The 72,089-nt window shown below is 41.5% G+C and overlaps 1 pseudogene; it reads right to left on the reverse strand.

The window, feature by feature from the left end:
* Window positions 1–28,396: 28,396 nt before the first annotated feature.
* LOC129150032 (monocyte to macrophage differentiation factor-like) lies at window positions 28,397–29,112 on the reverse strand (annotated as a pseudogene).
* Window positions 29,113–72,089: the final 42,977 nt, after the last annotated feature.

Consider the following 72,089-nt stretch of genomic DNA (forward strand, 5'->3'; position numbering starts at 1 on the left):
CAGGGTTATATCCTCTTGTTGGCTCAATCCCTTTAGTATCATGTAATGACCTTTATTGTTTCTAGTTATGGCCTTCATTTTGAAGTTTACTTTGTCATATATAAGTATTGCTACACCAAGTTGTTGGTGGTTTTTTTCTAAATATTTTCCATCCCTTCAATCTCATCATGTGTGAATCTTTTATTCTGAGGTGGGTCATTGTAGACAGCATATATATGGGACGTATTCTTACACATTCAGCTACTTTATATCATTTGATGGAGGCATTTAATCCATTCACATTGAAGGTTATTGATAGGTATTTATTTATTGCCATTTTAATTCTTTATGCCTATGTTTCCCTCTCTATATATTTCTTATTATTATACAGTAGTCCTTTTAGCATTTCTTGCAGTGCTAGTTTGGTGGTGATAAACTCCTTTAACCTTTCTTTTTCTTTTCTTTTTTTCTTTCTTTTTTTTTTTTTTTCTCTGAGAAGCTCTTTATTTCACCATCTATTTTTAATAAGAATCTTGCTGGATATACTAGTCTTGGTTTCATATCCTTGCTTTTCATTATCTAGAATACTTCATGCCATTCCCTTCTGGCCTCTAAAGTTTCTGACAGCCTTATGGGAGCTCTTTCATAGGTAACAAATTGGTTTTCTCTTGCTGTCTTTAGAATTCTCTCTTTTTCTTTAATTTTTGACACTTTAATTATGATGCCTCTGAGTGTGGGCCTCTTTGGGTTCTACTTTCTTGGGACTCTCTGTACTTCCTTAACTTGTGTGACTGACTATTTTCTTCACCAGGTTAGGGAAGTTTTCTACCATTATTCTTCAAACATGTTCTCTATCCCTTGCTCACTTTCTTCTCCTGCTGGCACTACTATGATATTGATATTGTTATGTTTCATGTTGTTCCACAGTTCCCTTAAAACTGTTCTGGTTTTTAATTGATTTTTTTTCCTTTTTAGTTTTCCGGTTAAGTGATTTTTTTCTACCCTGTTTTCCAATTTGCTGATCTGATCCTCGGCTTCCTCTAGTCTGCTCTTTATTTCTTTCAATGCACTCTTTATTTCTGCTATGTCATTCTCTATTTCTTAATTGTTTTTTTTTATAATTTCTACGTCTTTTCTCAATCTATTGAGCATCCTTATAATAATTACTCTAAATTCTATATCTCATAAATTGCTTATTTCCATTTAATTTAATTTAACTCTTCTAGAAAATTATCTTTTTCTTTTTTTTTTTCCATTTAGGGCTTATTTTCTTTTTTGTCTCCCCATTTTTGCTGCCTGTTTGGGTTTGTTTATATGTATTAGTTAGATCCACTATGACTCTCAGTCTTTTTTGGAATGTCTCTGGTGTAGGCCAATGTCAGATTTTGTTTGTGACTGGCCCTAATTACCCTGTTTGGAGCTATCAATGATCCACAGCTTGTGGCTCACTCTGCTGGGGCTGGGTGCATTTGGAAAAGACTTAGATGTGCACCAATGTCTGCTTTTCCTACTCCCTGGTCAAAAGTAAATCATGCAAAGACTCACAGCACCCAGATATGTGCCTCTTCCTGAAGGCTGATTGTTATTCTCAGTCTCTCAATGAGCCTCAGGTTGTAGACCATAGCGAGGTATAAACTCCACAGGGTGGTATGAGAGTTTTTCCAATGGTTGGGGCTATTGCTTTTCCCCAAGCTGAAGCTGCCTGGATGGTAAAGGTCTGCCTGAGAAAGATGTCCTCAGCAGTATGGGGAAATCATTCAGCACAGGAATCCAGGCAGTTGTACTCTGAGTTCTATCCCCAGTGCCACAAACCCTGTATTCTCCTCACACAGCTCTAGTCCACTCTGCCCTCCCTGTGCTGGAGCCCAAGGTGGGTGGCTTTACATAAAATTTTGTGCATTGGCCCTTTAAGAGCATGCCTGAATTTCCAGCTGTCTCTCCCTGGCAGACAGAAACCCTGCTGCTTTTCATAGCCAAATGTTATATGGGCACCTTTCTCAGTTCTGGTGCCCTGGGCTGGGGAGTCCAGCTTGGGGTTTAGACTCTAGATTTCTCAGTGGGTATCTCCATAGATGAGATATTTCTATGGAACTTCAGCTTCTGCCTGTGGGAGCCCAGCCATCCCTCTAGTGCTTCCATACTTTCTACCAGTCTCTATGCAATCTCTCCTTTACATCTTGGTATAAGGGTTCTGTCCAGCTATTCTTCAGTTGGATATTCAGGATGTTTTTCTATATTTTAGTTGTAATTTCAGTTTGGTCCTGGAAAAAGGTCAGAGTATCTTCCACTTACTCCCAACAGTGAGTTGTTTCTTCTTTTTGCTTATCTGATTTTTTTCTACCCTGTTTTCTAATTCACTGATCTAATCCTCTGCTTCCTTTAATCTACTTATTTATTCCTTATAGTGTATTCTTTATTTCTGCTAAGTCATTCTTCATTTCTGTGTGGTTGTTTTTCATAGTTTCTATGTCTTTTTTCCTGCTGTTGAGCATCCTTATGATCACTACTTTGAACTCATATCTGATAAATTACTTATCTTCATTTCACTTAGCTCTTCTAGAGAATTCTCTTGTTCTTTCATTCGGGATTTGTTTCTTTATCTCCCCATTTTGTCTGCATGGTTGGGCTTGCTTTTATGTATTAGGTGAATATTCTATCTCCCAGTCTTGATAGGGTGGCCTTATTTAGTAGGTGACGAATGGGCCCAGTAGCGCAGTCTTCCAGATCACTAGACCTGGGTGCTCTAATAATGTCCCTTGTGCTTATTGTATAGACCCTCCTTTGTAATTAAGTCTTGATTGCTATTGGCCTATTTGTGTGTGGACTGACCCTTCAGGCTGGCTGACAGTGAGGCTCAACCCATAGACTGCTCTGTAGGTGATTTTCACATGAAGTTGAATTCACTTCAGCAGGGTTTTGGGTCTTCCAATATCTCCCTGTGTATATACTGCTTGTGAACCTTACTGGATCCTGTTCTTTTGTTGTTTGCGGCTGGCTACTTGGTCTATTGGTTTTGGACACCTTTAAAGGGACTCTGATGAAGGACAATGTCATAAATTGTTTGTGGCTGGCCCTGAGTACCTTCTTTGGTGTTATCAGTGACCCATAATTTGTGGCTACCTCTGCTAGGGCTGGGCATGTGTGGAAAGGACCAAACTGTGCATAAATGTGTGCTTTTATTAGCCTCAGGCTCTGGAGCAGGTTAGGCAAAGATTAAAAGCACCCAGAGATCCATCTCTACTTTCAGGATGACTGTTAGTCTCAGTCCCTTAATGAGCCTCAGGCTATAGTCCTTAGCAGGGCTTAAACTCCACAGGATGAGGTGAGAGAATCTCCAATGGGTGAGGTAATTGCTTTCCCCCTAGGCAGCTTTAGCTGAGAAAGCTCTGTCTGAGAAAGATGGCTTCTGTAGTAGAGGGGAGTGACTCAGCACAGGGATCCTGGCAGCTGTCCTCTCAACTCTCTCCTCAGAGCCAACAACATAAGACTCTCCTTATCCAGCTCTAGTCCACTCTGCCCTCTCTCTGCTGAAGCTCAAATTGAGTGGCCACAAATGAAACTTAGTGTGTTGGTCCTTTAAGAGATTGCCTGCATTTCCAGCCATCTCTACCTGGCAGATAGAAACTCTGCTGCTTTTCACAGCCAGATGTTATGTGGGCATCTTTCCATGTTCTATTATTTATGGGCTGGGGAGCCAAGCTCAGAGTTTAAAACTAAGAATTCTCAAGGGAAACCCCCCCATAGCTGAACTATCCTTTGACAACTCCAGCTGCTGCCTGTGGGAGCCCAGCCAGCCTTCTTGCACCTCTGCACTTCCTACCAGTCTCAATGTGTCCCCTGTTTACATCCTTGGTTATAAGGGTTTTCTCAAGTTAGTCTTTAGTTTGTTATTCAGGATGGTTTTTAATATTTTAGTTGTAATTCCAGTTTGGTTCAGGGAGAGGGTCAGAGTAGCTTCCACTTAATCCTGATGATATACACCAGGGCGCAAGATCTCAAATGCTCTACAGAATAATAGTTTTTAAGCTTTTTTATGCAAGAAATTAAGAAGAAAATGTAAGGAAGATTACATGGAGGTGGGAGCAAGCAAGGCTCGGACTTGAGTACAGGATAGTTAATAAGATTTGGTGCTATCTTGAGTGTGGTTGTAGTTTATTTCAAAGGTGTGCTAACCTAGATGCACAGAAGCAATCATTTCCTATTCTTGGCCTCCTTCTTCCCCAACACCATTTATATTACATGGCACACTAGAAGCACTCTACATTCCATGGTTGGTTGTGTATGGAAAGGAGACTAGCTAGAAAAGGAGAAAGAATTATCCATTGTTGAATATATTTGAAATGAGAAGGAATAGAAAGGCAGTGGGCAAGGGTCTTCTCAATATCTAAGCATTTTCATATTATAAATAACCATATACAGAGAAAATATGTGAAAAAATTGAAAAGAGATCTCTTTGCTTCATTTGGGACAAGAGCTACAGCTGAAGGCCTCACCCAGTGTGTTATGCCACACTTTGAGGTCTTGACAACCAACTGGTGTGATAACAAATAGAAGTTTCTGAGCTCATGGAACAGACAAGTATAACCCTTCAATTTTTGATGAGTTGGGATATTAGGGCACAGTTAAAAATGGGAGTGAGAGCAAGAGAAAGAGAGAGATATTTAATCCTAAGGTGATAAGAAACATCCAGGAATAGGTAATTGCATAAAGCAGAAGTTCAAGATGAGGAAGATTGACTCCTTTGACTACCCAAAACTTAACTATGGCTGTCCTTCAGTGTACTCAGGGGATGGGTTCCAAGACCCTCACGGATGCCCAAATCCATGATGCCCCTGCACCTTATCTACACTAATAAAAGAGAAATATGCAAATTGACCATACCTCTGCAACACCCACCAGCCAATCAGGAGTATGAAAAGAAACCCAACAAAGATGGCAGGTTAATTTGCATGTGCAGGCATGGAGCAAAGACTGAAGGGTCCGGCCCGACCGAAGGCTGAAGACTGAAGACTGAAGAGGCTTGCCTTCTCTGCTGCGGCCAGAGCGGAGAAGCCAAGCCTCGCTGCAGCCGGAGCAGAGAAGCCTAATCTCGAGGCTTGGCTTTTCCGCAGCGGCCAGAGCAAAGGCCTGGGTCCTGGGTGCCAGAGGAAAACCTGTGCCGGCAGCCAAGGGAAGGAAGGCCTATTGCACGAATCTTCGTGCAACGGGTCTCTAGTATAAAATAGTGCAGAACAATGCATGCAGTCAGTGCTCCACATTTGTGGATTCCCAAACACTCAAGAAAAATACTGTTTTTGATAAGCAAATGGTTGAATCCATGGATGTGAACCAGGTGACATGAATGCCCATCTGTATATTTATTGAAAAAAATCTAAATATAAGCAGACCTGTGGTTCAAACCCATATTGCTCAGGGGTCTATTGTAGCTTAGTGGAAGCTAGAACTCTGGAAGAAGTTTTGCCCAAAAGATGCTGCTCAGCAGATAGACACACAAGTACTAAAGCTGGGTGCAGTTGGAGGGAAAATATGCTCAACTCTTTCTCTTTCCACCCTATGATCTTGTGGTAATATTTTTCTTTCACTGAAATAAATCAAAAGGCAGTGAAAAGGGGAGATTAGATTATTCAGTTGGTAAGAATCAGCCTCCTTGGGAAAGAGAATGTATCTGGGAATGGAAAATAATGTAAAAATAACCAGTATATTCACCATGAAAAAAGGCACCAAGGATGGAAGACTGGCTTCCAGTGAAGATGTCTTATGCATTCCATTGCAAGAGTCTCACTCTCACTTTTGGGTGCTATGGTTCCTGAAAAGCAAAACTCACCAAAGGGACTTACTCCATCCACTAATACTAGGATGCTACACTCTAGCTAATAATTAGCCCTTCCTGCAAAAATCTCCTGCTGTAGGAGAGTTGCCTGCCTGCTGGAAGTATAAGCCAAAATCTATCAAGCTTTTCTCACCTGGTTTCCCCACTGCCATTTCAAAATTAATGAGGTAACCATTAAGTGTCCCTTTCAAAAGACTTCTCTTTACCAAAATCCACATTCATTCTCAGCAGAGAAGCAATTCAATCTCTCAAAGTCAGAAAAATTGCATTGATTCCTCCTCTCTGAGCCAGTTTCCATCTCTGGGTTTTGGGATACATGGATTTGCTTTTTGTCACTTCCTGGCTACTTCCACTCATTCTTCAAATCTGTTTATTATATTACTCTCCAAGTACCACATACTTCCTTGCTTACCACCTACTGGCAAGATTTGATATTGTCTGTTTTCTTGTATCCATTCCTTAGACTCTAAGCTTTTAAGGAGTGAGACAGTGACTCTACAAGACTTCACACAGTGCATGACACTTGAGTCATCAATATGTGTTTATGAAGCCAGTGAAAAAGGAATATGTGAATGAATGGAAGTCATCATGTAACTGTGCTTTCTCAGTGCAGGTGCACTTAAATACACCAATCTGGACATGTTACAAGTCTTCTGGGATACATTTTTTAAATTTACATTATTATTCATAATCTGTAAGATTGTTTTATGTACTAAATTATATATCTATGTTTTATAAAAAAGAAAAATATGGAAACACATTGATTTCTTTTGAGAAGAGTGGGAATTTTATTTCCAGAGAATAAGGAGGTGGCATGCAGGTGTCCCAAGTAGCACATTAAATGTTGCTTTTCTATCAACCATTGAAGATCAATTACTGTGAGAGCAGAATACTGTTGGTCTTCATGTTACTCTTCAGTGTAACAATACTGGTATTATTGAGTTTTGAAGAACTTGTATCATAATACCTTAATGTGAATTTTAAAAAGTCAAATATTTCTGATCATATTGATTCCCCTAAATAATTAAATTGTAAAATACTTAAAGTAACAATAGTGTACAAGAAATACAGAGACCCCAAATCCACATAGAAAATCCAAGAAACTAGAGATCTCTTGTGGGAATCAGTAGAGAAAACAGGCATGGTGTGGGTTAAAGTCAAGAGTAGGGTTTTTTTTATGATTTTTTTTCTTTGATTAAGGTATTACATATGTGTCCTTATCCCCCCCATTGCCGCCCCTACCCCACTACCATTCATGCCCTCACCCCCTGGTGTCTGGGTCCATTGGTTAGGCTTATATGTATGCATATATAAGGCTAACCAATGGTTGATCTCTCCCCCTTACCCACACCCTCCCATGCCTTCCCTCTGAGGCTTGACGGTCTGATTGATACTTCTCTGTCTCTGGATCTGTTTTTGTTCATCAGTTTATGTTGTTCATTATAATACACAAATGAGTGAGATCACGTGATATTTATTTTTCTCTGACTGACTTATTTCACTTAGTATAAAGAGTAGGGTTTTAATGTTAATTAGAGATGGGCTTGAAAGTCTGAGGGGTATAGACCTCTTATGAGTTGTGTGATCCTGAACAAGCCATTTAATCTCTCTAAACCTCTAAGTCTTTACCTATAAATTGGAAATAAGAATTCTTAAAAACGCTAGGAATATTAAATGCAATATGAAATATAAAGGACCCCAGATATAGTAAATGTTGAACAATGATAACTACTGCTATTATCCTATCTAATAATAGACAGATATGCAAATTGACCATACCTCCGACACACTCACAAGCCACGCCCACAAGCCATGCCCACCATCCAATCAGAGCGAGTATGCAAATTAACCCAAACCAAGATGGCTACAGCCACAGAGAGCAAGGTTTCCTAGGTAACAGAGGAAGCCAAGCTTTCCGCCAGCCGTTGCAGGCCTAAGCCTCCACTTGAGCTACAAAGTTTCAATTATAGAAGGTAAACAAATTCAAACAAATGGTGGCAGAATGGAGCTTGAGAGAGCAGGCCAGGGTTGCTGCTGGCAACAGGGGAAGCAAAGCTTTCCACACACCCTGGCCAGGCCCACCCGCTTAAGGCAACAAAGTTTCAATTATAACCCCAACACAAATGGCTGTGGGGCCTCAGAGGGAACCCCAGGCTTGGCTCTGCTCCAGGCTACAAAGTTTCAATTGTAGACGGAAAATAAATTCCAGATACCAGGGCCTCCGCTTGAGTTGCCAGGGGGCGTAGCTGGCCTGAAAACCACCACAGGCCCCTCGCTCAGGCCGCCCCACACCCCAAGGGAACCCCACCCTGATCAGGGACACCCTTCTGGGCAAACCAGCTGGCCCCCACCCCTGTACCAGGCCTCTATCCTATCTAATAAAAGAGTAATATGCAGATTGATCATCACTGCAACACACAATATAGCTGCCCCCATGTGGTCAAAGATCCTGCCCCCATGTGGACACAAGATGGCCAGCAGGAGAGGACAGTTGGGAGGCACCCGGCCTGCAAGGGAGGGCAGTTGAGAAGGACCAAGCCTGCAAGGGAGGGCAGTTAGAGGTGATCAACCCTGCAGGAGAGGGCAGTTAGGGGTGACCAGGCTGGCAGAGGAGGGAAGTTGGGGGCAAACAGGCTGGCAGCAGAGTGGTTAGGGAGTGATCAGGCTGGCAGGCAGAAGCGGTTAGGGGCAATCAGGAAGGCAGGCAGGCAAGCAGTTGGGAGCCAGCAGTCCTGGATTGTGAGAGGGATGTCCGACTACCCTTTTAGGCCCAATCCCTGGGATCGGGCCTAAACGGGCAGTCGGACATCCCTTGAGGGGTCCCAGATTGGAGAGGGTACAGGCTGGGCTGAAGGACAACCCCCCTCCATGCACGAATTTCATACACCGGGCCTCTAGTTATGAGCATAATTGATTACAGAGTCACAGGTGACAATAACTCATTTTAAGTTGTCTTGATGAGTTTACATAACATATCCCTAATATAAACTTTATCATTGTTAAGCTTTATGGGCTGATTTCTTCTACTGATAGTAATGCTTTACATATAAAGGCTGAAATAACATTTTTCAAAGTACCACCAAGTAAATAACCTCATTTTGATCTTATTCCAGTGTACAAAGTAAACGAGATATTCCAAAACCCTCATACTAAGACTTATTGAATCAATTATTTAGATCAATTTTTCTTAGGTACAGATCAGCACTAGACTTGATTCTTTTCAAATGTTCAAAACATATCTAACTGCCATTGACATTAGAAACAACAGGAAATAACTTGATTAACTAGTTAGTTTGCATGGACTCTTTGGATACATACCATTGGGATGTGGCAATCTGTAGCCTATATAATAAAGAGGTAATATGCAAATTGACCATCACTCCAACACACAAGATGGCCGCCCCCATGTGGTCAAAGATGGCCGCCCCCATGTGGACACAAGATGGCTGCCACAAGATGGCCAGCAGGGGAGGGCAGTTGTGGGTGATCAGGCCTGTAGGAGAGGGCAGTTGGGAGGGACCAGGCCTGAAAGGGAGGCCAGTTGGGGGCAATCAGGCTGACAAGGGAGGGCAGTTTGGGGGACCAGGCCTGCAGGGGAGGGAAGTCAGGGGCAACCAGGCCGGCAGGGGAGGGCAGTTAGGGGCAACCAGGCTAGCAGGGGACAGCAGTTAGGGGTGACTGGGCCAGCAGGGGATGGCAGTTGGGAGCGACCAGGCCTGCTGGGGAGAGCAATTAGGGTCAATCTGGCCAGCAAGGGAGCACTTAGATGTCAGTCAGGATGGCAGGGGAGTGGTTAGGGGGTGATCAGGCTGGCAGGAAGAAGCGGTTAGGGGCAATCAGGCAGGCAGGCAGGTGAGTGGTTGGGAGCCAGCAGTCCTGGATTGGAGAGGGTGCAGGCTGGGCTGAGGGACACCCCCCCACACATACCCCATGCACAAATTTTGTGCACCAGGCCTGTAGTATATGAATATTTTCCAAGTTTTCTACCTCTAGTACCAAGTTTTTCAACAAGTATTTAATTACATTGTAGTTTTCCCAAATCTTTTCTTTCACTTATGATAGATTTTGAAAAAGGAGTTCCATATAAATTAATGAAATAGCAGCTAAGGAAAAAATGTTCTTTGGATATAATTATTGAGTATCACCAGCAATGGCAAGAGCCAATAAAAGCACAACACTAGATAAAACAGTCCCTGCTCCCATAGAATCTGCTCTCAGCCATTAATACACTGCATAGTGTTCCTATTTAGTCTAACAAGTACTACATCATTTAATTTTATTTCCCTGCTATATGAAGACAAGTTTGGAACTCTTGTGATGATAATAAATTTAATATGGACAGCACTATGTTATGTAATGTGAATAAATAAGCAAATCACAAATTTAATAAATATTTTGGCCATTCTGTGCTAGGTATTCCAAGGGATTCGGGATGAATGAGGCAGAGTTCTTTTCTTAAAAAAGATGTCATTTTAATGGGGGAGGGAGGAATCACACACAAAATACTATAATACTAAGAATGGGGTAAAAAATATAATAAAAATGAGAACTGAGGTATAGTTAAGTATCTACCATGTGCCAGACATTCTTCTAAATAATTTACAGGCCCTATATCAGGTGATCTTGTGATAAGCCTTTGAGAAAGGCAGTGCTATTATTCCTTTTATTTTACAGATGACTGAAGCAGAGAGACGTTAAGTAACTTGTATAAGATTACTTAGCAGTAAGTGCTTAATCTAGAGGTTGATTTTGATAGACTCTAGCACCCCTGCTTTTAAATAAGGGACAGAAAAATTTCCAAGAAAATCAAGAGGATAAAGACATTATTTTCTTACTTATCTGAGAGTCCTCATTTGTAAAATGGGAATAACTATGATGCCTACTTCATATGCATGTCATGAGATTAAGCAAGACAATACCTGTTAAGTACTTCAACATGAGGCTGACATTTATACTCAAGTCATGGTGGATCCCTCATCCACAGGGTATCAATCTTCCAGGACCTGGTTGAACATGTTTACCCTACTGGAGGCACTTGAACTCACCCAAACCAGATATATACCTTCCCCCCTTGGCACCAGCTGGACACAGACCAGATTTCAGGAGCAGTGGAGGGAGTTCACACTGTCCTAGGCATATATCCAGAGGAACACTCCACAGTATTAACTATTGTTGGTGTGCCAACTCCAGTCACCATCTGAGATTGTTTGTGGACATCTGAGTCAAAAATGTGGCTATCAAGAGTCCTGGAAGCTTTTCTCATTTCTGGTTGGAGAGTTTCAAGGAGAAACTCTAAAAGTGCCATTGAGATTTTTACATCAAATAAAGTTGTTCCACATGCATATTTTCAAATTTTTGAGAAAGTTTTTAAAGCCTTTTTAGAGCAAAGCAGAATATAAATAAAAATTAATGGATGGATATTTATTTTTTTGGAAAATAATAACTACTTCTAGTTACAGAGTGGAATGCCAGGATTCAGGTGTTAAAATATTAAACTTAAACTGTGATATATGTTACTTTTCTAGGATTAATCCTGCTCTGTTTAATGAGATGCTGTGAAGTTGTTAACAGAGAGGAAATATAATTAATTATTTTTATACTACTATATTAGAGAGTGTCACAAAATCTAGTAATAAAATTTAAAATAAACTTTAGCTGAGAAATTAAGTAGAAACTATAAAAAATATGACAGGAGTATTATTTCAAGAACTCAAAAAATGTTAAAATTTCTCTGACATACAAATTTACTAGAAGAGACCAGATGTTTAAGAAAAAAATATTCTAAACATTATACCAGCTGGTGTCCAACAATTATGCTAAAGTATACCCCTTTCTTCAAAACACTAAGGAGTGGTAATGTGATGGTCTATTCACACCAGGAATCCTATATCTGAAATTTGTATTTGGTGGTATTTTTAGTCTCACAATATCAAAGACTTTGACAGCCTTCACACACACACACACACACACACACACACACACACACACTTCCTCCAAAATGGAAAATCTTATTAGAATTAAATTGCATATAAAAATGTTATTATGTTTAGTTTACTGTATCTTTTAAAAGAATTGATAAATTAGGAAATTTCAAAATTAAGATTTTTTTATGATACTGTTAATTACTGTGTTAAGCTGAATAATAATACTCCTAAAATGTTCATTCTTAACCCTGAAACTTGTAAAATGTTATTTTACATGACAAAATAAACTTTGTAGACGTGATTAAATTAAGTATCTTGTGATGGGGTGATTATTCTGGATTCTTTGGTGGACTCAATGTAATCCTAAGAGTCCTTATTAGAGTGTGGCAGGAAGGTCAGGGAAAAAAAGCAATATGATGATGGAAGCAGATGACAGAGAAAGTGAATTTGAAGATAGGAAAGGGCCGTGAGCCAAGGAAAACAAGTGGTCTTTAAAAGCTGGAAAAGGCAAGAAAAGGGATTCTCCTCTAGAGCTTCTAAAAAGAACCAGTTCTGCTGACACTTGACATTAGCCCAGTAAGACTGAGTTTGGACGTCAGACTCCTAGAACGAAACTTGCTTCATGTTAAGCCACTATTTTGTGATTATTTATTAAAGCAGTCATAGGAAACTACTGTAATTACTATTACCAATAATTGTATTTACTGGTAATTAATTGGTTTATTGGCCCAGAACAAAGCAAAGAATGAACAGAAAAACTTACTGACACAAAAAGATTTCAATTCACTCAATGTACACCATTCTTCAGCTGGATCTTACTGAACTGCTCAAATAGAAACTAAAAGCATGAGGTAAAGTCCAATTATTTTATTTTGATTCTAACGAACTTTTTGTCTAACTCAAAGGCATAAAGATTTTCCTTTATTTTCTAAAAGCCTTATAGATTTATCTCCTATATTTAGGTTTATGATCAGTCTTGGGGTTAAATTTTGAGTATGGTATGAGGTAAATTAATCTTTTTGTAATTAGATATCTAATTCTCCAAGCACCATTTGTTGAAGAGATCATCCATTCTCCTAATAAACTGCTTTGGCACTTTTGACAAAAATAAAAAAAAAATATTTGTCTCCTTGTGGCTTCTCTGGTCTTTTATCATCCCCTTTCTGCTTCCTCCCTCCTCTTTCTGTCCTAACAGTTCCCTATAAATAAAAATGTCCTGTTGTCATGGTCATTGCTTTTATTTTTTTTCACATGCCATTATTATTCCATCTGTGTTTCTTATTTTACAGGTACCACATTCTAAACAGAGGAAGAATTTTAAAAATAAAGGCTTAACAAAAAAAATCAATTGGCTATAAACATAATATCTTATTTCTGGACTCTCTGTTGCCTGTCCTTATGGCAGCATGATACTGTTTGGGTTACTATACTGTACCTTATAGTAAGTTTTGAAATTGGGAAGTGATGTCCTCCAATTTTCTACCCTTCAATTTTCTAACCTTTTTGCCTAGTCCTTTGCATTTCTACATAAATTTTAGGATTGTCTTCTCAATTTCTGCAGGCATTTTAAAAAGTTTTATGTTGATCAATTTAGGGAGAAATGTATCCTATTTCTTAAACCTGAATTGCCCTAGATCTATATGTACCCAGCCATTTCATTAATACTTGGCCCCTCTTGGGTCTTATTATTGGCAGGACAATATTGGTAAAACCTTTTCCTGGAAGAAACTTTCATCTGTTAATTACTGATTCACCTGCTTCAATCACATACCATTTTTCAGGATTAACTATCCATACTCTCTCTCTCTCTTTCTCCCTATTTCTCTCTCTCTCTCTCTCTCTCTCTCTCTCTCTCTCTCTCTCTCTCTCTCGCAGGTACCTTTCCCATGTCCACATGTCCATTTAGCATTGTTCACTTTTGATATGGCTGGCTTGATTTCCACTCAGCCATTCTCTCATTTTGGTCTCATGCCCCATTCACTTTCAGACTCTGTTCTGCTTTCCTCTTCCAAGAGAATGATGTGGTTCCAAGAGACTCAGAGTCCCTTCATGAAAATGTGAGCATTTACTTCTACCTAGCCTTATCCAAAGTACAAATGAGGCAATTATGGAATAGGAGATCAGATTTCAGAAAATGTGGCTTCTCTCATTGACCGTGTCTTATACCAACTGAGTGATCACAGGCTGTTTATTAACTGCCTATATCAGTTTCCTCAACCAGAAAATGGAGATATTGATAACTTTCCTATCAACCTCACATAGTTGCTTGCAAGTCAAAGAATCTGACATATAAGAAAGTTCATTAAAAGCAACATAATACATTAGTATAAGATAGTATATTCATTAAGCATTTAAAACATATATTTTCCTCCTCAACTAGATTATATGGCAGTATGTTTCTGTGACATCCAGCAGATATATCTGTATATTTTGTGACATCTATATTTTTGTAGTATTATGAGGTGCATAGAAAGGGTTTTATAAATATTTTAGTTAAAATAATAAAATATATGAAATAGTTAGAAATAATAATTTGGACATGGAACAAGACTGTGTAATTTGGGTGGGCACATGTATGTGTGTGAGTGTGTATATGGGGCAAAGAGACAGAGACAGGGACACAGACAGAATGAGAGACAGAGAGAGATACTTCTTTTAATTAACATCTTAAGAGATTCTGGCACTTTGTGAAACCAACCGTGGTATATCGAGCCTTGAAAATAAGTGTACAAAGACTGAAGCATGTACTTAGAGAGAGTCACATATTGAAATTCCATGCCAGGGGTTCATAGTTAAAGACAGTCATACCCCAACCCCACTCACACACAAAAAAGCAAATTTTTCATAAAAACAAAAGAATAGTTATTTGTCTTCTTAGTTCCTTAGAAACATAAAGTGTATGAGGCAGCTATAGCAAGTCATCAGTTTTAATCTAAATCTTAGAACACAGATCTGCTTAGGTTTAAATTATTATAGTCATTAAATCTTGATTTCAACAAAGAAGACACCCAAGTCTAGGTGCATGTCACCATATACAGTGGACTCCTGTAAACTCTCTTAGGCCTTTCCTTGTTCTCTCATACTCTCCTCATATGTTGACAGAAGTGTTCTCCAGAGTTCTGTATGTTTGCTCTCACTTCACACTAGCTAATCCAATAGATTGCACAGTAAGTGTTGCCTCTCTTTCCATGCTCTGACATTTCACACGGGGCCTGGTCTGCACTAAATGCTAGATGAATTGAGTTGATCCCTGGACATTCTTCTTTTCTTTATCTCTTTTCTTCCAACAGAATTAAAATGTGTTAATTAAAATATGCATAGCATTATAGTTTATAAACTGATTATTCTCAAATACTTAACTCCAGAGCACTGTTATTGACTACCTTTCCTGGAATAATCTCTTGCTTAGAAGAGATGTGATCTTAAACTTCAAAGAGCTCCTGTTAGCCTTGAAACTGTGGAAAAAAGAGTACATATGTCCCTCTCATTAGCTAATGGATTCTTAAACAATTGAATCAAATTTCACTTTCTCCAATCCCAGTACTAAAACAACCATTTCTCTGCACATATTTATTCTGAAATCCCAGGTCTCAATTTAAAATGGAATACAAAACTTCCTGTAAACATGGCTATTGCTCAAGTTCATTTGATTCTTTGGTTCAGTCAGAAATATATTTGAGTGTGCAATAGACATTTTTTTTTCTGCTTGGATAGTAGGGAAGGAGAAAAAAAGAGAGAGAAAAATAATGAGCAAGTATGAAGGGAGAGAAAGGCTTATCCAAACACTATCTATATTGAGTTGTAAGATGTATCAATTTTTATTTACCAATGTGCTTTACTTAAAACATTATATTTCCTTCTGGGGCTGAGAGCAATATTGCATTAATATAAAAAGCAAGTAGAAAAACAATTTATACCACATATTTGAACAAATAAACAAATATATTTCTACATCTTCATATCCCTTTCTCAAAAATTAAACAAGACAAAAATATTTTAGAGCTATATAGACATTCCACTTCAATCAAAAATTTCCCTTCAATCAAAAAGTTGCATACTCTTTCAGCAACTTTAACAAATTAACAGATTCAAAGATACAGAAAACAGAGTGACGGTTGACAGAGGAAAGAAGGGTTGGGGGACTAGGTGAAAAGATGAAGGGATAAACAAATACAAATTGGTAGTCACAAAATAGTCACAGGGACATATAGTACAGCACAGATATTATAGTTAATAATCTATACTAATAAAAGGGTAATATGTTAATTAGACCAGATGTCTTCTGGAGGTCCTTCTGGGCAAAGCCACAGTGGTGGGGGCTGAGGCAGAGGCGGTTAAGGGTGATCAGGCTAGCAAGGGAGAGCTGTTAGGGGCAATCAGGTGGTCAGGCAGAGGGATTAGGGGCGATCAGGCAGGCAGGCAGAGGAGGTTAGGGGCGATCAGGCAGGCAGGCAGAGTGGTTAGGGGCGATCAGGCAGGCAGAGGCAGTTAGGGGCAATCATGCAGGCAGGCAGAGTGGTTAGGGGTGATCAGACAGGCAGGCAGGTGAGCAGTTAGGAACCAGCGGTCCTAGATTATGAGAGGGATGTCCGACTGCCAGTTTAGGCCTGATCTCTGTGTGGGATCGGGCCTAAACTGGCAGTCGGACATCCCCCAAGAGGGCACGGATTGGAGAGGGTGCATGCCAGACTGAGGGACCCTTCACCACCACCCCCAATGTACAAATTTTGTGCAACGGGCATCCAGTATTGTTATAACTATGTATGGTGCCAGGTGGGTATGAAAATATTTGGGGGATCACTTTGTAAAGTATACCACTGTCAACTACTATGCTGTACACCTGAAACTAATACAAAATAATGTTGAATGTAAAGACTGTAATCTAAAAATAAAATTAAAAAATAATAATGATTCATTTATGATTCCTGAGGGAAATGTTTTAGAAAAAATAAAATTTTCCTTCTAAGATTAAAGCAGGTAGCATGGAAGGTTGAAGGTTTATTTTTCCCCCTAAAGAACCCTTGAGAGGAGAGAAAAGATGGCGACAGGCAGGAAGGTAGGGAGAGAGAGAGTGTGAGTGAGGAACCCATAGAGAAGAGTGTAGACGTGTGTGGTGTGTGTGTGTATGAGCTAGGGTCAGTTAGATTCTGCACGTCTTCCAAGGGCCTGCCTAACCGGGCAGTCCAAGATGGCGGAGCCCCACGCACAAAGCGGACATATCTCGGCGGCTGGTGCAGAAGCGGAGACCACGCCATCTTGAGAAACAGAGCTGCCTGAGACTCGGATCCTGGCTTCTGACACAAACCAGGACCCTGCAGCCACTGGGGACAGAGAACTGCTATCACAGCTTCAGACCAACGAACAACAAGAATCCAGACTTCCCAGCAGAATTCCGTGAGTCAGAGAGCCTATCCCCCTCCCCGCAGGTGCACAGACAGCGCCATAGTGACTGATAGATCCGCTTCTCGCCCAGGCTACAGAGCTTTGCGCAGGGACTAGCTCCCATTCAGGGAATTTGGTGGCGCGCGGGACAGAATCAGCTCCCTGTTGGGGAAATCTGTCAGTGCGCACAGAGGGCTCCCCTTCGGATAATTTGGGGGAATTTGGCTTGCGGGTCACAGCTCCCCCTTCGGGAAATCTTAGTGCTTGAACAGAGGGGCTTCCCCTTTGGGGAATTTGGCGTGCAGGAAGGACTCCGCCCCCCTTCCGGGAATCCGGTAGAGTGTACGGAGCCAGCTCACCTTCAGGAAATTAAGAATGTGCGCCCTAGCCGGTTTGGCTCAGTAGAGAGAGCACACACAGGACGCAGCTCCACTTCAGGGAATTTGGCACACCGGACACAGCTGCCTGGGATCCCTGACTCATAGCGCATTCACACTAAGAGCCAGCGACCCCAATTGTTGGTGCATGCACACACAGGGACCCTGATTCTCAACGAGAAACCGCACAAGGCAACAGAGACTCTGACACTCTAGTCTTGGTGCAGACACAGGGAAACTCTGACTCCTGGCACATGCTAAGGATCTCATTTTCGGCACATACCAACAGTGTGGTGCAGACAGGGCCCCTGATTCTAAGTGTGCACACGAGACCACACGGAACACTGGGGACACTGACCCTGGGCAAGTCTGGTTCCCACCAACCAAAGGCAGCCACACGTCCTAGTGTCAGAGCACTTCAGTGAAACTCGGGTGGAGCGAAGTCCCCACAGCACACGGCCCAGGTCCACGCAAACGTTGATTCTACCAATCCATGAACATGGTATGTTCTTCCATCTGTTTACGTCTTCCTCTAACTCTTTTTTCAGTGTCCTGTAGTTTTCCGTGTATAGGTCTTTTACCTCCTTAGTTAAGTTTATTCCTAGGTATCTTAATTTTTTTAGTGCGATGGTAAATGGGATTGCCTTTTTAGTCTCTCTGTCTGTAAGTTCACTATTGGTGTATAGAAAGGCCATAGATTTCTTGGCGTTAATTTTGTATCCTGCTACATTGCCAAATTCATTTATTAAGTCTATTAGTTTTTTGACGGAGTCTTTCGGATTTTTTATGTACAATATCATGTCGTCTGCAAATAAAGACAGCTTTACTTGTTCTTTTCCAATTTGGATGCCTTTTATTTCTTCTTCTTGTCTAATTGCAATGGCTAATACTTCCAGTACTATGTCAAACAGGAGTGGTAAGAGTGGGCATCCCTGTCTTGTTCCTGTTCTTAGGGGAAATGTTTTTAGTTTTTGTCCATTGAGTATGATGTTTGCTGTGGGTTTATCATATATAGCTTTTATTATGTTGAGGTATGTGCCTTCTATTCCAACTTGTTGAGAGTTTTTATTAAGAAAGGGTGTTGGATTTTGTCAAATGCTTTTTCTGCATCAATTGATATGACTATGTGATTTTTATCTCTCAATTTTTTTATGTGATGTATCACGTTTATTGATTTGCGGATATTGTACCCTCCTTGCATCCCTGGGATAAATCCTACTTGGTCATGGTGTATGATCTTTCTGATGTACTGCTGGAGCCGATTTGCTAGAATTTTGTTGAGGATTTTGGCATCTATGTTCATGAGGGATATTGGTCTGTAATTCTCTTTCATTGTGTTGTCTTTATCTGGTTTTGGTATTAGGGTGATGCTGGCTTCATAGAAGGAGCTCGGAAGTGTTCCTTCTTCTTGAATTTTTTGGAATAGTCCGAGGAGGATAGGTTTTAGTTCTTCCTTGAATGTTTGGTAAAACTCTCCTGTGAAGCCATCAGGCCCCGGGCTTTTGTTTGCTGGAAGCTTTTTGATGACTGCTTCAATTTCGTCCATAGTTATTGGCCTATTGAGCTCTTTAGATTCTTCTTGATTGATTTTTGGAAGGTTATATTTTTCTAGGAATATGTCCATTTCCTCCAGGTTGGCTAGTTGGTTAGAATTCTGAGTTGTTCATAGTATTTTGTAACAATCCTTTGTATCTCAGCGGGGTCTGTTGTTATTTCACCTCTTTCATTTCTGATTTTGTTTATTTGGGTCCTCTCTCTTTGCTTCTTGGTGAGCCTGGCTAGAGGTCCATCAATCTTGTTTATCCTTTTAAAGAACCAGCTCTTGGTTTTGTTGATCTTTTGTATTGTTTCTTTGGTCTCTATGTCATTTATCTCCACTCTGATCTTTGTTATTTCCTTCCTTCTGGTTACACTGGGCTTTTCTTGCTGCTCTTTTTCTAGCTCTTTGAGTTGTACGGTTAAGTAATTTATTACCATTGTTTCTTGTTTTTTGCAATAGGCTTGTAGAGCTATGAACTTCCCTCTCAAGACTGCTTTTGCTGTGTCCCATAGATTTTGGATTGTTGTGTTTTCATTGTCATTTGTTGCCATGATGTTTTTTATTTCTTCCTTGATCTCTCTGGTGTCCCAGTCATGGTTTAATAGCATGCTGTTTAGTCTCCATGTGTTTGATTTCTTTGGATTGTATTTATTGTAGTTGATTTCCAGTTTTATGCCACTGTGATCTGAGAAGACGCTTGATATAATTTCTATCTTCTTGAATTTGAAGAGACTTTGCCTGTGACCCAGCATATGGTCTATCTTTGAAAATGACCCATGTGCACTTGAGAAGAATGTATATTCTGTGGCTTTGGGGTGAAATGTTCTGAAGATGTCAATTAATTCCATCTGGTCTAGTGATTCATTTAGGATTGCTGTTTCTTTGCTGATTTTTTGTTTAGAGGATTTGTCCAGTGGTGATAGTGGGGTATTAAAGTCTCTTACTATGATTGTATTGCTATTAATCTCTTCCTTGAAATCCTCCATGAGTTTTTTTATGTATTTGGGTGCTCCTATATTGGGAGCATATATGTTTACCAGAATTATTTCTTCTTGTTGGATTTCTCCCTTTAGTATTATGAAGTGGCCTTCTTTATCTCTTGTTATGGCATTTACTTTGAGGTCTATTTTGTCAGATATAAGTATTGCTACCCCAGCTTTTTTTTTCATTTCCATTTGCCTGAAAGATATTTTTCCATCCCTTCACTTTCAATCTGTGTGAGTCTCTTGTTCTGAGGTGGGTCTCTTGTAGACAGCATATATATGGGTCGTGTTTTTTTATCCATTCAGCTACTCGATATCTTTTGATTGGAGCATTTAGTCCATTTACATTTAAAGATATTACTGAAAGATATTTGTGGTCATATCTACTTTTGTGTCTATATTCCTTCTTACCTGTTTATTTCTTCTTTTTACAGTATTCCCTATAGCAATTCTTGCATTGCTGGTTTGGTGGTGATAAACTCCTTGAGCCTTTTTTTATCTGCAAAGCTCCTGATTTCCCCTTCAATTTTGATTGATAGTCTTGCTGGATATAGTATTCTTGGATTCAGTCCTTTGCTTTGCAACACTTTGTATATCTCCTTCCATTCACTTCTAGCTTGTTGTGTTTCTGTTGAGTAATCATTTGACAATCTGATGGGTGTTCCTTTGTAGGTAACTCTCTGGCTCTCTCTTGCCGCCTTTAAGATTCTCTCTTTATCATTTATATTTGCCATTGAAATTATGACATGTCTTGGTGTGGGTCTTTTGGGGTTGATCCTGCTTGGGACTCTCTGTACTTGCGTAACTTTTATCTTTCCCATATCCGGGAAGTTTTCTGTCATTATTTCTTCAAATAGATTTTCTAATCCCTGCTGCTTTTCTTGTCCTTCTGGCAGCCCTATTATATGCATGTTACTTCGTTTCATGTTGTCCCGAAGCTCCCTTAGGCTTTCCTCCTGCTTTTTAATTCTTTTCTCCAATTGCTGTTCAGATTGAGCTTGTTTCTGTACCTGATCTTCTAACTCACTAATTCGGTCCTCTGCTTCTTGTAGTCTACTGTTGAAACTTTCCATGGTTTTTGATTGTAGCTATATCACTTTTCATTTCTTCCTGATTCTTGCATAAGTTGTTTATTTTCTCATCCATCCGATGTATAAATTCCACAACCATTACTCTAAACTCCTTTTGGGTCATGTTGCAAGCTTCAGTTTCACTGATTTCCTTTCTTGGCGACTCCACATTTTCTTTCCTCTGTGAGTTATTTTGTTTCCCCATTCTGGCTATCACCAGAAAGCTCAAGCTTCCGTTTGCGTGGACCTGGGCCATGTGCTGTGGGGACTTCGCTCCACCCGAGTTTCACTGAAGTGCTCTGACACTAGGACGTGTGGCTGCCTTTGGTTGGTGGGAACCAGACTTGCCCAGGGTCAGTGTCCCCAGTGTTCCGTGTGGTCTTGTGTGCACACTTAGAATCAGGGGCCCTGTCTGCACCACACTGTTGGTATGTGCCGAAAATGAGATCCTTAGCATGTGCCAGGAGTCAGAGTTTCCCTGTTTCTGCACCACGACTCGAGTGTCAGAGTCTCTGTTACCTTGTGCGGTTTCTCGTTGGGAATCAGGGTCCCTGTGTGTGCATGCACCAACAATTGGGGTCGCTGGCTCTTAGTGTGAATGCGCTGTGAGTCAGGGATCCCAGGCAGCTGTGTCCGGCATGCCAAATTCCCTGAAGTGGAGCTGCGTCCTGTGTGTGCTCTCTCTACTGAGCCAAACCGGCTAGGGCGCACATTCTTAATTTCCTGAAGGTGAGCTGGCTCCGTACACTCTACCGGATTCCCGGAAGGGGGGCGGAGTCCTTCCTGCACGCCAAATTCCCCAAAGGGGAAGCCCCTCTGTGCGCGCTTTAAGATTCCCCGAAGGGGGAGCTGTGACCCGCAAGCCAAATTCCCCCAAATTATCCGAAGGGGAGCCCTCTGTGCGCACTGACAGATTTCCCCAACAGGCGGCTGCTTCTGTCCTGGGCGCGTGCCAAATTCCCTAAGGCTGAGCGAGTCCCTGCGCAAAGCTCTGCAGCCAGGGCGAGGGGCGGGACTATCAGTCACTATGGCGCTGTCTGCGCGCCTGCGGGGAGGGCGATAGGCTCTTTGACTCACGGAATTCTGCTGGGAAGTCTGGATTCTTGTTGTTCGTTGGTCTGAAGCTGTGATAGCAGTTCTCTGTCCCCAGTGGCTGCAGGGTCCTGGTTTGTGTCAGAAGCCAGGATCTGAGTCTCAGGCAGCTCTATTTCTCAAGATGGCGTGGTCTCCGCTTCTGCACCAGCCGCCGAGATGTGTCGGCTTTGTGCGCGGGGCTCCGCCATCTAGCACTGCCCGGTTAGGCAGCCCCTTGGAAGACATGCAGAATCTAACTGACCCTAGCTCATACACACACACACCACACACGTCTACACTCTCCTCTATGGGTTCCTCACTCACACTCTCTCTCTCCCTACCTTCCTGCCGGTCACCATCTTTGTTTTTTCCTCCATTGGTCTTTATGTCTGTTCTTGTGCCAGTACCAGGCAGTTTTGAGGATAGTGGCTTTGTAGTATAGCTTGATATCTGGTATTGTGATCCTTCTAACTTTGTTCTTCTTTCTCAAAATTGCTGCAGTTATTTGGGATCTTTTTTTATTCCAGACGAATTTTTGGAAAGTTTGTTCTAGGTGTTTGAAGTATGCCATTGTTATTTTAATGGGGATTGCATTGAATCTATAAATTGCTTTGGGTAGTATGGACATTTTAATGATATTGATTCTACCAATCCATAAACACAGTATATTCTTCCATTTGTTTATGCCTTCCTCTATCTCTTTTTTCAGCATCCTGTAATTTTCTGAGTATAGGTTCTTTACCTCCTTGGTTAAATTTATTCCTAGTTTCTTAATTTTTTTGTTGCAATGATAAATGGATTTGTGTGGACCCTAATCCAGTGACTGATGTCCTTATATGAAGAGGCAAATTTGGACAGAGATACATATAGGGAGATGCAGTGAAGAAAGAGGTGGAGACTAGAGTGATGAGTCTACAAGCCAAAGAATGCCAAGGATTGCTAGTAACCACCAGAAGCTAAGAGAGAGTCATAGAGCACATTCTTCCTCAGAACCTCCAGAAAGAACCAACCCTGCCAAGACCTTGACTTTGGACTTTTTGCCTCCAGAACTTTGAGGAAATAATTTTTTTTTTTTTTTAAGAAACCTAGTTTGTGATATTTGTTATGGCAGTCCTATAAAACTGATACAGAACCTAAAATTACACTTTTCTGTTTACCAACAGATGAAATAATGGACTAACATGTAACTTATAAACCATTTGTCCTATATAATAATAGCATAATATGCTAATTATACTGAATGACCTGCCGGATGAAGCCGGGGCTTCTAGGGAAGCTCGGGTCCCAGGTGCCTGCTGGTGGCTGGAGGGAAGCCTGGGTCCCAGGTGCCAGAGGGAAGCCGGTGCCAGCAGCTGGGGGAAGGAAGGCCTACTCTTGCATGAATTTTTTGCATCGGGCCTCTAGTAAAACTATAAAAAGTAGTTAATCACTTAAGGCTGAATGGTATGATAGATTTTCGTGATGTGTCTGTGTGTGTGTCTCTGTGTGTGTGTTTTAAGGGAATGGAATTATATTCTGTCACAGTATGTTGCAGAGATTAACATTAACATAACATTATTATAATAGACAAAGAGACAATTACAGTGAAGCAATTAAACTGTGGACTCTAGACTTAGACTGCAAGTGTTTGAGATCTACCTTTGTCATTTACTATCTATGTGACCATAGGCAGATCATTAAATCTCTTTGCCTCAGTTTTTCCACCTGTAAAATGGAAATGAGCGATTGCCTTCTGAAGTTAAAGGGAAGATTAAAAACAAGTAGCAATGCTTAATGATTATTTTTTTTGCACCAATTAGGGCTCACCTTGTCCTTCGTATCAAAGACAGGTCCCTGTGAATAAGTTAGGAAAACTGAACTGCACTTCAGCATTTCTATGCCACTGACATGGTCCAGGTTTAAAAGAGAGCATCAGTTTCCACCTTCTTTACTCCCTAAACCATAAGTCACTCTTCTTCCTCTACATAGTGTGATTTTTCCAAAATATACTCATAGAATACAATGCACACATGGAGATGGTGGAAAATATCCTATTAACACTTAGTACAAATCAATGAAGACATTTTATTTAATGCAAAAAATATATAGGTGGAAAAGAAATTAATTCATTCTTTCAGAATTAAAAGGCACAAATGCAGCAGATATGTCAGTCACCAAACTCCCACATTACATCTTCTTTTGAAGGCTTATTCATATTTTTGGTCTCATAATAAAAAATTATTGACTTGGAAAAAATAAAACTTCTAGCCAATATATTTTAGAAGAGTAGTTAAACTACGAAGTCATTTTTTTTCCTGTTGGCCCAGTTAGAATATATTTTATATTTTTTGATATTTGATTAAAAATAACTTTAAGTATCTTTTATACAATTTCTATTATTTTGTGAAGAAGTTTTATTGTAATATAAAATGGAAATAATAATTTTTGTTATGCAATTTAATCTTCCAAAATATTTATTCAGCAACTTCTATTTGTCAAAGTCTCCTTAACATTGAGGGCAATACAGTTAAATTATAAGGCATGGATTCTTCTCCCAAAATGCTAATAGAATTTTTAGGAAATACTCAACAAACAAACATGCTATAAAATGCTTAATTATTTGATGGAGACAGTAACTGCCATCTTTTTTAAGAATGGGAGATATAGGAGGAGCTCCTAGGATTCAGATAGTCAGGAAAGATTTCATAAAAGAGGTAAAAAGGAGCTGAGACTTAAGGGATGAATGTATTTTAGAGATAAGCCAATATTAGAGAGGAGATGTTACATATAGACAACCCCAATATAATCAGGGGCATGAAGAGTTGAATGGACTTTGCACAAATAAGGAATGAAGACTCACTGGATCACAGGCTGCAAATGGAGAACACATGATGATAAAGTCAGGTAGGCCTTCAGCATCACTAGATTTGTCAATATAACTATTTTTGGCCATTTTTAAAACTGAGACTAAACTGAAAATTTATCATTTTAATTCAGGTACAATGGGAAGCAAACTAAATAAATAAGCTTTTCTCTACCAAGGATGCTGGTGTTTTCACACTTCACTACAAAAGGACCCAGGACATTTTGTGGGTTATGCAGATTGGGTTCCTAGGAAGGAAAGAAGAAATACACACACACACACACACACACACACACACACACACACACACGACGATAATGAGGGAGCAGGTAAGGAAGGAAGCCTGATAAAGGCATTTATAATTTTGCTTATGCAAAATAGAGACAGACTCATACATAGAGAGCAGGCTGATAGCTATGTTAGGGGGCGGTGGGGGAGTCTATAGGGAAGATAGATGGCAATGGAAGGAAACTTGACTTGGGGTGGTGAAACACAATACAGTGTACAGATAATGTGTTGTGAAATTGAGCACCAGAAACCTGTATAATTTTGTTAACCAGAGTCACCCCAATAAATTCAATAAAAAGAAAAAAATATATATAATAAAGTAATTTTGCTTGTGCAGATGAAAAATATCAGTGATTCCGAACAGAGGAATATACTGCTAACTTGAAGTTTCTATGTAAAGAATATGATGTAAATACAGATAATCAAAATGAAAATGCCAGGTGTCAAGCATACAGTAAAATCCATAATAATTGTCCAATGAATAAATGAACAAAATTTTCATGAAAATAGATTTAGCACAAATATTTGTCACTTATGAATTAGAACTGATCTTTAGTAAGACTATGGGAGTAGTATGTGTCAGGCAATGATGTAGTGAATAATAAAACAATTAACATCTATTAAATGCTTTAATGTATCAGGAATTTAATAAGCACTATTTTATGTAATCCTCATAATAATTTAATAAGTAGGTGCTATTATTCTGCATTTAGGAAGCTGAAACCAGTAAACATTAAAGCTGGGGGTGAGCACTTAGGTCTGGTCTGGTTGGCTCCAGAAGTCATACTTTTTACCACCAGCCTCTGCTCTTTTAACAGAACTTGAGGTCTGATTGCTGTAATTACATGTTGCCTTTCAAACTAATGAGTATGATAATTTTTTAATATTATGGTTTGAGATTTTAAATGAAAATTTTATATTTCAATCAGAGCTCCCCTTCACACCTCAAGAAACTAAATTTAGATGTACTGGGAATATAAAGCAATCATATGCATATTACACATAGACTCCTCCCAAGTAATAGGATCTCACCCAGAGATCAGATTTACATAGGATTGACAAGTACTTCTGATAACAATTTCCATCTGATTTCAATATAACATTATCTCTTCTTGTACCAGCCCATAAAAGTCAGGCCTGGGGTGCAATGGGTGGGCACCTCATATCCAGAATTATATCATCTACCAGACCAACATATAGTCCCCTTCCCTTGTTTAGCAATAACTATGTTGAAATATAATGAAATATATTTCAGAAGGGATTTTTTTTTTCTTGTATTTGTTGATACATGCCTCCTAATTTCAGGACCATATTTTAAAACATGATTTCTAATGAAAAATAATTTCTCAAAACTTTCCTATTTTGTCAAAGATCAAAATAGCATACCCCCCCGCCCGCCCCTTTTGTGTGCTCTCCACACTGTCCCTGGTTATTTCTAAAATCACAGTTCTTTTTTTATCTTTTTTTTTTTCAAATCCAAGTAACAATTTTATTCTGGTCTACAGTACACATTTTAGTGGTTTTGACAGTGTTACAGTTGGGCAAACTTTAAATGAATCCACAGGAGTTAATATATTAAAATATACACAATAAAACAGCAGGCATCCGGATGTTGAGACTCATGCAGGTAGGGGGTGGTGACGGAGGACCTCGCCTATGTAAGAGTCACCAGAGAATATCAGTTCTTCTGTCCCTCATCCCCATATAATTCACCAAAATCAGAGAATTCTTAACACACCCACACACAAAATAAACTCTCTTTGAAAGTCTTATCAGTACAAAAATTCAATAGAAGCCTAAATGTATCATCCAACCAACAGCTCCATTGACCAAACCTGTTACTAGGAAACAGCCACTGCTGGCACCTGATCTAAAGGCAAGGCTGTCTCATTCATTAAAACACCTAAAGGAGATTAATCAATGAAGCAGCTAATGTGTTAGTCTTAATATAAGACACTGAGGGAAAACCAAATGTAATATATTAAATACCACTCCACTAAGCCAGGATATACCCATGGACTACAGATACATGCTTTAAATACTTTTCTACCTGAAAGGAAAAAAGTGTATGGGGAGATATAGGAGAAAGGTAGAAATGTGAATTTATGCATCTAATTCCACAGTTTAAAAATGAACATCAAACTGATAATATAGAGCTAGGTGACAATGACTTAACCATCGGGCACCAAAGAGGCAATGCCACTGTTGACGGTAATCCCTAACTTGCTTTGGGAGTTTCAGCGGATGGCCAACCACCTGTACGAGAGCACAGGCTGAGGAGGACCCTGAAGAAAGAGAACAGGGCAAAGGTACAGAGAAAAAGGTGCCTCTTTTGAAAAAGTTAATGGATATCAAAATACTTCTTCATCATTAGTAAACCAAACTAGGTCAAGGATGTGGCCCAAAGCAGCCCGGAACTCGGGAGTCAGAGGTTGACAGAAACGTCTGGAAAACTGCGGGTTTAAAAATGGGGAATTTCTCAGGTCTCCTGAAACCATCAGAAGAGGTGCAATGTTGGTTCGCCTGTGGAATGTGGACAGCTTGCTGCCAGAATGCACATGGACGAGGACCCACAGACATGCGTGTCCATGGAACTTGTTTTTTAAAAAAATGTACAAAAAAACGAAGTTATTGTTTAAAAAAGAACCATGCTGTGTCAGGATGAAACTTGGTGAAAGTAGCGTAAGTTCTGCTCATGGTTCTTTACACAGCTGATGGGAAAGGGATAGAAACTAGTTTCTCTTCAAAAGGAAGCTTTGCTGTTGCACTGACTTCAACAACCCAACTAGTGATTTAGAAAAACCCATGTAGTAAAGTCTGTAAAATCAAAATACAAAATTCTGGTTTATAAATATCAGTTGGCCAAGTCTATCCAGAGTCCTGCATGACAGTGGAATGGAATGAATAATTAATTCACTACCTAAACTGATTCGTTCTGGAACATTCCAAAACACAGGAGTGATACTTTCACAGTAATTATAGTCAGACTATATAAAGAAAGTCAGTGCAGTTGTCTTTTTCCTCCTCCTGTGCAATATTCAGCTCTTGCCCCTCTCCCCAGTGCCATCGCTGAAATGATACTGGTGCGGACACCTGGTGCAGACCAGTCATAAAAGGTGCACGAAGTCTGGGGGGCTCCGGTAAAGATACTTCCCGATGGCACAGTAATGCACAGCAGCTGCCGTGGCCACAAACAGGTGCCAGATGGCATGGGCGAACGGGATGATGCCATCGCTCTTGGAGAAGACCATGCCCAGGCAGTAAATCAGGCCCCACAGTCGAGCTTGTGAAGTCCCTCGGTGTTGTTCATTGATGTCACCACCAAGGCTGGAGAGAAGCCCATTGTGAGACAGAAAAAGATCTCAACCACCTTATACTTTTCGTGGTAGAGAAACACATAAATGGTTCCTCCAGCTGCCATGAGCCAGATAAACCAATGCATATGAGATGCCAGGGGTCCAAGTTCACGGAGATTTCACCATGGCGCATAAGATGCAGCAATGAAGAAACAGATAACCATTCTATCACACATGTGGAAACATTGCTCCACTGTCCTTAGGTGGCTCTTTTTCCCTGACACCATGTGAAATACTGTGGAGACGATGAAGAGGGAACAGAGGCCCATGCCATAAATCCATGCTGCTATCTTCCCCCAGCAGTCGTCAGACAGCCGATGGAGGAGGGCGCTGCCCACGATGGCCGGGACAGTGAGGAATGCATGTGTGTAACAGTTAGCAGCATGTTCATAACAAGTTGGTTTGTAGCGGCCAATGGCTGGGGCCCGGTGGTTCATGAACCGCTGGAATCAATTCTGGAACCGCATTGATCCTCCGCTCCTCCTCGCCCTCATGGGCTTGGGTTGCTCCGGAGGCCGCCCAGGTGCACCACGGACCGCTTGGCAGGGCAGGGCCCGAGTGGGTCAGGCCAGGGGTTGGGTCGGAGCCGGGACCAGACCCTACAAGCACAGTTCTGATTAAGGAACTCCTCTGCTTATAAAGCTCCAAAGGCTATCTATCTAAAGGCTGCTTAACTCACATTAGTAATCAAGGTCTTTTATAATCTGTACCCAAGCTATTTTTCTAACTATTTTCCTTAACACTTTCTACGTGCCCCAAACTATGCCATTTCCCAAATATTCCATTTAGTTTCAGAACTCAGAGCCTTTGATCCTGCTATTTCTTCAATGTAGAATATACTCTCTACTCTTGTTCTTCACCAATACAGTAATCCTACTTTGCCTCCAGGTCTCCATTAAGTGTCACATTCTCTACCAAGTCTTCTGTAACCTTTGATGCTTCCAGTCAGAATTCTTTTCTGTTCCCTTTGAGTCCACATGGCTTGGTGCTTATGCTCTTGTTCAATATTTATCATAATCTAACAGGATATGAATGCCTATATCCTGTTTTTCCTACTAGATTGTGAGTTTCTTGTACACATAAATAATGGTTTATTCATATTGGTACCTTGTTTCCTAACCCAGAAATTTGAGTGAACAAAGAAAAACCATGGAGAGACAAAATGGTGGCAGAACAGACGGACGTGTCCTGAGCCGTGTCCCAGAGCAAATAGAGTGAGCGGCTGAAACGAATAGAATTCAGCCCAGATTGGCAAAGGAGGCTCAGCTGGTGAGACAGTTTGCAGCTGGGAAGGGCAGAGGTCCCCTGGAGAAGGTAAAATCAAGGATCTAGGCAGGAGAGTCTGCCGGACCTCTGTGCCCAGAGGGTCAGGGGGAAACTGCCGGTGCCAAGCAGCGTCCCTGGGGACAGGCAAAGCGTCTGAGTGTGAGAAAAGGGTCCAAGGAACTGTGGGAGACAGGGGATTTTGGACTTTGGATTCTGGATTCTGGATCTGAGCTCAGAGGCAGCCCTGAAGGGTTGGCCTGACCTCGAAGTGCCAGCAAGAGAGGAGCTTGCAGAGACGCAGTCCTTCCCCGCTCTGGGGCCTGTGACTTTCTCCACTGAACCTAGTTCGTAGGACCTTTCGGATACAGACACTTACCCATGGCTGAGGTGCGGGAGAAGGTGTGGACTTGTGGAATCTGGGGAGAGGAGGCGGCGGTCCAGGAGAGGTGGTAGCGAGTCTGGTGCTGAGTCATACCTGAGCCTGGGTCCTGGGCCACCATTTTCTCCTGAGAGATAGCCCCTCCCTCCAGACTCCAGGCAACCAATACAGCCACACCCAGATTCCACCCTGAATGATACAAAGGAATCTGAATAGTCCCTGAGAGTCCACAGGGACTGGCCTAAAGAGAAACCTTCAGCCCCAGCAACAGGAAACTGAGAAACAGTACAGTACAGACAACTGGGATCATAAGCCAGCCAAAGGAACGATACTTCACTTTTTTCACTTTTATTTTACTTTTTTATTATTGTGTTATCCCTTTTTTTTAGTCTTTTCTTTGTTTTCCTGTTTTGTTTTGTTTTTGTTTGCTTTATTTTCTATTTCTTTTCCCATTATTTTCCCCTCACTATATTTTATTTTAATTTGCTATTTTTATTTTTATACCATTTTTGAAATAATTTTTTTGTAAATTTATTATTATTACTTTCTTCTCATTCTCTTTCTTCTTATCCACTCATTCCCTTTCTACTTCCTCAATACTGAATTGAGGTTCTCCCCATATTCATCCAATTCTTAATCTTATTTTCATTATATAAGCTCAGCCTCTACAGATTCTGCCCCAACCCTCATTCCTGGGTGTTTGGTGTTTGTATTTTTTTGGTTTATCTATTGGTTCCATGGTGTCTTACCCCAATATATATATATATTCTCCTTTTTCTTTTATCTCTTATCCTTTTCTCTCTCTTCAATATTATTTGTGCTCTCTTTTCTCTCCCTAATTCTCTTTTCTCAGAGGGTCACTTACATTGAGGTTATTGGTGTTGTGAGTACATTTGTGCTTAGTTCCCTATGTGTTGTGTCTTGTCGAGGTGAATTTTATCCTGTCTGGCCAAGGTGCTAGAGAGCAAGCCTCACAACCAGACACCTAGAGAGGAAACTCCATCCACGAACAGGTCAATATCAGACCCAACTACAGAGGCAGGAAGAATGCGGCAGTGAGAGAGAGAGCGTGAGTGAGTGAGTGAGAGAGCAAAAGAGGAGTGTGTGGGCAGGTGGGGTATGTGTGTGTGTGAGTGAGTGAGGCACAGTTTGATCCCAAAAGACCTTCAGGGGCAGGCTAATTGGGCTCGCCTAACTAGGCAGCCTCTGCTACCATTGCAAACAGTACTGGGAGGCCGGCTCGTTCTCAGAGGCCTAGCCTTTTTGAAGGGGAGAGCTGCTGTAACTGGGTGTTCAGCCTCAACTCCACCCAGAGTGCCCTCAGATAACACCGGGGACTCTACAGCCACCCCTGCCAGAGACCTGCTACCTAGGCTTTGATCCCATGGTCAACGAGGCTCCAGCCACCCAGGGCGCAGGCTCCTGTGAGTTCAGAAGCATGCTCCCCTTTGACCGGCCCAACGCTTTAGCCCAGGGCACTGCAACCACATGAACAACAGACACGTGAGCACCCCGCAACTGTCCAAGGAGCAGCAGCCCCGCAAGCAACCTGCCCCAGGCATAAGAGCAGCAGCTTCATGTGGCCTGCCCCTGTCCAGGGTGCAGCAGTTGTGTGAGCAGTCCACTCCCCCAGCTGAGGATCAGCAACCAAGCGAGCAGCTCACCCCATCCCAGGAGAAGCAGGCACATGAGCAGCCCGCCCACGATTGAGGAGCAGCAGCCCCACACAGCCGTCCCCCATCCGAGGAGCAGCAGCTGCACAAAGCCCACACCCTGCACCTGTCTGAAGAGCAGCAGTTGTGCAAGCAACCTGCCCCCATCCAAGGAGCAGCAGCCGCACAAGCAGTCAGCCCCTTTCCAAGGAGCAGCAGCTGTGTGAGCAGCCATCCCCAATCCAAGGAGCAGCAGCTGTGTGACAGACTGCCCCGTTCCAAGGAGCAGCAGCCGAATGAGCCACCTGCCCCCATCCGAGGAGCAGCAGCTGTGTGAGCAGTTCATCCCCCTTCTGAGAAGCAGCAGTCAAATGAGCATCCTGCTCCCATCTGAGGAGCAGCAGCCACACAAGCAGACCACCCACGTCCAAGGAGCAGGAGCCCTGTCCAGTCCGCACTGGTCCGAGGAGCAGCAGCCACACGCAGCCTGCCCCTGTCCGATGAGAAGGAGCCAGGTGAGCAGCTCACCGCTGTCTGAGGAGCAGCAACAGCACGTGCAGCTCACTCCCACCCGAGGAGCAGCAGCCATGCAAGCAGCCTATCCCCCATCTGAGGAGCAGCAGCCCCGTGAGCAGACCATCCGCCATCCAAGGAGAAGAAGTTGTGCAAGCAACCCGCACCTGTACAAGGAGCAGCAGCCTTGCAAGCAACCTGCCCCTGTCTAAGGAGCGGCGACATCACGAGCAGCCCACCCCACCTGAGGAACAGCAGCAGCACGCAGCCAGCCCCCATCTAAAGAGCAGCAGCCACGTGAGCAGTCTGCACCTGTCCAAGGAGCAGCAGCCACATGAGCAGCCGGCCCCCATCCAAGGAGCAGCGGCCTCACGCAACCCGTCCCCATCCGAGGAGCAGCAGCCTCATAATCAGCCCATCCACGTCCAAGGAACAGCAGCTGTGTGAGCAGCCTCCCCCACCAGCCAGAGGAGACACCACTGCTGCGAACAGCACCCACCAGAGGAGCCACTGCCAACTGAGAAGCAGCTGCTGCTGTGACCGCCTGAGAAGCAACCGCAACCTGAGGAGCCACTGCCACCCAAGAGGCAGCTCCTGCATGACTCAACATCTAGATCAGTCGGTGAAACCAAAAATAGGTAGACAAAGAAACCCCCAAAGGAAAGAAAAGGAGGAATCTCCAGAAAAGCAGCTAAGTGAAACAGAGGCATGTCAGAAAAAGAATTCAAAATAAGGGTCATAGAGTTCATAAACCTGATGGAAGAAAAAATCAACACCTTATGTAAGAATCAAGAAGAAATGAAGAGTGATATAGCTTCAATAAAAAACACCATGGAAAATTTCAACAGTAGACTAGGAGAATCAGAGGACTGAATTAGCGAATTAGAAGACAGGGAAGCAAAACACACCCAAACTGAATTGCAATTGGAGAAAAAAAATAAAAGACAGGAGGAGAGCCTAAGGGAGCTATGGGACAACATGAAATGAAGCAACATACGAATAATAGGGGTGCCAGAACAACAGGAAGAGGAACAAAGGTTAGAAGACCTATTTGAAGAAATAATGTCAGAAAACTTCCCTGATGTGTTGAAGAAAAAAGTCACACAAGCACAGAGAGTCTCAAATAGGATGAATCCGAAAAGGCCCACACCAAGACACATCATACTTAGGATGGCAAGTATTCAGGACAAAGAGAGAATCTTAAAGGCTACAAGAGAGAGAGAGACAGAAAGTTACATACAAGGGAACTCCCATTAGATTATCAAATGATGTCTCAACAGAAACACATCAGGCCAGAAAAGAATGAAAGGAAATTTACAAAGTGATGCAAACCAAGGGACTGAATCCAAGAATACTCTATCCAGCAAGGCTATCATTCAAAATTGAAGGGGAAATAAGGAGCCTCACAGACAAAAAAAAAGTCTAAGGGAGTTTATCAACACCAAGCCAGCAATGCAAGAAATGCTAAAGGGACTGGTGTAAAAAGAAGAAATAAAAAGGTAAGAAGGAACACAGGCACAAAAAATAAAAATGGCTACAAACAAGTACCTTTCAATACTAGGAGAATCAGAGGACCGAATTAGCAAATTAGAAGACAGGGAAGCAAAACACACCCAAACTGAATTGCAATTGAAGAAAAAAAAAAATAAAAGACAGGAGGAGAGTCTGAGGGAGCTATGGGACAACATGAAACGAAGCAACATATGAATAATAGGGGTGCCAGAAAAACAGGAAGAGGAACAAGGGTTAGAAGAACTATTTGAAGAAATAATGTCAGAAAACTTCCCTGATGTGTTGAAGAAAAAAGTCAATAATAACTTTCAATAATAATTTTAAACATAAATGGACTAAATGCTCCAATCAAAAGATATCGAGTGCCTGAATGGATAAAAAAACATGACCCATATATATGCAGTCTATAAGAGACCCACCTCAGAAAAAGGGACTCACACAGACTGAAAGTGAAGAGATGGAAAAACATCTTTCAGGCAAATGGAAATGAAAAAAAAGCTGGGGTAGGAATACTTATATCTGACAAAATAGACCTCAAAGTAAAGGCCATAAGAAGAGATAAAGAAGGCCACTTCATAATAATAAAGGGATCAATACAACATGAGGATATAACCCTGATAAACATATATGCACCCCAAGCAGGAGCAACCAAATACATAAAAAAAAAAAAAAACAACAAAAAAACAAACAAACAAAAAAAAAAAAAACTCCTGGAAGATATCAAGGGAGAGATAGACAACAATACAATCATAGTAGAGGACTTTAATACACCAGTGACATCACTGGATAAACCCTCTAGACAAAAAATCAGCAAAGAAACAGCAATTCTAAATGACTCACTACATCAGATGGACCTAATTGACATCTTCAGAACATTTCACCCCAAAGCCACAGAATATACATTCTTCTCAAGTGCACATGGAACATTTTAAAAATAGACCACATATTGGGTCACAAGCAAAGTCTCTCTAAATTCAAGAAGATTGAAATCATATCAAACATTTTCTCAGACCACAATGACATAATATTAGAAATAAACTACAATAAAAATATTCCCCAAAATTCAAACACTTGGAAGCTGAATAGCATGCTATTAAACAATGATTGGGTTACCAATGAGATCAAAGAAGAGTTTAAAAATATTCTGGAGACTAATGACAATAAAAACACAACAATGCAAATGCTATGGGACACAATGAAAGCAGTCCTGAGAGGGAAGTTTATAGCTCTACAGGCCTACCTCAAAAAACAAGAAAAAAATGGTAATAAAACATCTAATTCTACAACTCAAAGAATTAGAAAGAGAGCAACAAGAAAAGCCCACAGTGAGCAGAAGGAAAGAAATAATAAAGATCAGAGCAGAAATTAATGACACAGAGACCAAAAAAAAAAAAAAAAAAGCAATACAAAAGATCAATGAAACCAAGAGCTGGTTCTTTGAAAGGATAAACAAGATTGATAAACCTCTAGCCAGGCTCATCAAGAAGCAAAGAGAGTGGACCCAAATAAACAAAATAAGAAATGAAAGAGGCAAAATAACAACAGACCCCACAGAAATACAAAGGATTATTAAAAAAATACTATGAACAACTCAGAATTCTAACCAACTAGCCAACCTGGAGGAAATGGACAAATTCCTAGAAAAACACAACCTTCCAAAACTCACTCAGGAAGATTCTAAAAATCTCAATAGGCTGATAACTATGGAAGAAATTGAAGCAGTCATCAAAAAGCTTCCAGCAAGCAAAAGCCCAGGGCCAGAAGGATTCACAGGGGAGCTTTACCAAACATTCAAGGAAGAACTAAAACCTATCCTTCTCAGACTATTCCAGAAAATTCAAGAGGAAAGAACACTTCCAAACTCTTTCTATGAAGCCAGCATCACCCTAATACCAAAACCAGATAAAGACAATACAATGAAAGTGAATTACAGGCCCAATATCCCTTATGAATATAGATGCCAAATCCTCAATAAAATTCTAGCATATAGGATCCAGCAGTACATCAGAAAGATCATATACCATGACCAAGTAGGATTTATTCCGAGGATGCAAGGATGGTACAATATTTGCAAATCAATGAACATGATACATCACATAAACAAACTGAGAGATAAAAATCACATAGTCATATCAATTGATGCAGAAAAAGTATTTGACAAAATCCAACACCCTTTCTTGATAAAAACTCTCAGCAAGATGTGAATAATAGGATCATACTTCAACATAATAAAAGCCATATATGACAAACCCACAAGCAACATCAGACTCAATAGGCAAAAACTAAAACCATTTCCCCTAAGAACAGGAAAAAGACAGGGATGCCCACTCTCACCACTCCTGTTTGACATAGTGCTGGAAGTGCTAGCCATTGTGATCAGACAAGAAGAAGAAATAAAAGGCATCCAAATTGGAAAAGAAGTAAAACTGTCATTTGCAGATGACATGATACTATACATAGAAAACCCTAAAGAGTCCATAAAAAATTATTAGACTTAAAAAATGAATTCAGCAATGTAGCAGGATACAAAATTAATGCCAAGAAGTCTATGGAATTTCTATACACCAATAATGAACTTACAGAAAGAGAGACTAAAAAAGCAATCCCATTTAACTCTGCACCAAAAAAATTAAGATACCTAGGAACGAACTTAACTAAGGAGGTAAAAGACCTATATGCGGAAAACTACAGGACACTGCAAAAAGAGATAGAGGAAGACATAAACAGATGGAAGAACATACCATGTTCATGGATTGGTAGAATCAACATCATCAAAATGTCCATACTACCCAAAGCAATCTATAAATTCAATGCACTCCCCATTAAAATACCAATGGCATATTTCACAGATCTAGAACGAACTTTCCAAAAATTCATCTGGAATAAAAAAAGACCCCGAATAGCTGTAGCAATCCTGAGAAAGAAGAACAAAGTAGGTGGAATCTCAATACCAGATTTCACGCTATATTACAAAGCCACTGTTCTCAAAACAGTCTGGTACTGGCACAAGAACAGACATATAGACCAATGGAATAGAATAGAGAACCCAGATATTGACCCAAACCACTATGCTCAATTAATATTTGACAAAGGAGGCATGAACATACAATGGAGTCAAGACAGTCTCTTCAATAAATGGTGTTGGGAAAATTGGACAGATACATGCCAAAAAATGAAACTAGACCACCAACTTACACCATACACAAAAATAAACTCAAATGAATAAAGGACTTAAACATAAGATGGGAAACCATAAAAATATTAGAGGAATCCACAGGCAGCGAAATCTCAGACATATGCCAAAGCAATTTCTTCACTGATACTGCTCCTAGGGCAATGGAAGCTAAAGAGAAAATAAACAAATGGGACTACATCAAAATAAAAAGCTTTTGCACAGCAAAGGGAAGCATCTACAAAACAACAAGAAAGCCCACTGCATGGGAGAACATATTTGCCAATGATATCACCGATAAGGGTGTAATCTCCAACATTTACAAGGGAACTCATACAACTTAATAAAAGGAAGGTAAAGAACCCAATCTAAAAATGTGCAACAGACCTAAATAGATTCTTTTCGAAAGAAGACAGAAGGAAGGCCAAGAGACATATGAAAACCTGCTCAAAGTCACTAATCATCTGAAAGATGCAAATTAAAACAACAATGCAGTACCATCTCACACCTGTCAGAATGGGCTATCATCAACAAATCAACAAATGACAATTGCTGGAGAGGATGCAGAGAAAAAGGAACCCTTGTGCACTGCTGGTGGGAATGCAGACTGGTGCAGCCACTGTGGAGAACAGTATGGAATTTCCTCAAAAAACTAAAAATGGAACTCCCATTTGACCCAGTGATCCGACTTCTAGGAATATATCCCAAGAAGCTAGAAACACCAATCAGAAAGGATATATGCACCCCTATGTTCAAAGCAGCACAATTCACCATAGCTAAGATTAGGAAACAGCCTAAGTGTCCATCGGCAGACGAGTGGATTAAAAAACTGTGGTACATCTACACAATGGAATACTATGCTGCGGTAAAAAAAGAAGGAGTTCTTACCATTTGCAACAACATGGATGAAGCTGAGAGTGTTATGCTAAGTGAAATAAGCCAGGCAGATCAAGATAAATATCACATGATCTCTCTCATTTATGGAAAATAACAAACAACATAAGCTGATGAACAAAAACAGATCCAGAGACAGAGAAACATCGATCAGAACGTCAAACCTCAGGGTATGTAGGGGAGGATGGGGGTAAAGGGGAGAGATCAACCAAAGGACTTGTATACATGCATATAAGCCTAACCAATGGGCACAGACACCAATGTGTGAGGGCATGAGTGAGGGGTGGTGGGAGCAATGGGGGGGATAAGGACACATATGTAATACTTAATAAAGAAATTTAAAAAGAAGAAAATGAAAAAATAAAAATAAAAAAAGAAATACAATTTGTTAGTTGATTTTGATCAACTGTTGCTTACTGTTTTATTCACATTTTTTAAGACAATAGAATAAAAGTTCTGATATAAATTTGATTATTAGTTTTATTTTAATGAAATCTACTTATTTTTAAAGATGTACAAACTATGTAAATCCCTTACATTATTTAGTTTTAGAGTGCCTCTTTTATCTTCCATTTAATCTTTCCATCCAGCATTAAGAATTTTTTTATAATTTAGAGAAAAGACACTGGAGGGTCACAAGAAACATTCCAAATGCAATATTTTACTGTGAGAAAGACTGGCTGAAATAAAGAGAAGACTTAAACATGCTTAACAGCCATCCTGATAATTAGATCAATTAAAGAAGAATTTAATCAGGAGGCCAGGAGACAGCTCAATGACTCATGAATATTAAACATAAATTTCATTAGGCCTAACAACATTAAAAAATGCTGTCATATTTGAGGCATGCCTGTGAAAATCATCTATAATATCCAAAATCTAACTGTCAAGTAGATCTTCAAAATACTGATTCAAAATAAGTCATATATCTGATTGTAGTAAAATTAGGATTGTTGATGGAGCCAAGTAAGGTGCCTGATAAATATAATATGATGCCTGGTTTAAACAGTCATTTTGCGAGCGAATGGGTATTTAAATATAGACGAATATGGGATACTATTTTAAGAATTATGGTTTGTTTGTAGTAAAAGTAGCAAAAAAATAACAATTTGTGAATTCTAGATATTACACTAACTTTCCCAAAGGATTTACTCTAGGGGTCAGGTAATAGGAAAAGGAGAAAGGGGAAGTATGTTTTTCGCCTACTTATCATTGCACTGAATATGATACAAGTCAGCCAGCATGGTTTTCCTTTCTCTTTGCTTAGTGAGGCTGGACATTGAGTGTGACTGAAGTGGAGTGCTTGACACCACTTGCTGCAGCTTTCATAGTCATGATCACTACACATTTCTTTTTGTTTTTGTGGGGTTTTTAATCTGTATTATTGAAAGTATTATATATGTCCACCTTCTCCCCATTGACCCTTTCTAGCTCACCCCTATCCCAGGCCTTCCCCACACTATTATCTGTGTCCATTTCGATCATACTAAGATTTCTGAGCCACCACCCTTTTTGAGTTTTTATTCTTCCTTATCTTAAATACCTCCTATAGAGCAAACTTAGTAAGGTGAAGTATTAGAGGTGACATGACGGTAACAGGTGTCACCCTACTCACCAGAGATTATTTGCCTGGTCATTCAGTTGACCCCTTCTTCATTTACTCTTCCACATGTTTCCTTCAAAAGTCAGATGATTGGCAAAAGAGGACAATTCACCCAGAGAAAGGGTGGCTAGTTTTCAGTGATGTATATGAAAAATGAGGGAAACAGGGTTCATGAGGAAGATAAGTTAAGAAATAAAGAAGTTGGTTCCCCACTTATTTTTGTTTGTTTTTCTGGTTTGAGAATTACCTTCAAAAATTTAATACATTTTTTTAGTGTTATTTGATCTTCAGACTCAAACACTGGATTTAATTTCTCTAACACCCATCTCTACTGACTCAATAGTAGGTAACGATGAATAAAGCTGATGTGATTTAAATAATGTTTCAAAGTACTTTGTGACAAAGAATTGTAGTACCATGGAATATTTCAAATAGTGGGGAAATGTTAATAGCAATAATAAAGCAATTTTTCTTTACACTATCAAGGACAACCAAGTGGTAATTGACAATAGGCGTGAGAGGAATCAAATCTGGTTATTGGTCTATTTCCAAGCAAGATACTTTCTTGGTGTCTTTCACTGTTCCCAATGCTGATAATGATGATTTGTTAAGACTTTCTAATGCATGTAATTTAAAACCAAACATAAGCTGAAAAAAAGAAACTTTTTTTAAAGGACATTGGCCATCCCAACTGGACTTCTTGAAGAGAATCACTGACTGGAGCATTGTGGGAAACAATGAAATCCTACAAAGCTTCATTATCAGTTCTGCTCCTGAGCTGTAATTCTCTAAGCATAGATCATCCTATCTGCTTCCTAGTTTTAATGGTACAAAATGGCTGCTATTTACAAATCCAAAGTTTGTATGTTGGGTCTGGCCACCCTGAAAGAAGCCTCTCTCTCTCTCTTTCTTCCTCTCTCTCTCTCTCTCTCTCTCTCTCTCTCTCTCTCTCTCTCTCTCTCATCTCCCTCTCCAAACCGCTTTCATAGTTACCACAAATACCAAGAAAAGACAGAGTAAATAGACTTTTCCAATTAAGTCTTGATGTATCTTAAATTAAATCTTTCCAGGTAAAGTGGCTACTTATTAAGTATAAGATGTTATTTAAAACATTTGAACTACAGCCCTAGCCAGTTTGGCCCAGTAGATAGAGCATCGGCTGGTGGACTGACGGCTCCCAGGTTTGATTCCCGTCAAGAGCACATAACTTGATTGCAGGAATGATCCCTGGCCCTGTTCAAAGCTTGTGCTGGAGGCAACCAATCCATGTGTCTCTCTCACATAGATGTATCTCTCTCTGTCTATCACCTTCCCTTCCACTCTCTCTAAAAATCAATGGAAAAATATCTTTGGGTGAGGGTTAAAAGAAGAAATAAATAATAAAACATTCAAAATACAGACTTATTTATTAAATTGTGCAATGATTATAAATATTAACATCCTCCAAGTACCCCATTGAGTAAGGTACCTACCAAACAATATTGCTGGCATTTTGATATAATTGACTCATATGAGAGAATCTATTTGGGATTTGTGAATTAGATTATCTTAAAAGAAGCCAAAAAATTCCTCATAGAACAGAATTATTACTTGTATCTTTAGAAACAACAATATGACCTAAGACTAGTAATTTTATTTGCATTACAAGCAAAAAATTATATTTATAAAAATGTTCTTTATAAAATAAATTAGTAATGTATTCCATGATCATCCCAATTAAGGTGAAAAGTTAAATTTCTGGGAAATTAGATATTTGTGGAAACCTTTTTGCCATAAAATAAGAAGCAGATCACGATAAAATGTAAGTGAGACCTTTCTTCAATTATATAATTTTCCATAGTGTTCTTTGTTGTTTGATCAGCTGTAGTTTCAGGATGTTAATATTCTATGCCTTATTTTTCTTCTCTTCCTAAGAATAACAATAATCAGTATAATATTTTGAGAATTTATAGTTCTCACATAATCAAATTCTTTCCTCTTAAGTTTTATTCTCAAAAAAGGAAACATTGCCCTGCCAGTGTGGCTCAGTGGTTGAGTGTCAACTTATGAACCCAAAAGGTTCAGTTCTCAATCAGAGCACATACCTGGGTTGTGGGCTTGATCCCTAGTAGGGGGCATGCAGGAGGCAGCCAATAGATGTTTCTTTCTCATTGATGTTTCTCTCTCTCTCTCTCTCTCTCTCTCTCTCTCTCTCTCTCTCTCTCTCTCCCTTTCTCTCTCTAAATTCAATAAAAACATATTTTTTAAAAAAGAAAACATTGTGACCTAAAATGTTTTCTTTCAATTTAATTATTTGAAATATTTTTATTTTTTATAATTGTATTTCCTTCTTGTAAACACTCACTCCCTTAGTGATTTTTAATCTATTCAGAAATTTTAAATAATATTTATACTTTGGGGACTCCCAAATTTCTAATCATAGTGTTTGTCTTTCTCCTAAATTGTATGTTCATATAGCCAATTAATTTTTTAGCATTTTGAGGCCTAATAAAATCTCAAACCTCACATCTTTAAGAACTTAAAAATTATACCACAATACCACCTGCTCTTCCCTCATCTTTTTTATTAAAGGCACCGCAATTCACTTAGTTGCTGAGAGTAAACTGCAAATAAACTTATTTTCTGATCTTTCCTTCTACTGGACAGGCCTTAGATTTACTTTGAAAAAACATATTCTGCTAAAAGTTTTCATTAGGAGAAAGAAAAATGTAGTAAAAAATCATTCTGGATAAGAAAGAAGAGTAAGTTGGTGGGAAGGGTTAAGAAAGAAATATAAGAAAAATGTAAGAAGGCAGCAGATGGGGGCCACCAAGCTGAATATGATGTGAAGTGATCAGGGGAACATCCCCAGGGTGGGTTATGCAGAGGACTTTAAGAAACCATGCCATCTTGAAGGGTAGAGCAGCCACAACTAGGAGCCCAGCCTCACCACCACCTAGAATGGCCTTAGACACTGTCCCAGACCACACAGTCACTCTGGGCCAAAATTGCACTGCCTCAACTGCAGACCTGCATACCCTAGGACTCCTGCCTCCCTGGCTGCTGGCTCATGGACCCCATTGGTGAGTTTCTGAGTGTTCACCTCTCTGGCCAAGGTTGCTATGCTTCAGCCGCAGACCCCGGGATCCTGCTTCCCAGGCCACTGCCACTTGGATTCCTGCAGTGATTCACAGAGTGACAGCACCCTGGCCAGAGTCATGTCACATCAGCTAGAGTTGTGCTACCCAATCCGCAGGCTCCAGAACCCCTGCTACCCAGGCCATAGACTCCAGGACACCTGTAGAGAGCCACAAAGTGCACACCACCCTGCTCTGGGCTCTGGGACCCCACAGTGAGTAGCATGCCAGTGAGACCCTTGCCACAAGAGCTACCCTTGCCACAAGAGCTGGGACCATGGGTACATCCACAAGAGTTTGCATGATGAGGTCGGGGGTGAGTCACATCATCAGACAGCCTGTGAGGAGACTCCATTCATTAACAGAAAATAACAATCAAGACACAGCTACATCAGGGGAACCCAAGTAACTCAAGTATGGGGCTTTCCCAGAACACCCAACTCAGGAGATCTGAGAAATTGCACCACTGGGTCCCACAAGTCACCCAGTATAATAGGACCACTGCCCCCAAAAATCTGGGTGGCATAGCAGTTGGATCTAAGACATAGAAATAATTATAATGGGGCAGGAAAAAATGGGGAGACAAAGAAACCCCAAGGAAAGAAAAGGAAGAATCACCAGAAAAGGAACTAAATGAAATGGAGGCAAGTAATTTGTCAGAGAAATAATTCAGAGTAATGGTTATAACGATGCTCAAATGTCTGGATAACAAATACACACAACTCAGTGAGAATTATAAGGAGCTGAATGAGAATTATCACCAATATGAATAATAATCAGGAGGAAATGAAGAATTACATAGCTGCAATAAAGAACATAATGGAAGGATTCAGCAGTAGACTAGAAGACGCTAAGGACCAAATCAGCAAACTAGAACACAAGGTAGAAAAAAACACCCAAGCAGAGTAGTAACTGGAAAAAAAAAATTAAGAAACAGGGGAGAATCTAAGGGAGGTTTGGGACAGCTTGAAATGAAACAACATCTGCATAATAGAGGTGCCAGAAAAATAGAAAGCGAGTAAGGAATAGAAAACCTGTTTAAAGAAATGACAGAAAACTTCTCACACTTGGGGAAGAAAAAAGTCACAGAAATCCAAGAACAGAGTCCCAAGCAAGATGAACACAAAAAGACCCACACCAAGACACATCATAATTAAACTGGCAAATGTAAAAGACAAAGAAAGAATCTTAAAGCCTGAAAGAGAGAGACAGAAAGTTACCTACAAGGGATCTCCATTAGACTATCAACTGATTTCTCAACAGAAACATATCAGGCCTGAAGGGAGTAAAATAAAGTATACAAAAAGATGCAAAGCAAGGGACTGAATCCAAGAATACTCTATCCAGTAAGGCTATCATTCAAAATTGAAGGTGAAATCGGGAGGTTTGCAGACAAAAACAAGGCTAAGGGAGTTTATTACCACCAAGCCAGCAATGCTAAAGGGACTGTTGTAAAATGAAGAAATAGAAAGAAGGAAGTAACACAGGCATAAAGAATTTAAAAAATGGCAAAAAAACAAGTACCTATCAACAATAACCTGAAACATAAATGGATTAAAGGCTCTAATCAAAAGACTTAAGGTGGCTGAATGTATAAAATAACATGCCCCATATATATGCTGTCTACAAGAGATCCACCTCAGAACAAGAGATTAACACAGACTGAACATGAAGGGATAGAAAATTTTCTTCAGGCAAATGGAAATGGGAAAAAAAAGCTCAGGTAGCAAAACTTATATCTGACAAAATACACCTCAAAGTGAAAGCCATAAGAAGAGATAATGAAGGCCATTTCATAATACTAAAGTGATCATTACAACAAGAGGATATAACTCTGGTAAATATATATGCACCCAATGCAGGAGCATCCAAATACATAAAAAAAGAAACTTCTGGAAGATATCAAGGGAGAGATTGACAGTGACACAATCATAGTAGGAGACTTTAATATCCCATTGACATCATTGGATAAATAATCTAGACAAAAAATCAACAAGGAAACAGCAATTCTCAATGACTCACTATGTCAGATGGAACTAATTGACATCTTCAAAACTTTTCACCCCAAAGCTACAGAATATACATTCTTCTCAAGTGCACATGGAAAATTTTCAAAGATAGACGTCATGTTAGGACATAGGCTAAGTCTCAACAAAGTCAAGAAGATTGAAATCATATCAAGCATAGTCTCAGATCACAATGGCAAGAAATCAGAAATCAATTACATTAAAAACAATCAAACATGGAGGATAAATAACAGGCTATTGAAAAATGATTGCGTTACCAAAGAGATCAAAGAAGAAATAAAAAACATCCTGGAAACAAATGACAACGATCATATCAATTGATGCAGAAAAAGCATTGAACAAAGTCCAACATCATTTTTTTTATAAAAACTCTCAGCAAAGTGGGCATAGAGGAATCATGCCTCAATATAGGAAAGGCCTTATATAACAAACCTACAGCCAATATCATACTCAATTGGCAAAAACTAAAACTATTTCCCATAAGAGCAGGAACAAGACAGAGGTGCCCACTTTCATCACTTCTGGTCGACATCGTACCAGAAGTGCTAGTTGTAGGGATCAGACAAGAAAAAAATAAAAATAAAAGGCATCTAAATTGCAAAGGAGGAAGTAAAATGTCACTATTTGCAGATGACATTATACTGTACATAGAAAACCCTAAAGACTTCATCAAAAAAACTATGAGATTCAATAAATGAATTAGGCAATGCAGCAGGACATATAATTAATACACAGAAATCTGTGACATTTTTGTACATCCATAATGAACTGTCCAAAAGGGAAACTAAACAAAAAGCCCCATTTACCATTGCAACAAAAAATTAAGATACTTAGGAATAAATTTCACCAAGGAGGTAAAAGACCTGTACTCAGAAAGCTACACGATGTTGAAAAAAAGGGATAGAGGAAGATATACACAACTTGAAAAATATATGGTGTTCATGGATTGGTAGAATCAACATCTTTAAAATGGCCATACTACCCAAAGCAATCTATAGATTCAATGCAATTCTTATCAAAATACCAGTGGCTTATTTCACAGACCTAGAACAAATATTCCAAAAATTTATATGAAATAAAAAAAGATCCCAAATAGCTGTAGCAATATTGAGAAAGAAGAAGAAAGTTAGAGGGATCATAATACCAGATATCAAGTTATACTACAAAGCCACTCTACTCAGAACAGTCTGGTCCTGGCACAAGAACAGACATATAGATCAGTGGAACAGAACAGAGAACCCAGAAATTGACCCAAGCCATTTGCTCAATTAATACTTGACAAAGGAGGCAAGAGCATACAATAGAATCAAGACAATCTCTTCAATAAGTGCTATTAGGAAAATTGGACAGATATATGCAAAAAAATGAAATTAGGGTACCAACTTACACCATACACAAAAATAAACTCAAAATAGATAAAAGATTTAAATTAAGATGTGAAACCATAAAAATCCTAGAAGAAACCATTGTCAGCAAAATCTCAGACATCTCTCATAGCTATATATTTATGGATACAGCTCCTAGGACAATGAAACTAAGCAGAAAATAAACAAATGGGACTATCTATAATAATAAGAGCATAACATGCTAATTATACCAGACAGCTGAACGACCTTCCAGATGTCATTTCGAACGTCCTTCTGGACAAAGCTGCCATGACGGGGGCTGAGGCAGAGGAGGTTGGGGGTATCAGGCAAGCAGGTGAGCAGTTAGGGGAGATTAGACAGGCAGGCAAGCAGTTAGGGGCGATCAGGTAGGCAGGCGAGTGGTTAGGAGCCAGCAGTCCTGGATTGCCAGAGGGTGCAGGCCAGACTGAGGGACCCCCCTCCCATGTATGAATTTCATGCACCGGGCCTCTACTATCAAAATAAAAAGCTCCTGCGTAGCAAAAGAAACCATCAAAAAAATAATAAAAGAGCCCACTCCAGGGCAGAACATATTTGCCAGTGATACATCTAATAAGGAGTTAACCTCCAAAATGTATAGGGAACTCATATAACTTAACAAAAGGATGATAAACAATCCAATTAAAAAATGGCAAAGGACCTAAATAGACACTTCAAAATGGAAATATAGAGGCCAAAAGGTATATGAAAAAATGCTCAGTCACTAATCATCTGAGACACGCAAATCAGAACAACAATAAGGTGCCACCTCACATCTGTTAGAATGGCTATCAGCAACAAATTAACAAACAACAAGTGTTGGTGAGAATGTGGAGAAAAGGGAACCCTCATTCACTGTTGGTGGGAATGCAAACTGCTGCAGCCTCTATGGAAAATAATTTGAATTTTTCTCAAAAAGTAAAATGGTACTACCAGTTGACCCAGTTATTCCACTTCTAGTAACATGTCCCAAGAATTCAGAAACACTCATCAGAAAGAATATATGCACCCCTATTTTCATAGCAGCACAATTTACAATAGCTAAGATTTTGAAATTCCCAAGTGCTCATAAGCAGATGAGTGGATTAAAAAACTTTGATACATCTATACAATGGAATACTATGCAGCTGTAAAAAAGAAAGAATTCTTTCCATTTGCTACAGCATGGATGGACCTAGAAAGTATTGTGCTAAGTGAAATAAGCCAGTCAGAGAAAGATAAGTATCACATGATCTCACTCATATGTGTAATCTAATGAACAACATAAACTGATGTACAAAAATAGACCCAGAAACATAGAAATGTCAAACAGATTGTCAAACCTCAGAGGGAAGGCAGAGAAGGATGGGTGGGGGGCGGGGGGAAAGAGATCAACCAATGAACTCATATGCATATATGCATAACCCATAAACACAGATAATAGGGTGGTGAAGGCCTAGGTTGGGTTAGAAGGGGTGAGGGCAATGCGGGGAAAAGGGGACATATATAATACTTTCAACAATAAAAATTTTTTTAAAAAGCATTCTGAATTCATCACTTTCACCAACTTTATTATTGCTAATCCAAATCTAAGTTAACTTCATCTGTTCCTTTTCTTTTTTTAATTTTTACCTTTATTGTTTGAAGTATTGCAAATGTCCCCTTTTTTCCCATTGACCCCCTCCTCCCCACTCCTATCCCATTCCTAGGCCTTCACGCCACTTCACCCCACTATCGTCTGTGTCCATTGGTTATGCTTATCCTATATAATAGAGAGATGATATGCAAATTGACCCTCACACCCTTGCATCACAACATGGCTGCCCCCACATTGTCACAAGATGGCTGTTCCCATGTCATCACAAGATGGCCGCCCCCATGTCATCACAAGATGGCCACCACAAGATGGCCACACACACAAGTCATCACAAAATGGCCACCCCCACATTGTCACAAAATGGCCAGCAGGAGAGGGCAGTTAGGGGGGACCAAGCCTGCAGGGGAGGGCAGTTGGGGGGTCACAGGCCTGCAGGGGAGGGGAGGGCAGTTGGGGGTGATTGGGCTGGCAGAAGAGCAGTTAGGTATTAATCATGCCAGCAGGGGAGCGGTTAGGTGTCAATCAGCCAGCAGGGGAGTGGTTAGGGGGCTATTAGGCTAGCAGGCAGAGTGGTTAGGGTCAATCAGGCAGCCAAGCAGGCAAGTGGTTAGGAGCCAGCAGTCCCAGGTTGTGAGAAGGATGTCCGACTGACGGGGATCGGGCCTAAACCGGCAGTCGGACATCCCCCGAGGGGTCCCAGATTGGAGAGGGTGCAGGCTGTGCTGAGGGACACCCCTCCCCCCGCCAGTGCATGAATTTTGTGCACCCGGCCTCTAGTATTTATATAAGGTCTTTGGTTGATCTCTGCTCTACCCCTCCCTCTTCCCTCTGAGGATCCACAGTCTGTTGCATGTTTCTGTTACAGTATTCCAGGACAGGAGGAATAGGGAAATGAGAGAGGAAAGTTAAAACAAGGCCAAACAGTGTGGGCAATTGGCAGCCAGCTTGTAACTAACAAGACTTTATCTTCCCCAACCAAGGACATTTGAGAGCAAATGGTTAAAAATCTCCCTAATGAGAGAATGCAGAAAGGTTAGGGAAAAGAGGAAATGAAAAAAAGGGCAGTTTTACTCCCTAAGCAGAGAAGCCAGCAGTCTCAAGGCTTGACAAGATAAAGTTGCCAGGTGCTTCTCATGATTTCTGGGAAGGCCACACCAAAGTAAAAGAAAAAAAGGCAGGGGCTTGAGAATTAATCTGTACTAAAATATTCAGCAGAGGAATTTTGAGACCAATGGACAGGAGTGTATATAACGCCTCAGACCCCGACCCAACTCACTCTTCAAATTAGCTGAGAATCTGACTGCACTTCATAAGCCAGATGTATAGGTTTGTTTGCTTTGCTTTTTCAATAAAGGTGCATGTTTTAATTGCTTTAATAAATTGGCTTTTCACAATGGAGTCAATGTCTCTCATATAAATTCATTTATATGTGAAGACAAGCATCTAGGTTGGGGACAGCCCTCTCCCACTGGCTCAGGGGGCTGCCCTGTCCAGTAACACCTCTCTGGTGTCAGTGAGAGGTTCCATGTCTGTGGATCTATTTTGTTTGAGCCCATTTCTTTTACCATTCACTTCTTCTACCTCAGTGACTTCCTAAATAAACTTTCCCTTATAGTTTGTATCTTGGCTCTGAATTCTTTCCTAGCCAGAACTCTCAAGTACTGAGGTTGCTGACAAGGTCCGGTCTGACCCCACTGGTCTAACACTTGGTGACATTTCTTATCACTGCCAACACCTTTACAAATTATATAACTTTAGGCAAGTCATTATCCTGTTGTCAGACTCTTTCAGTCTCAATGGTTCTTCCTTTCTGTCTATCAAGAAGGTATTAAGAAGTAAAGATTGGTAATTACAAAATAGTCATAGGGGTGACTACAGCATAGGAAATATAGTCAGTGATGTGATTACTACTTGTAGTGCCCATTGGGTTCTGGGGGTATCAGGAGGAACACTTTGTGAAGTATGTGATAGTTTGGTCACTGTGCTATACATCTGGAACTAATGTAGGATAGTGTTTAATGTAGACTGTAATTGAAAAAATTAAAATTTTTTTAGAAAAAGAATTCTGCTGAAATAACATATGATCATGTAGTAAAAATTTGGCAGTTCTAATATAGCCTTTGTATGACCAAACAGAAACTGAAAAGTTAGGGACTTCAAAATTTCCTCCCCAGGCTGAGCTATGAGCAAGTCTGCCTAACTAGCTTCCACCAGTCATTCAACAGAATTTTCTCCACCAGTGCCCTAGAATGATATTTTGCTGAGTCCCATCTGAACCCTTCCCCATGACTTACCTCAGTCATCTGCTTCTGAAAAAAAAAAAGAGGTGTTTTGAAAGAGGACAGTGATATAGAAAGTTAAGTTCCAGTGCTAACATGCATATATCATTGGGCAGTGATGAAAACACATTTTCATAAAAATCTCAATCCCTGTGAATTATCATTCTAGGGCACTGGCGGATAAAATTCTGCCCTGGTTACAGGCTCAAACTGTACTTAGAGTACTTACCGAAGGCAACCAATCAATGTTTCTCTCTCACAGGACTTGAACCTGTGACCTTTTGGTGCACAGGATGATGCTTCACCAATTGAGACATATTGTCCAATGCTTAAAGTTATTCTTTTAAAAATATATATATTGTTGTTGATTTTTTAGAGAGAGGAAGGGAGAGAGAGATGGAAATATCGATGAGAGAGAACATTGGCTGCTTCCTGCATGCCCCTCACCAGGAATTGATCCCCCAACTTTGGCATGTGCCCTGACCAGGAATCATATCGGCAACTTCTTGGTGCATGAGTTGATGTTCAACCACTGAGCAACACTGGCTGAGCTTATAGTTATTCTTTATAAGAGCCTTTAGTTGTCTTCAAAGCATGAGTAAATCACAGAATCACTCTCTTGACCTTTTATTTCCTCCATTTGGAATTGAAACATGTCTTTTTCTTACAAACTCTCAGGAAACCTAGTCCATTATTTGGTACTCATTACATGCTTGTTAATTGATTAAAGCTTTTTCTTGAGAGGAACATGTAGAGATGAATCTTTCAGTTGGAGAGGCATGATTAACATCTAATTATCAATATTTACAATAATAGTGAATGTGTGTTTCCCCAGACCACATGAACAGAATAACATATCCCTGTCCATGTCATAGTGCTCTGCTAGTTAAGGAAGTCCTCTGGGCAGGCTCTTATGTTCTCTTAAGCTAGCTAGCTTCTCTTGAGCACCAATGACATCTTTTTCCTCTTGGACTCTAGGCAATAAACAAATAGACCCCTAAATCACCAGTGCATAACACCTGTATGGTTGGATGCCAATACTATTTTTCTCTACAACTCCTAGATTAATTTTTGAGCCTTTGGCTTACAGGCTGCCTACAACTCCTGAGGTGACTGGTTTCATTCTGATCTTTCTTCACTATCATTTCTCTTCAGTATCTTTTCTCTGTTCCAACTGTCTTCGTGAAGTGGAGTAAAAGCCATTCCTTTCCTAGGCACCAGATGAAATTCAGAGGTAGGTAGGTAAGGAAGATACACCCCTGCAACCCACCCATCCCCAAAGGGCAGATGTGGGACAACACTAACACAGATCTTCCAAAAATGTACCACCACAAGTCTTTTTCTTCATTCTGACAACCATTTATTAAATTGATTTGGTTGATAATTGAAACTAGCATAATATGTATTATGCATATGTGCTCTAGCTTTGGGAATTCACATCTATTTTATTTCTGTGTCCTATTCAGACTAGTTTTAGCATCCTGTTACATATGCAATGATAATAATACTACTTTATCTGATATTCATAATTTTGTCTATGTTAAGATATTGCTGAAGAGGTATATCATACTGAACATAGTGAGAGCCCTGGAAACATTTATTTCTAGTGTTTTATTAGAATAACTAGAGGCCCGGTGCATGAAATTTGTGCACAGGGGTGGAGTGTCCCTCAGCCCAGCCTGCACCCTCTCCAATCTGGGACCCCTCTAGGGATGTACGACTGCCCGTTTAGGACTGATCACAGTAGGATTGGGCCTATACGGGCAGTCAGATATCCCTCTCACAATCCAGGACTGCTGGCTCCCAACTGCTCTGCCTGCCTGCCTTCCTGATTGCCCCTAACCTCTTCTGCCTGCCAGCCTGATCACCCCCTAACCACTCCCCTGACAGCTTGATTAATGCCTAACTGCTCCCCTGCCAGCCTGTTTGCCCCTAACTACCCTCCCCTGCAGGCCTGGTACCCCCCCAACTGCCCTTCCCTGTAGGCCCGGTCGCCTCCAACTTCCCTCCTCTGCCAGCCTGGTCACCCCTAACTGCCCTGCCCTGCAGGCTTGATTGCCCCCAACTGCCCTCCCTTGCAGGCCTGGTCCCTCCCAACTGCCCTCCCCTGCTAGCCATCTTGTGGCAGCCATCTTGTGTCCACATGGAGGCAGTCATCTTTGACCACATGAGGCAGCCATCTTGTGTGTTGGAGTGATGGTCAATTTGCATATTATTCTTTTATTAGATAGGATTAGACAGGATTGAGGCCTTGTGCATGGGCGGGGCTGGCTGGTTTGCCCTGAAGAGTGTCCTGGATCAGGGTGGGGGTTCCCTTCAGGTGTGGGGCAGCCTGGGTGAGGGGCCTGTGGTGGTGTGCAGGCTGGCCACGGCCCCCGGCGACCCAAGCAGAGGCCCTGGTATCTGGGATTTATTTATCTTCTATAATTGAAGCTTTGTAGCCTTAAGCGGAGGCCAAGGCAGGCCAGGGCTGTGGAAACTTGGCTTCCTCCATCGCCGGGGGCAACTCAAGCCTTCTGCTCTCTCCAGCTCTGTGGCTGCCACCATTTTTGTTGGGATTTATTTATCTTCTATAATTGAAACTTTGTAGCCTTAAACGGAGGCCAAGGCAGGCCAGGGCAGGCAGAAAGCATGGCTTCCTCCATTGCCTGGGGAAACCCAAGCCTCCTGCTCTCTCTGTGGCCACAGCCATCTTGTTTGGGTTAATTTGCATACCCACTCCTGATTGGCTGGTGGGCATGGCTTGTGAGTGTAGTGGAGGTCTGGACAATTTGCATGTTACTCTTTTATTAGATAGGATTCTACTTTTTGTAGCATTTGGTTTGATTTTTATCTTAGTACTATAAATTGTGTATCTCATCATATGTTCTTTTTTGTGCAATATTTAGAACCTAACTTTTATCTTTGTTGTGAAAGTTTGTATAACATTATGCCTGGCCCATTTTCATTTAATTCTTTCCTTAATTTGATTTTTCTGTTTGATTCCTGAAAGGTAACAAATGTAGTATAATATTAAGAGCTCAACATCTGGACTTAAGACAAATGTTGATTTATATTCTGTCTTCACCATTGCTGTGTCCTTTTTATTTTCTTTCAAAGCCTTATTTTCCTCATCTGGGAAATTATGATGAAAATAAAGTACATGCTCTTTAAGATTACAGTTGACGCTTGGACAATGTGGGGATTAAGGGCACTGACCCCCGCACAGTTGAAAACTAGTATATAGCTTTTGACTCTGAAGAAACTTAACTATAAATAGCCTTCTGTTGATCAGAAGCCTTATCAATAACATAAAACAGTCAATTAGCACATATTTTTGTATGTTATATATACTATATACTGTATTCTTACAATAAAGTAAACTAGAAAAAAGAAATATTTTAAAAATCATAATACAGAAAAAATACATTTATAATATTTATTGAAAAAATCTGTGTATAAGTAAACCTGTGCAGTTCAAACTCATCTTGTTCAAGGGTTAACTATACTATGAGAGTAATGAATATAGTGAATGTAGCAAAGTGATTATCACATAATGAGTGTTTAAGAAATAGAAGCAACTACCATGATTATTACATACTAGAGGGTCAGTGCATGAAATTCATGCATGGGGGGGGGTCCTTCAGCCCAGCCTGCACCCTCTCCAATCCAGGACCCCTCAGGGGATGTCTGACTGCTGGTTTAGGCTCGATCCCACACAAGGATCGAGCCTAAATTGGCAGTCAGACATCCCTCTTGCAATCTGGGACCACTGGCTCCTAACAGCTCACCTGCCTTCCTGCCTGATCACCCCTAACCACTCTGCATGCTTGCCTGATTGCCCCTAACTGCTCTCCCCTGCCAGTCTGATCACCCCTAAATGCTCCCCTGCTGGCCTGATCGCCCCTAACCGCCTCTGCCTTGGCCCCCGCCACTGTGGCTTTGTCTGGAAGGACAACCAGAAGATGTCCGGTTGACCTGGTCTAATTAGCATATTACCCTTTTATTAGTATAGATTAGTCAGCTCAGACAGCCATAACAAAATATCATAAATTTGTGTGGCTTAAACAACAGAAATATATTTTTCTCACAGTTCTGGAGGCTGGAATTTGTGGTCAGGTTAACCAGTATAGCATCATCCCATACACCAGAAAGTGGTGTATCGATTGCCAGTCAGGGCACATGCCCAGGTTGCAGATTCAATACCCAGTCTAGTGAGTGCAGGAAACAATGGAACAATGTTTCTCTCTCTTTCCCTTCTTCTCTCTGAGATCAATTAAAATGAATGATAAATAAATAATGTTCTCTAAATATGGTTATAACAGGAAAGACATTAGTGATATATAAAGTGAAAAACTCATTATAACACATATATATAGCATGACCCCATTTAAAAAAAATTTATTGATTTCAGAGGAAGGGAGAAGGAGAGATAGATAGAAACATCAATGATGAGAATCATTGATCAGATGCCTCCTTCATGCCCCTACTGAGGATCAAGCCCGAAATCTGACCAGGAATCATATTGTGACCTCCTGGTTCATAGATTGATCCTCAACCACTGAGCACCACCAGCCAGGCCCCATTTTTAGCAATATCAGGCACATGAGGTACATTGGCAAGATCTCACTCCTAGACGAAAGTCCTTTGCAGCTAGGTTTCTGGACATGAATTCATTTCTGCCGATTGGATGCGCTTGCACAATATTTTGAAGGCAGAAGTGGGGCAGAGGAATCTTCTTGCAGTTTGGGCTGTTTGCTGCTAGTGATCATGTTTGCAGAGATGTGAAGGTTTTCTGCAATGGAATCCAGGCTGTGCACAGGCAGTTGTGGCAGAGGCAGTGCCCAGTGACCTGTTTTGTGGGAGCTGGAGGACACTTGTGGAAACAGCAGTTTCCTGATCCCTAGGTCGCAGCTGTGCCAGAGTGTCCTAGAATTCTGTTGTGGCTGAGGGGGCAGCTCCTCCCACTGGGCAGGGAGTCTTTCTGGGGGCCCAGCCTAATACCCACTCCTTCAGCTTTCTGATGATTTCCCAAGCACCAATTCTCTGTGCTAAATTCTTTCCTGCCTAAAATAGCAAAGATGTAAAAACATTTTGGATCCTCTACTTTCAATGAAAACAATGCTGCACAGGGTCAGGTCTGAGAAGTGGGTGAGGTGCTGCGGAAGGCTCTCTTCTTTGAGTCTCAGCTTCCTCTTCTGTAGAACCGAGACCAAAGATTATCTGTTCATAGTTACTGAAGACAGTGGCAGCTGTGTTTCCCAAAGATGGCCACAACATTTCCCATCCCTCCTGTGGCCTTGCCACTTTCCGCCACATCCTCTCTCTTGAAGTGGGGCTGACCTCTGAATTCCAAGGCCAAGGCTGAAAAGGTGTGGGGCTGCAGCCCTGCCCACCTGCCAGGGTTTCCAGTTCTGGCCTGCCTATGCCACTCGGGGCTCTGTCTGGTGCAGGGCCTTGCCCTCCTGGCTTGCTTCCCCTCCCGTCTGTGGTCCAGCACCTCGCTGCACATCATGGCCCACCTGACGGTGCTGCTGAGCCCAGCAGGTGGGGTAAGAACCCACTTCTGGCCTTGCACCTCCTGGCTCCTGTGTGCGGCTGCCCCCTGTGTCCCATGACCCCTATTCCTGCTGCTGTTCCTATCGGGGCCAGATGCCCAGGTGCTGTGTGCAGCCTGCGGGGACTGCTGTGGCCACCAGGAAAGCCTCCCTACCCCATCCCTGACTCCAGCATCCTGATCCCAGGTCCACTTCCACCAAAGGAGAGCTTTGCCAGTGCAGCTGCCCGAGACTGAGATCAAGCAACTCCAAGGTCCCTGGACCCCAAATTTCTGCCAGCCAAGGCGGTTGGCTGGCTGGCCCTGCCCTGATCATGGTGTTGGGGGTGATCCGGCCCAGATCAGGCTGACTCGCTGGCCACAGTGGGTGTCATAGCAATCGGTCGTTAGGTAGTTATGGTTGTGACGGTGTTACGGTCTCTGTTTTTTTATATATATAGATGTTTATTTTACCTTTCCATTCTTTATACAATTGCAGGCGATCTCAAATTTTTCTGGCAGTAAGTGAAAGTGAATAAGGTAAAATAAAATATTTACATAACACTTATATTGTGCAAATCATTTTAATATCTTATTTCTTCTCATTGACAAAAAAAAAAAAAAGACTATCCTTTTTCGTAGGAATAGAATCTCAGAGAAGTTAAGTGATTTGTCCAAGATCATACAACTTGTGAGCAAGACACAAGCCCCTTCTGATTTCAAGTCTAGTGAGCCTTTCACTACAATGCACATCTTCACTGTGACTCTCATTGTAAAATTCTTTACTTTAGTCTTCAACAACTGTGTGAATCACAGTTTTGTTTGTGTGTTTTTAATTCCAATTAGCACCATTAACTGCCAATCATTTTCCTTCTGAGTACATCAGCATCTCAAAGTGGGTTGAGAAAATCCTATTGAACTGGATCTTTTAAAATTTTTAAATGTTTAAATGTTTCAATTACTGTTGACATACAATATTATATCTGTTTTAGGTATACAAAGCAGTGACTAGAGATTAATATAACTTACAAAGAGTATTCTTCCTCAGTTACTTATTTTCGTTGTTTCCAAAAGCAAATTGCATTCTTTTTCTTTCCTCAACACCCAGCTTATCAATTTACCCTCCTCCTCTTTTCTTTCAGTTAGATATCATCTTTATCTACCCCATTTCCTTTATTCTGTATATGTAATACTACATTAGCCATCTTATCAAAGTTTATTCTACTGTGTCCCAGCCCTCTCTATTCATCCTGGATTTCTCTAACAACCTTCTATGTGATGTACCTGTCCTCTCTGTCACCTGCCCATCCCACACTATCCTGAATGCCATAACCAAATGCAGAATCAGGTGCATTTCTTTTCTTTTTAAACATTACCTTTATTATGTAGCATTTGTGGTTCTCTGATAGCTTTTGTTCTTAAATTTTTAGCTCTCTCTCTCTGCTTTATGAGGACCTCCATATATATATATATATATATACTAGTAGTTCCTTACCATTGATGATATGGAATTTAATGTGAGCTGTGGGGTCCCTGAAAACAGAGGCAGTTAGGATTATGTACAGATTGGCTCAAGCTGGGTGGCTCAACTGATTGGAACATGGTACCCTGCACCAAAAAGGTTGCATGTTTGATTCTCAGTCAGGGACATCCCTAGGTTGTGGGTTTGATCCCCTGTTGGAGAGCATGCAGAAGACAATTGATCGATCTCTCTCTCTCTCTCTCTCTCTCTCTCTCTCCCTCTCTCTCTCTCTCTCTCTCTCTCTCTCTCTCTCTATATATATATATATATATATATATATATATATATATATATATATATCAGTAAATATATCTCTGTAAGCTATGGAGCCTGAGTGAGTCCCAACCTGCATTTCCATGGTGACCTCATATGGCTAAAGGCGGTGTCAGGTTCTGGGGGACATTGTCCCACCGAGTGAACCTGATCCAGGCAGGGGTTTATACTGACCCACCAATGCTAAGAGGCACCTAAAATTCCCGCAAGGGGAGTGGCCAAGCAGACACCACAAAGGTTTCCCTTTGTTTGTCTCGCGACACCATTCACTGGGAGGGTTTGAACTCATCAATTTAGACACCATCATGGGGGGAAGCTCCTCAAAGCCCACTGTTCTGGAATATATGATTAAAAACTTTTAAAAAGGGGTTTTAGGAGATTATGGGGTCAATTTGACTTCTGGAAAGCTGTGTACCTTCTGTGAATTGGAGTGGCCCACCTTTGGTGTAGGATGGCCCTCTGAAAGCACTCTTGATGTCCCCACTGTCTGGACTGTATTTAGGGTTGTCACTGTAAGCCCTGGCCAGCCGGACCAGTTTCCTTACATAGGCGAATGTTTGGAAATAGCTCAGATTAAGCCTTCCTGGGTCCGGTTCTGTGCTACTGGTCAGGGCAATGTAAGGTCCTTCTGGCACAAAGTGAAAGGAAGACTTCACAAAAAGTACAGCGGCCTCCCATATCGCAAGGGGATTCCAAGGAAGCCATTCCACTGCTGCCACCATATGACCCTAATGCCCCACCACTGAGGACAGAGAACCTCACCTGCCCAACAGCCCACTGCCGTCAGTCTCACCTCGCCACCAGAGATACCTGAGCCTATAGGAAGACGTCTTAGGTCAGCGGCCCAAGGACCAAGACCCTCAGCAGCAATGCAGATGTCACTGTAGGAGACAAGGGGTCCACAGAGAATAGACCCTGACAGGACCCTACAAGAGGAGGGGATCAGTTTTCTACTATCAGCCATTTTCTACCACTGACCTCCTCAACTGGAAACACCACACACCAACGTACTCTGAAAAACCTCAGGCAATGGTAGATCTCCTGGAATCCATATTTCAGACTCATTGCCCCACATGGGTTGACTGTAAACTGCTCCTCCTCACCTTGTTCAACACAGAAGAATGCCAGCAAATTGTCACTGAAGCCAGGAAATGGCTCCAAACTCAGACACCAACTGGACATTTAGATGTAGAGGCCTGGGAATAGGAAGCCCTGCCCAATGAGGAGACACATTGGAACCCAAATACAGAGGAGGGAATAAATTGCCTTCCTCCAAGGGATAAGGGTGGGAGCCAAGAAGCCTACCAACATGGCAAAGACCTCTGAGGTCTTACAGAAACCAGATGAGAGTCTGGCTGACTTCTATGAAAGACTCTGTGAGGCCTACAGAGTCTACACGCCATTCGACCCAGAGGCCCCAGAGAACCAACGCATGGTCAATGCTGCCTTCTTAGGACAGGCTCAAACCGACGTCTGACAAAAGTTTCAGAAATAGAGGGATTCACTGGAAGAATGCTACTGAATTGCTGGAAATCACCAACAAGGTCTTTTAAACCAGGACTGTGCAGCCAGGAACGAAGCAGACCAAAGAATGAACAAAAGGTGGCCCTCTTTTTTTTTTTTAATTTCTTTATTCATTAAGGTATCACATATTTGTCCTCATCCCCCCCATTCCCATCCCACACCCCTCCCCACACATGCCCCCACCCCCCTGTTGTCCTTAACCTCACAGAGTCTTTCATAGAAGTCAGCCAGACTCTCATCTGGTTTCTGTAAGACCTCATATGCTTGCACACAAGTCCTTTGGTTGATTTCTCCCCTTTACCCCCACCCTTCCTTACCCTCCCTTTGAGGCCCGACAGTCTGATCCATGCCTCCTTGTTTCTGGGTCTGTTCTTGTTCATCAGTCTATGTTGTTCATTATTTTCCCTAGATGAGTGAGATCATGTGCTATTAGAAATACACTTATAAGAAACGAAAATGAGACAAGCAATAATGGTTATGCTGACAGGCAAATGAATCAGTCTGTAGTGAGTTTCTTTCTGGGCCAACAGTTCTTTTGAGACCCAATTTCAATGTCCAACAGTTCCTTATGTGTACATGTCAGCACTGACATTACAGTTCTGGATGGTGGACAAATGGTGGTAATGCAGGTCCAACTCTGTCTGGTTTGGTCCTGGGCAACCTGCAGTGATGCACAGCTGCTAACTGCTAGTATGGGAAGGCCACATCAGCGTCTTCCATCTCTGGACTGCTTCTCTTCTGTCTTCATGGCTGGAGTAGTCCTGTCAATTCCTCTCTGTTGCTGGAATCCACATGGTCTCGGAGTTGTTTTCTGAAAATATACAAACATATTCTCGACCAAAAGTTAATAAAGGAATATTTTCTATAAATTTGACTTGGGATCCTATTTCATTTTTTGCCCAAATGATTTTCCTCTGGCTTGTTTTGACACCTTGTATGTTTTTCATGGGTGTCTTGCTTTTAGCCTTACAATTAATTTTCTAAAGTATTAATTTTCTAGATGTAATTTACTTACAGGATATTTTTCCTTACATGATATTCCTCTACTATCCCCTCCTTTTTTGATTTAAATGTTAGGAGGCTTTTGAAAATTTTATAATGTAGTCTTGATGGCTTTTAAATTTTCATTTTTTGCACCATAATATTACTGTTTTAGGTTCATTACATGGTAAGGCGGCCCTCTTGACTGTCGCCTTGGGGGACCCAGCCCCACCAGGAACATCAAAACAGAAACAGCAAGGAACTAAAGAATCAAAAAGGTAAGTGCCCCTGAGACAAGACCAATGTGCCTACTGTAAGGAATCCGGACACTGGAAAAATGAGTGCCCCAATCGTCAAAAAGGAAAACCAGAAACTTCCACTCTACCCAGCCGCTACTGGCCAGAACCATTAGAGGCTGATCTGATTGGCCTGGCAGGAGTGGACTCCAACTAGGGAAGACCAGGCTCTATCCAACTTGGACTCACGAGCCCATGGTCAAAATGCAGGTTGGGTGCTAAACAATGAACTGTATGGTGGACACAGGGGCTAAACATTCTGTGGTGACACAAAAGGTAGTACCCCTATCAGGACAGAAAGTCACCACCGTGGGGGCTACTGGGACCACAACCTGTAGACCATTCTGTGGCCCCCAACAATCCCAGCTGGGGGGCCACCAGGTGGTTCATGAGTTCTGGTATCTACCGGATTGCCCAGTCCAACTGTTAGGCAGGGACCTCCTGGAAAATTCCACTGCTGGGAATTTATTGCTGGGTATGCAATAGTGTGGAAATAGCCTTTGCTCTGGATGGATCAGCACAATTTTCCTAGGAGAGGAGGCCCCTCCCACGATCTTGTTTCTGATGGGAAGAATGGAGGTTGTATACCTCCCCACCCAATGAGCCAACAGCGGCCCCGGAACTAGAGACTGAGTTCCCATTAGTCTGAGCAGAAGAAACCCACCCTGATTTGGCCAAAAACCATGCCCCAATATTGATTGACCTGAAACCTGGCGCTCAGCCTGTCAAGATACACCAGTATATGGTTCTGCGGAAAGCATGTCTGGGGATCCAGTTTCACCTAGACCTACTACTCAAGTGGGAGGTTCTAAAGTGATGCCAATCCCCGTGGAACACCGACCCCTCCCCCGTTACCCATTAAAAAGCCTGGGATGAACAACTACCACCCAGTACAAGACTTGAGGGCCATTAATGAAGCAGTCATCACGCTACACTCAATGCTCCCTAACCCATACACTTTTCTAGGACTCATACCTTCCAAGGCAGAATGGTTCACATGCCTGGACTTAAATAATGCCTTCTTCTGCCTCCAACTAGAGCCCAATAGCCAGGCCCTGTTCACTTTCAAATGGGAAAACCCCATCACGGGAGCAAAGGAACAATACACTTGGATTAGACTGCCTCAGGGATTCAAAAATTCACCAACCTTGTTCAACGGGGCACTAGCATCTGACTTGGCCGGGTTCCCGGGACGGGACTTAGGATGTGTCCTCCTCCAATACGTAGACGACCTCCTACTAGCCAATCCTACCCGAGTCCAATGCTGGGAGGGAACTAGGGCTTTACTCAGGCTGCTGATGGAGGCCGGATATCCAGTGTCGAAGAAAAAGGCACAAATTTGCCAAAAGGAGGTCAAATACTTAGGCTTCAGAAATACCCAAGGCAAAGGAATGCTTGGAGCCAAAAGAAAACAGGAAGTCTGAGCTATTCTGGTTCCCACTTACCATTGACAAATTCAAGAGTTTCTGGGAGCTGCTGGGTTCTGTTGAATATGGATTCCCAGATTTTCAGAACTAGCAAAACCCTTGTATGATGCCCTAAAAGGAGAAGAAAAAGAGTCCCTTGTCTGGGACCCTGACCAAGAAAAGGCATTTATGACCATCAAGACAAAACTCATGGATGCACCGACCTTGGGACTCCCAGATGTATCACAGGACTTGTTCAAACACGAAAACAACGGGGTCCTAATCCAGGAATTTGGGCCTTGGCAGAGACCGGTGGCCTACCTTTCAAAATAAATTGACTCGGTTGCAGCAGGGTGGCCACCCTGCCTAAGGGCCTTAGTGGCCACCACACTGCTGATCAAGGAGACAGACACCCTAAATGTCAAGGTGCTCCCACTCCATCATTACCTTGATGGACACAAGATGGCATCACTGGCTAACTCATGCCCAGATGACCCAGTACCAAGGGCTCCTATGTGAAAACCCACGAGTAAGACTGGAATCAGTAAAAACTTTAAACCCTGTTACCTTCTTGCTCATAGCAGCTGGGGCCCCAGAGCATGACTGCCTGGAGGTTCTTAATGAAGTCTACTCCAGCTGACCAGACCTGACAGATAAACCACTGCAAAATCCTGACCTCATTCTGTACATGGACGGCAGTAGATTCATGAGTGAGAGCAAAAGATATGCTCGGTATGCAATAGTTTCGGATTCTGAAACTTTGGGGACAAGGGTCCTTCCTGAGGGATGGTCTGCCCAAAGAGCAGCACTGTGAGCACTAGTACAGGCATTAGAACTTAGCAAGGATAAACAGGTCAACATATATACTGACTCGCGCTACGCCTTTGCCACCCTACATTACGTGGAGCTATATACAAGGAAAGAGGACTCCTTATGGCAGAAGCAAAAGGAATCAAAACCCAAAATGAAATCCTAAAACTGTTAGAGGTAGTCTGGGAACCAAAGGAGGTAGCAGTCATCCACTGCAAGGGACACCAAAAAGGAAAAGACTCAGTGTCAGAAGAGAAGCGTTGGGCAGACACTGCCGCTAAACAAGCTGCAAGAGAACAGGAAACACCATCCAAAATCATGCTGGCCCCAGAACTACCTACAGCCCCAAAATATACAGCTCAGGAAGAGGAGTAGGCACAGCAAGAGGGGGGAAATATGACCAAGGAAGGATGGTGGATACTCCCAGACCACAGAATCTACGTGCAGAACAACTAGCCCACTGCGTGGTCCTCCAACAACATGAACTTACTCACCTGAGAAAAACTGCTCTAGAAGTGTTATTGAGCCAATACTACCTGATTGCTCAACTTCCATCCCTCTGTGCCTCAGTCTCCCAATGCTTCCTCCTCTGTGCTCAAAACAGTGCCCAGCAAGGCCCCATCAGGCCCAGTGGAATCCAGCGCTGTGGCCAAGCACCCTTTGAAGATCTAGAGGTAGACTTCACTGAAATAGGACCCAGCGGGGGAAACAAATATCTTCTGGTTTTTGTCTGTACTTTCTCGGGCGGGGTTGAATCCTACCCCACATGCATGGAAAAAACAAGAGACATAACCAAAGCTCTACTAAGAGACATCATCCCAAGATATGGGATGCCATTGACTATGGGATCAGACAATGGCCCAGCCTTCATAGCAGAAGTAGTACAGCAGGTAGCTAAGACTCTAGGCATCCAATGGAATTTACACATGGCCTACTGGCCTCAGAGCTCAGGGAAAGTAGAACGCATGAATAACAGGCTATGGCAAAGCTATGTCAGGAAACCAACCTGCCCTGCACTGATATATTGACCCTGGCACTCGTGCAGGTATGTTGTACCCCTTGGGCAAAAATAGAGTTCTCACCTTTTGAAGTCTTATATGGGAGACCTCCTCCACTAATCAAACTAAAGGGGGACATAAAAGAACTATGAAATTTAGAAATTCAGAAACAATTGCAAGGACGAGGAAAAACCATCCTTAAAGTACATTAATGGGTAGCTGATAGAATACCCATTTCCCTGGGAATAACTGTCCACCCCCACAGACCAGGGGATCAAGTCTGGGTAAAAGACTGGAAGAGAGAACCCCTCAAACCAACCTGGAAAAGGCCCTATTTAGTCATACTAACCACTCCCATAGCCCTTAAAATTGCAGGCCTGAACACTTGGATCCACCACTCCTAGGTGAAGACAGCCACCAGCCAAAGGATGGCCAATCTGAGTGGAAAATAACCCCCAACCAGGACAATCCTCTCAGATCACTCTAAAGAAGACAGTAAATCCTGCTGATCGATTTACACAAAATCCTGAGGACTCCGTTAGTAGACCCGATGGTCACCACCTGCTCGACTGATCCCGGCACTGGACCCTGTATCTTTACTTACATTTCTCTGTTAGCAATAATAACAGTTTTTCTCCTCACCCTCCTTGTTTATTGTTATCCCTGACCAAAATGAGACTGTTTCTTTTATTGTCACTAATCTCTCTCACTGAGACCTCTGGTTTCCCCAAATATTCCTGCCAGGAACCTGTCTATACCGGGCTTATGAGACCGGGGAGCTGGAAGTGGGGGGTTGGGAGGAAGGGAGAGGTGGGCTTCTATAGGGCATATCTCACAAGCTGAATACTCTAAGCTAGAGCTTTGTCAGCTACACTTATCAACCCAGTGCATGCTATGACTGCCTCTGCTTGTACCTGGGTAGGGTAAACTTATTTGACTAGAAAAATTAAGCAAAAACACCTATGGGCAAGACACATCTGCCACAGAACTCTAGACAAACAGGCCTGTTGGACCTAACAAACCCACTATGGAATGTTTGATGGGGAGGAGGGGGAGACCAAGATTAGGCCTATGACAAAGCAGTATCAGAGGTAGTGAAAAAGCTGACACAGACGGGTCAGACAGGTTTCTCTCTCTCTTAGAATCAATGGACCCTATGACTTAGACCTTCATCTGTATCAAATTCTAAATTCAACCCATCGCCTCCTCAACTTGACCAACTCTGGGCTGGCTAAGGATTGCTGGCTTGGTCTTTCTCTAAATCCCCCACAGTATATAGCAAACCAGTAGTCCCACTTAATATGACCCAATCCTACAACATGTCGGGCTCTAATATAATAGGATCCATCATTTTCAGTTTAGAATTGTCACAACTAGCTTCTTTATGTTTCAAAAGCCAACAGGGAATGGAGCTGTTGGGTCACATACCTGACAACCAATGTAACCAAACAATTGACTGCCAAGTGACAAATAACTGTCCAAACGATCTACCTTGGTGTCACCCTTCCTCAGGGATTTTCTTTGTATGTGGAACAAATGCCTATTTATGTCTACCAGCTAATTAGATAGGAACTTGTACTCTGACATTCCTAACTCCCCAGATGAACATTATCCCAACAATCAATCTCTTATAGTTCCTCTGGCAGGACATACAATCTAAAAGAGCCATTCAGTTTATACCCCTGTTGATTGGACTAGGAATCACCTCTGGAGTAGGTACTAGTATTGGAAGGATAACCTCATCAGTCTCTTACTACCAAAAATTCCCAAAAGACCTTCAGATGACATAGAACAGGTTGCAAAATCCTTGGTAGCCTTACAGGATCAAGTCGACTCTTTAGCAGTGGTAGTATTACAGAATGGAAGGGGGTTATACCTACTAACTGCTGAAAAAGGAGGAATATGCCTCTTCTTAAACAAAGAGTGTTGCTTTTATGTTAAACAATCAGTAATAGTTAGAGATATGGCCCAGCAATTAAGAGAATGGGTCACAAAAAGAAGACAAGGACTGTCAGAATCTTAGAATTCCTGGAATAATATATGGGACTAGAGACCCAGTGCACGAATTCGTGCACGGGTGAGGTCTGGCCAGCCCACCCTGATTGGGGCCAATTGGGCCTGGCCAGTGGTGGGGAGGGGCCACGGGCAGTTGGCTGGCCTGCCCCAGCCCCGATTAGGGTGGGGGGGCCGATTGGGGGCAAGGTTGGCCAGGGGAGGGGCCACAGGCAGTTGGCCAGCCGGCCCTGCCCCCTGGTTGAACTCCCAGTCAAACTCCCAATCAATGGGACAATTTGCATATTAGGCTTTTATTATATAGGATTGGGCATCTTGGGCTCTCCCATTAGCTGGCCCCCTCCTAATGCTTCTTATGGCACTCTTGTTTGGTCCTTGCATTCTCAACTCACTAACCTGTTTCATTTCATCTCATTTGGAAGCAATAAAACTCCAGATGATACTTCAGGAAAGGCCATTACAACCCTCCGAACAGAGAAGGAACTCTAATTGATGCGTCCTCTCTCCCTTTTGATGCCCCCATTCAGCAGGAAGTAATCAGAGCAGTTGTTGCCCCTTTTCCTTCATGCAGCACCAAAGGGAACTCCCCTGTTCATACCTACCCTTGAAATAATGATGTTCTTCTCTAAGTCTGCTAGGGGCAGCTTGAGAATCAAGAGGGGGGAATGAGAAGGCAAATGGAGAGCAGATAACCCCTCCCCCATCTTTCTGCACCACGGTAACCATGCACCTGGCTTCTGTAATCTTGCTTGCTTCTTGGTTAATCGACAGTGAGAAGCAGGGAAGGTCTGCATGCGTGCACATATGGCACTTTCTGCCCGCGATCTGGGGACTTTCTCTTAGGCACAGATAAGGAATCAAGTCCTCTGTCTGTAGCCTAGGCAACAGGCCTTCAGTGCAAACTGCAACAGTGTGGAAAGCCCATGGAATACCCGAAAGCTTAGCATGTAATGTAGAAAGGATGTCTAGAATGTGTATGTATGCCATATATGGGAAACAAAGAGTCTATGCCTAGGGGTATTATATAAGGCAAGACCCCGCTGCATTCGGGGCTCAGCCTTTGGAGGCAACTCCACTGGCCCAGCACAAATGAGGAATAAACAGTCCTTTTCTGAACCTCCAAGTGCGTATGGTTTGTTGCTTCCCGCTGACCTGATTTCTGCCATAACACTATGAATACAATTTTTCAATAATTACCTCTTGTAATTATTTTGTGTCAGCTTGGCCAAAGTATGGTTCTCAATTGTGTAGACAAACTCTAGTCTAGATATAGATGTGAAGCTATTGTTAGATGTGATATAAATACACACACACACACACATCCTACTGGTTCTGTTTCTCTGGAGCACCCTCATTGATGCACCTTTTCACATTCACTTACAGAACTGCTCAATGGTTGGTACTTGGAAGAGTGCCCTGGCTGGTAAAGATATTATGGCCTATGTTGAAGTATTGACTTTCACATAGATGTTGTGTACAGTTATCCCAGGGTCATCTTAAACCTCATTCTAGTTTCTTCCACTCCTAAAAACCCTCTCCAGAGGGACTACCATGATTTCCTTAAGTTTCAACACTGGGACCACTCCCATACTTCTCCTAGATGGAATAGTCCTTCACTTGGCCAAACAGCAACCAGGGCAACTTCAAGGTTACTACTATAGCTCCTTCAACGTATATGTTCTTTGTGTAGATCCTCGAATTGATAGATTCCCTTTCATGCATTCTCAGTGAGAGACCCAACAACTGCAATGTGTGGCAGTTAACTACACAGTCCCTTAAAGCCAGTAAAACAGTCCATACTTCAGCAGGTCTTTCACCTTCAGAAATGTCCAATCTAGAAGTGGGCCCATGTCTTAGCTAATAATACCCCAATCTTCAGAGGACACATAAGAAACCCCTCCTTTCCTACAGCAAGGAAGAAGAAATGGTACCTTCCTAACTAGCTAGCTAGTATTAATAATAGGAAAGAAGAAAAGGGGAGGCCAGACATTATAAGCATGGTTGTCTGGGCAGCTTTACCAGGAAGCTGAAATTTTATACTCCCCAGGGAACCACCAGTCCATTCCCTGCAAATCACTGTGGAAAGGAATCAGACAAAGCGGTAGATAGGCACATGTGAAGTGAAGTTGGATGACATAGGGAAAGTGCTTGTCTGTCAGATTAACCTGGGATCAAAGATCATTGGCTAGGAAGGTGGACTCCAGTGCAGCCTGTGAAAATTTGGGAACACATAATCCCTAGACAAAGGAATTCTCTCTCTCTTATTTCACTTGCTTCACATCTGCTTTCTTGCACTTGACCATGCTCCCTCCATAGCCATGTGGCCCTTAATATAGAGCAGAAATTCTGATCAGTGGCTTTAATCCTAGCTCTGCTGAAAAAAATATGGGACTTTTTCCATGGTGGGAAGGAGGGAGATAGTATCTTGGAATCTCATGGGTTTAATTCCACAGAAATAAAGCTTTCCACAATACCTCATCCCCCTATGGGGGCCTCAGAAAATTCATAATACCACAGCATCCTAAAAAGTCCACTTCCATCAGCAACAGGTGGGGACACAGAGAGCACCCCACTGATAACAGAATAACAAGAATAAACATCTACAATATGCACAACACCTACTGTTGTGCTCCCTACAAGGTGCTTAACCATGTGGCAGTCTAGCTCCTGAGACCTAGGACACTCTCCCAGAGCACTCCTGCCAGGTCAAACTCATGTTACAGCATAAGTGTGGGTAGTACTTTGGGCAGTTCTACAAGAATATAGTGGAAAACAGACACAGTGTCCTCTTCTTTCAGTCAACTCAACTCAAAGAGGGAAAAAGTACACCTTTCCCTCCCTCCACAGAAGTATAATAGCTTTTCTATTAGCACTCCACAATACCAGTTCTCATCCTATTAATGTTCTGTGAAGTGTCTGACACTGTTGTGGCTCACTGACCAGTTTCATTAAAGATGAATGTAGTAGCAGTTTTGGTCCTCAGTTTGGGATCTTAACTGCAATTCTGGGACAATAACCTGTCCCACTGGGCATTTTGTTACATATACAAATATGCCTTGGACCTAACATAAAATGTATTTAATAATGATTTTGATAAGTCTTGAATAGTTTACAAGTCAGATGCTGTGCTGTCCCTGACAAGCATGACAAATAGCCATTCAATTCTGACATTAAAGGTGCCAGAACATGGCAAAGAGAAGGGGTCTTTGGACCCTGGTGAGTGTGCCAGGCCAACACAGGTTTTACAGCTTTCACTGGTAATTCTTACTAGTATAATGCAAAAGAAGATCAGAATTTGAGGAATGAATAATCTGGTTTTATTGTCTACACTGATCTTATTCACAGATAATTTTGCTTTAGTGAGCATACCTAAGAAAGCAGTTTCTAGCTGCCTGCCCTGGGGTCTGTTTTTATATTTCTTTCTGTGCAAATAATCAGCTACATCATAATTAAAGTCTTATGCCATGACCAGTAAATAAATAGGGCAAACAAGATGAGGCAAAACAAGGCAACACATAGCAAATGTGAATGTAGTCCTGTGAGGAAAAAAAAACACACAAAAAAAAACCCTTGCTTTTTATTCTGTCTCTGAGAATCCATTGCCATAGCAACACATTTTTTTTTCTTACATTTTTAGTCAATATAAAGTGGCATAACCAATATAAAGTATTGAAAACCACATGGGTATTAACAATAACATTGCATTTAACAAGACAACACAACAAACAAATCCACCTGCTAAATATACCTAATGCAGCTTATGTTTCCAGGAAGCACAAATGCCTTCTAGAATTTGTTCTCAGTTCTGCTGATTTCATTGTGGGAAATGTAAATTCAAGTATCAGCTTCCTTTACAGGAAACAGAGATAATCCGCACAGCAGGTTGGGAGTCAGAATAAGAAAGCTAGTTTATTTTTCTCTAACTCTCTTAGTCAAACATCTGTCATCAATCCTCATTGCCTTTTTTGAGGAATTGATTTATGTCACCACAAATTTGAATAAAGAAGAAGTGGAACCTCCCAGAGCTATGTTGTCCAATATAATAGTCATTAGTCAGGCTTGGCCTTTGAGTAGGTGAATTCAATAACTAAAGGCTCTGGTTCCAGTGCTGCTCCCAAGCTTCCCTGTGCCCCTGCCTCAGCCCTACTGTCACTCATTCCCTGGTGAAGCCTCATCACTCAATGCTACCTGCATTTGTGGAGAGCCTTCTAAGTGCCCTGCTCTATTACAGGCATTATGGTGGTGCTCTAAAAAAAATAACATGTGTACAGCATGTTGCTTTTTCCTCAAGGAAACACTTTCAGAAAACAAGTCCATGTGTATAAAATGAAGAATGTGCAAAGTATCTCTGGCTATGTTAAAAAATGAAGAGGTCAGACTATAAATGTGTTAACGGAAAAAAAAAACCATTGAAACCTGTAAAGAATTTTAGTGAGTTTATTTGAGCCAAACTGTCGACATATGCCAGGAAGCAGAACCTCAATGAATTGAGATAATGCTCTGAAGAATGGCGGGTTACATCTGTATTTATACATTGCCATCAAAGGAGGGACGTAGGTGGGCTACATGAAATTCATTGGTGACGGATTAAGGAGGTGGGATAAAGTCAAACGGTGTGAAACCCCTGGGATTGGATAAAAAGTAAAATGATGGACACATACTTAGGTGGGTACAGGAACAATTAACATGATAATGAAGGAATTTGAAGCATCTGTCCTGGTGCCCACCACATTTGGTTGTGCCCCAGGGGCTCCAGCAAAAGAGGAAGTTACAAGTTACCCAGACATCGCACAGATATGTTATCTTAGAGGCAAAAAAGGCAAATGGGCTCAGGAAAGATGTAAGTTGATCTTTGTCAGGGAAAATATCAGCCTAGGAATGACTACCCACTATAACCTGTTTGTAGTTAAATATTTAATTTTCAGACCATCTTTTGTGGTTACTTTAGGTCTCTGAGTTTTCAAGACTGCCACACAGACCTCCCCTGAGCTTGTCAGGTTAGCAGGTGGCTCCTTTCGTTCACAAATGCATTACATAAGTGTTCATGCTTATGGTAATTATCACCTACTTTTTCAGTTGAAAGATTTAAAGCAGCTTGATAATTATCATTATTAAAAATAAAAATATAGCCTGACAGGTTTTGCTCAGTGGTTATGTTGCAGAAGACCAAAGAAAACCAATGACGCTTCAAAGAAGAGGAGGGACACTGTTTAATACACCAGCGGACTCAGGGAACAGCCTTCCAAATCTGAGTGAAGGAACATGCATGGGGCCCTCCCTTATATCTCTCTGTGGTCCTTGTCCCACAAACATGGATTATGCTTCCGGTCCTTTTTGCAGGCCTTGCAAGAAGGCCCCAGGTGTTGGGGGTCTCCAGGCCATATCTGATGGTCTGGCCTGGCACCAGCGTTAATAACCCTCCCTCCAGGGCAGTGCACTGTTTACAGTCACAGGTTCTGCAAGACCAGTATCTGGGAAGGAGATAGGGACTTAATTATAGGTTATCAAGAATGTACACTGAGCTTGCTGGCATGGATTCAGATCACTATCCCCCAAATATCAGGGTTACATTGGAATTAGCCCTTTTTAGCCTTCTCAGTTAGAGCATCAGTCCAAGGACTATAGGGTTGCAGCTTCAATTCACAGTAGGTTTGATCACTGGCCCCAGTTAGGGCTCAGGCAGGAGGCAACCAGTAGATGTGTCTCTCTCACATCCATGTTTCTCTCTGTGTGTCCCCCCTCTCTCCCTTCCACTCTCTCTCTTGAAATCAATGGAAAAAAATATCCTTGGATGAGGATTAAAAACAAACAAACTCAAATATAGTTCTTTACAACTTAGAGTGAAATTACACAAATATTATTTTACAGTGCTGTGAAATTGACAATAAAATCTCCATTTGGCAGATGAAGACAGAAAAGAATCTGAGAAATTTATGTGGTTTCCCAAAGTTTTATAAAGAATATTGGATGGAATCTACAGTAAAACCCAGATCCTCTGTACTCCAGGCCAGCCACATCTTTTCTCAATTACATAGTAGAAATTTCATGTGCAGTTTGGTACCGAGGTTGGGATTTGGCAGTGAGATTGATAAATCACTTCTCCATAACTTACACCACCATTGACCATGGTGCTGAAGACATTGCTCTGTGGTTTAAACTTTTAGTGTGTAGCATGAGCCTGTATAACAGTGTTTATTTATGTCTTATGCCCCTTTGTTGTTTGTTTAATTTAAAGATGGGGCAAGTCCTGCTTTGGGGAAGCCCAGTTGTGTGTGGTGAGGCTGAACGTGTGACAGAGATTGCAGGATGTCCCAGCAGCTGCCAAGAATCCATATTCTTGGGGACTCTTCCTGCTCTCCCTCTCAGTTACTTCAGCCATCAGAAACTCTTAGCTAGTGAGATCTCTGTCTGTATGTCTACAATGTAATTTTGGCTTTCTAACTTTTAGGGACTTTAGTTTGCTCTTTCCTGGTTTATGAATATAGGGAACTCTCTGTGTAGGCTTTGTGCCATTCAGAACCAAAGGTCATTTTGCTGTGCTGAGCTAAAATTTTAAGATTCGAAGACTAATTTGAAAGTGTAAAATTTGTGAAGGTTGCACATATGTTAACCCAGGGAAGTTTAAACAAAGGCCAGACCAATAGCTGGCTTTGTGCCTGCCTGTGACGTCACAAACCTGTGCAGGCTGGCCAAAGCGGAACTGAGGCTGGCTATGGGGTGTTCACAGCTTTG

Source organism: Eptesicus fuscus, chromosome 8 (assembly GCF_027574615.1).
Source record: "Eptesicus fuscus isolate TK198812 chromosome 8, DD_ASM_mEF_20220401, whole genome shotgun sequence".
NCBI classification, from domain to species: domain Eukaryota; kingdom Metazoa; phylum Chordata; class Mammalia; order Chiroptera; family Vespertilionidae; genus Eptesicus; species Eptesicus fuscus.